Source organism: Lynx rufus, unplaced genomic scaffold (genome assembly GCF_022079265.1).
Source record: "Lynx rufus isolate CCGP_SWC_20201006 ecotype Redwood Valley unplaced genomic scaffold, mLynRuf1.p SCAF_4, whole genome shotgun sequence".
In the NCBI taxonomy this organism is placed as follows: Eukaryota; Metazoa; Chordata; class Mammalia; order Carnivora; family Felidae; genus Lynx; species Lynx rufus.
This window is the reverse complement of record NW_025814856.1, coordinates 115,498,358-115,570,446: the sequence shown is the minus strand read 5'-3', so window position 1 is coordinate 115,570,446 and position 72,089 is coordinate 115,498,358. Positions and strand designations below refer to the sequence as shown.

Below are 72,089 nucleotides of genomic sequence, written 5' to 3'. Positions count from 1 at the left end.
ATTGACATTACTGTTTTGTACACGTGTTGCTCTTCCTTCCAAGTATATTTATTCTAAGGACTTTTGTTTCCATGAGTTAGCCCTTGATCTTAGTATATTTATTACAAGGTCTTTTGTTTCCATGAGTTAGCCCTTGATCTTATTTATAATCAGCTGTCAATTAGAGTCACCTAGATTGTTACAAGTGCCATTATTTGAGCACACAAAAATAGTGCTAGAGTAGAGAGCACAGGAGCTGTAATGCCTGGGATTTGATAAATACTCTCATTTTACCAAAGGGGCCCCATTCACAAGTTTTGTGTTTCACTCTGGATACCTTTATCCTCTCTGCCTTTGTTTGGTTACAGTCTTTGTGTATGCCCTTGCTCTTGCACTTCCTCTGGAAACTCTGTTGCCAAGAGACGAGGAAAGGCCAAAACTCTTGATGCAAAACTCAGTTAATAAGAAAAGAGGGAAGGAAAGTTGGCAGACATCAGGTGTGATTTGGGCCTGCTTGAATCCATACCAGAAATGAGTTTTTGACAACAGGAAGATCAAGGAAATTGGAAATAGTGCAGCAATTATTCTGTGCCAGGAGTTTTACAATAGCCAGAATGGAACTGGTGCTTAGTCCTTGACCGGAACACAGAGTCATTCCTACATCATGGTGGTTTTGACTCAAGCAACGGCTTTGGATTGCAATGAAGAGTGGTTTGGGAGCATTGGAATTCGACATATGCACTTAATACCAGGATGATCGGTGTTTAAATTTTTATTTTTTTAATAATTACAATATTTAAGTCCAGAATTATTTGATATAGAAACCAGGCTATCAGATCTGCCTGTATCATTGGTTTCCAACTAAATACCTCAATTTGTCATTATTTCTGAAATTTTTAAGATAATTAAATTCTATTTGTGGTGTTTCGTTTTTGTTTGTTTGTGTTTGTTTGTTTGTTTGTTTGTTTTTGGTGCTATCACCTTCTCAATGGCTATCATCCTGCTTTATACAGCGTGTGTTAAATAAGTACTTGAATCTCTGCATGATTGAATATCCAAATGCTAATTTACAAAAGTACTTCTTAAATTTAAATGTGCCTTAGAATCACCTAGTGATATGGTTAAAATGCAGATTATGATTCATTTAGTATGTCTGGGTGAGGCTTACACTACTAGTCTATGGACTGTATTTTGTTAAATTTTTTTAATGTTTATTTATTTTTGAGAGAGAGACAGACAGACTGTGAGTGGGAGAGAGGCAGAGAGAGAGGGAGACACAGAATCCGAAGCAGCGCCAGGCTCTGAGCTGTCAGCACAGATCCTGACGTCAGGTTCGAACTCATAAACCGCGAGATCATGACCTGAACCAAAGTGGGATGCTCAACCAACTGAGTCACCCAGGCGCCCCAGTGGACTGTAGTTTGAAGAGCAAGAATTTAGGAGACTGGAAAGAAGGAACTTCATACAAATCAACACTTGGCTGGTGTTTTTCCTCCTGTGTCAAGTCAGTGTTAAGGCGAATTAAGCAGTGAAAGCAGATGGAATTCTGGAAACATGAATTCTACTCTTGACCCTATCACTAATTATGACTTTGGGCAGATCACTTACCTTCTTTGGGCTTTGGTTTTCAGTCCTATAAAATGAGGGGATAGGGCTGAATTATGCTTCAAGCTGTCCTGAGGAATTTTATAGCTCTACAGAGATGCCTTGGGTATCCTCCAAGAAAAGTGTGAGGCCAGTGTGGAAAGGAAGAGGAGCAGTAAAGGCAACGGAGAGGGAGCCATTACTTAGAAACACAGGAGAACAATGTGGAATGTATCCTGTCACTAAGAAGGTGGCTTCAAGAAGGATGCAGTGGTGGATTGTGCCAAATGCTTTTAATTATCATCCAACACAGCATTTAAGGTCAGCATGATTCCCATTCCTGGGATTTTAAGCCACTCATTGTTTTAAAGAAGTCCAAAAATTAATTCTGGACTTGACTTCTTACTGGTGGTGTCTAAAGTTCTTAAGATCATCCCTTATGACAAAGGGGAAGGTGGGAAGGTTGGGTGGGCGGGGGGGAAATACCAGTTGAACAAGTCAGCACCCACCAAAGTTATCCTGCTGTCTGCGGGACTTGATCTACTCTCCCTCCTTCCCTCTGATTTCTCAGTGGACCTTTTTTTGCCCAGTCGCTCCTTGGGAACAGGAGATGACTGATTCATTCAACCACCAATCATAGGCAGAGCTCAAAGTGGTGCTGATCACCCAAGTCTGGCCTGGGTGAGGCATACATGCTGAGATTTCTTTTATGTCTTCTATTTCCAGGAAAGAAAGGAGGGAAGGGAGAAAGGAAAATTTTCCAGCGACACGTTTTTATAGTTCAAAGCCATTTTTTCTCATCCATGACTGATTAGAATCACCTGTAGTGTTTTAAGCATATCCCTGTCTCCCAAAGGTTCTCATTTAATTGGTGTGAGGAGAGGGTCGCCTGGGTGGCTCGGTCAGTAGGACATCCAAGTTCAACTAAGGTCATGATCTTGCAATCTGTGAATTCAAGCCTGGCATCAGGCTCTGTGCTGACAGCTTAGAGCCTGGAGCCTGCTTTAAATTCTGTGTCTCTGTCTCTCTCTGCCCCTCTCCTGCTCATTCATTTTTTTTTCTCTCTCTCTCAAAATTAAGTAAATATTAAAAAAAATTTTTTAATAAAAAAATAATAATTGGTGTGAGGAGAGACTTAGGTGGTGTGTCTGTTTTTAAAGTTCCCATGATGATTCTAATATGCAATGAGGAATAAGAATTGATTTAGTCCCCAGGCTCAGCATTTTCCTTCTTCTTTCAGTGTGTCTGTTGGCAACTTGCTCTGAGTCTAGAACTTTTGGGTAAGAAGACTGTGGTTGATGTAGATTATTTAAAGGCCACCTTGATCTGAACAGAACTATTAGCTTTCTGTTCAGAAGTGTTGCATTCCCAGGCTCCTGCAATGTTTCAATCTCTGCAGCCTCAGGTGACCAAAGGGCTCTGTTGGGGGGACTCCAAGATAGAACAATGGTTTTTAGGCAGGAGGGGCTTCAAGTTGGTGTTCCAGGGACCCAGCTGTGCCTACCCTAATTTCAGCATGCATGGAATGTTTTAGCTAAGCATAAACTCCCTGGATGGCAGGAATTGCATCTGTCCCACTGTGCCAGACAATGGGCAAATGCACTGAAATCTTGATGCTATATTTTTAGCTTAGAATCAGAGGCAGATCTCTTGGAATCTGAGATTAGGTTCCACAGTGGCTTTCAAGCATTGTATACTATGACCTCATTCAATTGTGGTGTTCTCTCTTTTTCTACTACCTAATCTCTCCTCCTGGTTTTGAAGGGAATCAGAATATACCACCCCAAAATATGCCGATTTGGCATAAAAATTATTTTGAGCTAAAGACATTTGAGATTCAACAGATATAGAAAGAAATCTTTCTAAAGCTTATTTTATCTGTCTAAAAGCAGAAACGCCTGAGAAATAAGGACTGCCATAAATCCCTTCTCCTGGGGAAGTTTTATGGCCATGAAGAAGATGAAAAATCAGCACAAAAAACCTTACTAAGATAACCTTTGTCTTCCATTAATTACTTTCCTTTATATATTTACTTCCCCGTTCTTTGCAATCCCCAGAAGCCCCCAAAACCTTTTCCTTTGTCTTGTTACATCTCTATAATTCATCATTCTTTGTTAAAATTGATGTATAAGCTCTCAGGCCTATCCACTTCTTTGGTTCTTCACATCTTTTCTTTTTTTTTTTTTTTTTTTTTAATTTTTTTTTTCAACGTTTATTTATTTTGGGGACAGAGAGAGACAGAGCACGAATGGGGGAGGGGCAGAGAGAGAGGGAGACACAGAATCGGAAACAGGCTCCAGGCTCTGAGCCATCAGCCCAGAGCCTGACGCGGGGCTCGAACTCCCGGACCGCGAGATCATGACCTGGCTGAAGTCGGACGCTTAACCGACTGCGCCACCCAGGCGCCCCTCTTCACATCTTTTCTAAGAAGGCCCTCATGTTACATAAAAATTAACATCAAATGAAATTTGTATGTCTCTTCTCCTTTCATCTGTCTTTTGTCAGTCTGATTCTAAGGACTCCAGTCAATGAACCTAAGAGGGTAGAGTAAAAAGTTTTTTTTCTTCCCCTACAATTTCAACTGTGACTGCCAACAGCTCTCAAATCTATTGGTCTCTCCTAGTTTTTGACTCATGACCTATTGGAAAGCTACACCTGGATATGTCACAGGCTCCCTCAAAATTCAACATTGACAAAACTGAACTCATTGTCTATTTCTCAAAACATCCTCCTTTTCTCACTATTCCTGTCTCACTTGTTATTAGCAGCTCTGTGCACCCCATCAGTTGGGCTGAACTTATCAGAGTCACCTACCATGTGCCATCCAATGTTCCAACCACTCTGCATACAGTAAGGATTAAGCCAGACAGGGTCCTGCTTTTATGGAGTTTGAGGTTTTGTGTGGAGAGAGATGATAATGAAGAGATCATTCTACTTTCAGACAATAAGCAGGCTATGAAGAAAGTAAATGAATGGGAAAGAGAGTGATGGGAAGGCCAGTTTAGGAAGTGTGGTCAGAAAGAACCTCTCAGAGCACCTACTTGACTGAAAAGCCATGGAAAGATGGGGGCGGGAACGGTGAGGTAATTGTTTGAGATAAAGGGAACTGCAAGTGTCTGGCCCCTGAGACTTTGTAAAAGTGAGAGACCACTGTATGGAGAGTAGTGGGTCAAGGAGAGATGAAGAGAGCCATGTCATGGTGGAGTTGTAGGACTTGGTAGAGGTGTTGGATTTAATTGTGTTTTATTTAGTCCAATACCTTTATCCACACCTTCATTTTCACTCCCTTAGCCACATTCTTTGTTAGGATCCTGTTACACTTCATCTAGGCTATTTACTTTCTCAACTTTTCTAAGTCTTCCTCTTCCCCAGGCTCCTTTGCTGGCTCTTTTCTTTTTCATCCTCACCACTTAAACTCTCAGCAGATCCCAAGCTACTCTTCTGTCTTTTTTCTGGGGCATCACCTTAGGCCAGAACACCCCAGCTTCTGTCTTAGCCCTGAGGAGGAGACTCTCTGTCTGGTTAATCATCTTCCTCAGATCTTGGAATATTATTGTAATTAGAACTGGCAAGTCCCTTATTTGATAGAAGGATTGATTTCCTTTTCACCCCATTCTCATTCCTCTCCCCCACCTCCCTTTTAATTATATTTTTAAAAATTTAGATGTGCTCTTGTGAAATGGGCATTTTATTTGTTTGCCTTTATTTTAAAATTTGTAAGTGATATTATGTTCTATATCTCATTTTCTCTTTTGATTTCTCATTAAGCATTGTGTTTTTAAGATCTATCTGTGAGGCTATGTATTTCTGATCTGTTGCTCCTAACAAATGGTAGTATTTCATGGCTTACACATTATTCAAAGTAGGCGGTGCTATGCTCATGTAACAACCCCCAAATCAATCACAGTAGCTTAACACATAAAAGTGTATTTTTTCATTCATGCAGAATCCTCTGTAGGTCTGGCCATTCTTCCAGGCAGCCTTTTCAAGCTGTGATTCAGGGATCTGCACCACTTGTATTTCATAGCTATGGCACTGGCAACATTTCTTACAGGGTTGTTGAGTCAGGGAAGGAGAGAGCATGGAAAATTCATACCCACTATTGTGTTCCTCAGATTAGAAGTAACACATGTCACTGCCACTCACAACACATTGACCAAAACCATTATATGGCCCTAACCAACTTTGTTGAGTCTGGGAAATGTAGGGTGCACATGGGCAGTCAGTGAGCATCCACCATATTATACCTACATGCTGTCCTAGTGGTGGGCATCCATCTCCCGACAACCACAAACAATGCTGCAGTGAATATCTCTGGTTTAGACTCACATGAATCTAGGTGAGAATATTTCTGGGATGTGTAGTCAGTTGAATGGTGGCCCCCCAAAAGGTACATCCATATCCTAGCCCTCAGAACCTGTGAATATGAAATTATTTGGAAAAATGGTCTTTGTAAATATAATTATTAAAGATCTCAAGATAAGTTCATCCTGCATTATACAGGTGGGCATGCCCTAAATCCAATGAAAATTGTCCTTATAAGAGATAGAAGGGAAGATACTGACAAAGAGGAGAAGGCAATGAAAAGACAGAGGCAGATCTTGGAGTTATGCACCCACAGCCAAGGAACACCTGGAGCTACCAGAACCTAGAAGAGACAGGGAAATATTCTCCCCCTCCTTCAGAGGAGGAGCACAGTCTTGATTTCAGACTTCTGGCCTTCAAAACTATAGGAGAATAAATTTCCTTGTTCTAAGTCAGCAATGTAGTGTTACTTTTTAAGGTATCCCTCAGAAACTAGCACAGAATTTGCTACCTGGAATTAGGATGCTACTGTAACAAATACCTAAAATTGTGGGAATGGCTGTGGGATTGGGTAATGGGCAGAGGCTAAAAGAATTTTGAGGCACATTATAATCAAAGTCTATATTCTGATGAGAAACTCACAAAGATGGGAACAACACAGAGGAGAAAGCGCCTGTGGTCTTAGTGAATACATATAGGAAAATGGACATTAAAAGTACTTCTGGCAAGAGCTCAGAAGGAAATGAGGAACATGTATTGGAAATGGGAGCAAAGGTTATCCCTGTTACATAGTGGTAGAAAACTTGGCCGAATTGTGTTTTCTTTGTTGTGTGGAAAGCAGAATTTGGGGGCACCTGGGTGGTTCAGTTGGTTGAGTGTCCAACTCATGATCTCACAGTTTGTGAGACTGAGCCCTCTGTCGGGCTCTGTACTGAGCATGGAGCTTGCTTGGGATTCTCTTTCTCCCTCACTCTCTGCCCCTCCCCTGCTCATTCTTTCTCTATGACCTTGCGGTTCATGAGTTCAAGCCCCACATTGGGCTTGCAGCTGTCAGCCTGTCAGTGCAGATCCCTGTTCAGATCCTCTGTTCCCCTATCTCTGCCCCTCTCCTGCTTGCACTCTCTCAAAACTAAATAAATATTAAAGAAAAAAAAAAGGTGTCCATGGTAATGCTGTGTCTCAGCTCCCTGCTCTAAACTCGGCACCAAATGTGAGCTGGGCTGGCCTTCTGTGTCTGCTCTGTGGACAGGCAGTGTGAAAGAACCATGAGCAGGTTCAGGCTCTAGGGCTCCATAGCTGCTGAGGTGGCACGCAGAAAGTTACCAAAATATAGACAGGATGGCAGATTGCTAGTGTTAGATCCAAAGGAAAAAGTGTTGCTTGAACCAAATGAAGCAATGTCAGATAAATGCCTCCTTGGACTCAGACCAAGATTGGCAAGCAAACTTTGTACCTCACCAACACAAGTCTCCCTAAATGTAGCTAGGAGATTCTCAGAAAAGAAGGAAGTCTCTTCAAAAATTATTGAAAGTACAGCCTCTTTAAAGAATACTGAAAATAGAGTATCTTCAAAGACTGTTGAAAATAAAATACAGACACAAATCTACAGTCTAAGTAAGCTATGGTCATCTTCCTTCTTATAAGAGGGCACAGGTCAAGTGGGCAAAAATGCAGTCCTTTCAGAGCAGGAGAAAAATAATGAACATTGCCTTCAGGATTTTGATGATAAGTTGCCTGAATCAACAGATGATGATGGTGAAGATGATACCAACAATGAAGATAATGATGAAGACAGTAAACCCTAATAAAGATACTCATGCCCCATTAGAGTTAATGGCAGAATTTCTGAGAGCAGAAATGAGCCAAGACTACCATTTGGCAAAAATGATGTCAGATGACTCTTATCTATGAATGAGAAAATCCTGAGGCCAAGGAGTTTTTCTCATTTATTAAAGACATGTTGCTGATGGAAGAATCTCAAAATCTTGAGAAAGATGATAAAGGTAGTGAAGAAGACAGTAGCAGTGAGAGTGAAGGAGAGAATAGTGAAGGGCTAAGTGAAGAAATCTCTGAGGAATGTGAAGATGGGTAATGAAGGTTGCTGCTATGGTTTAACCTTCACGTATTTTCATTAGTGAATACCAAGGAAATATAAAGGACAGAGCTGGAAAAAAAAAAGAGGGAAAGAAGGCAGAATTCATATGCTATGAGCTTGAATATTTGAGGATATTTCTTTTTATTTAAAGAAAAAAATTTAATATTTATTTATTTTTGAGAGAGAAACAGAACATGAGTCAGGGAGGAGCAGAGAGAGAGGGAGACACAGAATCTGAAATAGGCTCCAGGCTCTGAGCTGTCAACACAGAGCCCAACGTGGGGCTCAAACTCATGAACAGCAAGATCATGACCTGAGCTGAAACCAGCCACTTAACTGACTGAGCCACCCAAGTGCCCCTAACTGAGGAGATTTGTAAGCAAACTGTTGAAGGTACAGCCTGGTTTCTCCTTGCTGCTTATGGTAAAATGTGAGAAGAAAGATGAACTGAGGAAGGGACTATTAAAAAGGAACCAGCACCTTGTTGGGGAGATTCAGTCTACCCAGTCTACAAAGGAAGGTAAAATTAGAAAATTCACTGTTGGTGGCCAAAATGAACAAATCAGGAGACTATAGATGCTGGAGAGGATGTGGAGAAACGGGAACCCTCTTGCACTGTTGGTGGGAATGCAAATTGGTGCAGCCACTCTGGAAAACAGTGTGGAGGTTCCTCAGAAAATTAAAAATAGATCTACCCTATGACCCAGCAATAGCACTGCTAGGAATTTACCCAAGGGATACAGGAGTGCTGATGCATAGGGGCACTTGTACCCCAATGTTTATAGCAGCACTCTCAACAATAGCCAAACTATGGAAAGAGCCTAAATGTCCATCAACTGATGAATGGATAAAGAAATTGTGGTTTATATACACAATGGAGTACTACAGGGCAATGAGAAAGAACAAAATATGGCCCTTTGTAGCAACATGGATGGAACTGGAGAGTGTTATGCTAAGTGAAATAAGTCCTACAGAGAAAGACAGATAGCATATGGTTTCACTCTTATGTGGATCCTGAGAGACTTAACAGAAACCCATGGGGGAGGGGAAGGAAAAAAAAAAAGAGGTTAGAGGGGGAGAGAGCCAAAGCATAAGAGACTGTTAAAAACTGAGAACAAACTGAGGGTTGATGGGGGGTGGGAGGGAGGGGAGGGTGGGTGATGGGTATTGAGGAGGGCACCTTTTGGGATGAGCACTGGGTGTTGTATGGAAACCATTTTGACAATAAATTTCATATATTGAAAAAAAAAAGAAAATTCACTGTTGGAAAGTGTGCTCTTGAAAAAAGGCTGAAGGTGTGGCTGCACAACTTTCGCCCAACAAATTAACCACGTGGCCCATGGATCTCTCAGCTATCTCTACAGAAGCTAGGGATCAGGATAGCATAATGCAGGAAAGATCTGTCTTTCTTGACAGACAAGAACCCTCTTGTCTAATGGCATGGACCCATGTGACATGCACAGGAGACCCACAAAGCTTTGGAGGATGTTATATCAGAGAAACACAACCAGCTTGGACTGAAAAGAACAGAGACAGGATGAAATGAGAGAAAGGCTATCAGACTTCCATAATTCCATAAGACATATAGGAAATTGGCTGATAGAACTACCTGACTACAAACATTTGCAACTCTTCAAGAAAAAGGATGACTCTGGGGCGCCTGGGTGGCTCAGTCGGTTAAGCGTCCGACTTCAGCTCAGGTCACGATCTCACGGTCCGTGAGTTCGAGCCCCGCGTCGGGCTCTGGGCTGATGATGGCCCAGAGCCTGGAGCCTGCTTCCGATTCTGTGTCTCCCTCTCTCTCTGACCCTCCCCCGTTCATGCTCTGCCTCCCTCTGTCTCAAAAATAAATAAACGTTAAAAAAAAAAAAAAAAGAAAAAGGATGACTCTGAGGTGCCGTTGTAGGTCCAAAGGACAGGCCACCATGGACCTGAGGGTTTGGGGGGACTATTATAGGCCCAGTGGACAGGGCTGCCATAGGCCCAGAGGGTGCATTGAGTCATGGATGACTATTCTCAGGCCTTGAAATTGAAAATGAAATTTTCCCTGTTTTTAAATTTTTTTTTTTCAACGTTTATTTATTTTTGGGACAGAGAGAGACAGAGCATGAACGGGGGAGGGGCAGAGAGAGAGGGAGACACAGAATCGGAAACAGGCTCCAGGCTCTGAGCCATCAGCCCAGAGCCTGACGCGGGGCTCGAACTCACAGACCGCGAGATCGTGACCTGGCTGAAGTCGGACGCTTAACCGACTGCGCCACCCAGGCGCCCCGAAATTTTCCCTGTTTTGACTTTCTCGGGACCAGTGGCCCCTTTATTCCTTTCATTTTTTCCCCTTTTGGAGTGGGAATGTCTATCCTATAACTGTCCAACATTGTATTTTAGAAGCAGATAACCTGTTTTCTAGTTTCACAGATCCACAGATGGAGAGGAATTTTGCCCCATGATGGACCATACTTCCAGTTTTACTCATATCTGATTCAGATGATTTAGATGATGAGGTTTGGAACTTTTTGAGTCAATGATACTTAGATGAGATTTTGAACTTAGAGTTGACACTGGAATTGGTTAAAATCTGGAGGGATGTTGGGATTGGGATGTTAAATATACTTTGTATGTGGGAAGGACATATATTTGGGGGGCCCAATTTGGGGTTGAATAATGTCCCCCCTCCAAAGTCATATCCACCTGGAACCTGTGAATGTGACTGTATTTGGAAATAGAGTCTTTGCATGTGATCAAGTTAAGATGAGGTCATACTGTATCAGGGTGAGCTTTACATCTAATGACTGGTATCTTTAGAAGAGACAGAAGAAGGAAAGACACAGAAAAAAAGGAGAAACCCACATAAAGACAGAAGCAGAGATTGGAATTATGCAGCCGAGGAACACGTGGAGCTGCCTGACTCTGAAAGGGACAAGGAAGGGTTTTCCCTGTAGTGTCTGAAGGAGTGAGGCGCTGCTGATGTTTTGATGTCACACTCCTGAACTCCAGAACTGTGAGAGAATACATTTCTGTTGCTTTAAGCCTCAAGTTTAAGGTACTTTGCAAAGGCAGCCCTAAGAAACTAAGACAGATGTTTACCCAGAGAAGGTCATAGGTGTTGATGTACTTTGATCATCTGCCAGATTGCTCTCCATACTACCTGTAGCAGTTTACACTTTCAACAGCAGTACATGGAAGTTCCTACGTTTCTGTCAACATATGACATTATCCAGCTTTTTTATTTTAACTAGCCTCATAGGCGAAAAGTAGCATCTCATCATTCCTTCAATTTTCCATTTCCCGATTATCCCTTATTTTAAACATCTCATGCTTATTAGCTTTTGGGGTTTTATCTTTTCGAAATTGCCTGTACATAGCTTTTGTTGATTTTTCTATTGGGATTGTTTACTGACCTTCAGAAATTTCCTATATATTCTACTTATTAATCCCTCATTGGTTTTAGACATTGCAAATATCTTTCTCCACTTTTTTAGCTGTCCTTTAACCTTGTCCATGGTGTCCCCCATTGAGAAGAAGTTTTAAATTTGTTACATTCTGTCCTTGTTTGCCCTTGTCCATGCCAAAAAATACTAACCCCTTCTACTGGCTCTATTGTAATCCACTAAGTGATATGATAATGTCATGTTAGAGGACTTGTTCTCTGTTCACTTGTTCATCAGCTGTTGTGCATTTTTTTTTTTTCTGGACCCAGTCAACTGTGAAATCATGTGTTTAGCAAAAATCAGGGCTGGAAATGGCAGGCCTTATTCTAGAACAGAAAAACTGCAACTAATCAGGAGCATTTGGGGCTTCAGCATATTTCCTTACAGTCAAGCTATTCACATGTGGATGTGACGTACAGTTGGTCCAGAAGTTACATCCCTCTCACCTCATGGCTGTCCTAGGGGACCTGCTGAGACATGTGAGGGCAAGTGACAAACAGCTCTTTAGCCAGTAGTGTGAGAGCAGCTGTATCTCATCTTATGGGGGGATTTTTTGGGGTGAGTGTTCACTGAATCATACAATGTGAGAGCTGGAAATGGCCTCTGGAATTATCCAGTTCTATCCCTCATTTTACAGATACAGATCTAGGAAAGTAAAGGGACTTGTCCAAGTCATTGGGCTGGTAGTGAATTGCCAAGACTAGAACCCAGATCTCTTGACTCCCATTTTGTGTATTTTCATTTTTCTGCCTTCCCCCCGAGGATGTCAGAAGTCTTTTTTTTTTTTTTTTTTTTTTTTTTTTTTTTTTTGAGGGCTCTGGGCCAGACCTGGGACTTAAGCCAGGAAATCAGAAGCCTCCAGAATTTGGACCCACTCAACCTCTCCAACCTCATCTCACCATTCTAGGGTGCTCTCTGTCTTGTTCCTCTAATATTCCATGCTCTACTCTTAGCTTGGAGTCGTTGCTCATGCTATGGTCATGCACAGGCATACCTAGCATGCCCTTCCCTCTTCTTCCTGCCTGCTTCACTTTTCAAGGGCTCCTTGTTTGAGGCTCAGTCCTACCTTCTCCACGCCACTGCCAATCAACATTATTCTCTTGCCCTTCTTCAGGTTTTCATAATGTGTTCAGTCTACACAAATACAATTTAGGCTTGACTATATGCTGCTTTTTTTTTCTGGAATGTTCCTGTTGTACAACTGACTGAGCAAGTCATTCAGTGTCTCTGTGCCTCACATAGTTTATTCACACACACAAAAAGAAGAGATGATCAAGATCATTTCTAGGGATGCTTCTATACCTAGCACGCTATGTCTCCCTAAGATTTTGAACTACCAAAGCAAAGGGACTCTTTTTTACATTTCTATTCTAATTCCCCTAGTCTAATGCTTCTCAAGCAGGGACAATTTTGCTCCTCAGGAGACATTTAACAATTGGAGATAGTTTTGGTTATCAAGCGGGGGAGGGGTGTCCTACTGGCAACTAACATAGAGGCCAGGGATGCTGCTAAAAATTTTACAATGTAAAACACCCCTCCTCCCCAAAATGGATTACTTTGTTCAAAACTTCAGGTGGGATTCCGAAACTTTACCTTATTAATCTCTAACCCAACACCATAGACACACTTTCGTCTTTCAGTCAAAGACAAATGCCCTCATAAAAGGCATCGTATTGGGTATGGAGCTGTCATGAAGGAAGAAAGAAGTGAGCACCTATGCAAAACTAATGCTAAGTCAGAGAAAAGAATCTAGTTTTCCTTAGTCAAGAGGGAGAGGAGAGAGTACTGGAAAGAAGGAAACGCTGGATGGATGAAAGCTGTGATCTAAGAAGTTATTTACTCTGTAGGAGGTGTTGATTGAAATAGCCCATCTTCTAGACATCTCTGGGGGACTACATGTGATTGTGGTAAATAGTGGGAATTATAATATTGGAACACATGAAGGAAACTTCTGGGAACTGCAATTTATGTTGTCAAGAAGAGTTGTGTTTTATAATATGATCATTCTTACCTTTCCTTGAAATAAAGTCTGGATTATGAAAGGAGCTTTAATTTACAGATGAGGCAAGGAAGTTGTTTCCATCCAGTGACTCTGAACTGTGACATCCAAACAAGTCACAGCCTCTCTTTCCAGACCCTTACTTAGGGATTTCTGAGGTTAGGAATGATGAATGACTACTGCTTTTGGTGACTCCCCCCAGCCTCTGCCTTGGCTGTATTCCCAACGTTCTCCCTCATCATGTTATGCTCGTCTTTCTTTTTAGGTTGCTTTGTCACCCTCGCCCCCCACCCTCTATCATTAAATAAATATAATAAGAAACATCCTAGATATATAAAATAGAAAGCTCCCCAGAAAGTTGGGATGGGAGAATCTATGACCTAAAAACTCTCTTGAGAGCTACATCATTGTTCTCAATCTCTTTTTATCTCAAACACTTGGCAGGAGGTTGTGTTATTCGTTCTCCTGGCTACCAGAGGTATCTGGCAAGGGTTTCTGTTTAGATTTCATTTGGAGAAGAAATGCTTAAGTTAAACATTAAAATTCATGAGAATATTTCAGTTCCTTATAAACTCTTCTGATCACAGTCACTTCAAGTGAGGTGTCATTTATGGCTCCTCACTGAGGAAAAGCTCTCCCAAGGGGACTTCCAGCAGTTCATTTCGGGAGACCACTGAGTCTATGCTCAAGTGCAATGTTTTGTAAAACAGGCTCAAAAGACGTGTTAGCAACACTCATGAAATATTTTTTATGCTTTGGGTTCCTCTCTGTTGCATAGGATTATACATTGGATCCATGGAAAAATGGGTGCTTCCCACCCAGTCATGCCTGTGTTGTTGTTGTTGTTGTTGTTCCAGATTTTCCAATAAAAGAAAATTCAAATAAGAGTATGGAAGCATCCTCTTTTTCTTTTTAAGACTTTCCTGTAAAGGTTTCTGGGGAAATATTCTGGGGCAAGGGCTGTCAGTGTAACTATTGCAGAGCTCAATGCATAATAGAAATTTGACCAATGTGTGTTATTGCTGCTGCTGCTGCTGCTGTTGTGTTTTGGTTTGTTTGTTTGTTTGTTTGTTTGTTTGTTTTGGCAGACACGTGCATGACTTCTCTTTATAAAATGATCTGGAAAACACACAGGAAAGAGTTAGGAAAAGATAAAGCCTATAAGTGTGACCGCATATTTTGTGGCCCAGTCATCAGTTCTCTGGAATTGGGTTTTGCATCCATTCTTCAAGGTTGCCTCTTTCCCTTTTCCTTCTGCTTTTCCTATACACCAAATAGCATCTGAGTGTAAGAAACTGGAATCCCCCCCAGAAGCCCCTCTGAGATCAATGCATGCATTGGTGGACCCCCCCTTTGGGATCTTTTCCCTCTTCCCCCTTGTGTGATCATTTTAAAAGCGTGATGCCAAAGCATCTGTGCAGCTCTTTGTTTGGTTTCTGGTTTTGCTTTCATAGGCCTTTCATGCTTGCTTGGCTGGGTGCAGCTGAGACTGGTTTTACAAGAAGCTACCAATAAAGCTCAGAATGGGAAGAGATGAGTAAACTCTTACTCTGAAGACAGGGTTTGTGGAAAGAAACAAAGGGAGATCCCCTTGACACTTTATGAGAATGCATAATTTAACAAGGCTCTATTTAAAAGTACTCCTGATCCTGTATAGAAAGGCATGGCTCAACTACTAGCTATCTTCTTGTACTAATTAGGAAATTGTTTTGCTCACCAGTTGATTTTTGAGCATCTCACCGTAATTCTGTTCTTTCTGTGACTATAGAGAATAAGAAATTTTGCAAATAACTTGAAGAAGCATGGGGTAGGCAGTTTCTAACATGGGTCCCAAGACTCTGCATCTTCCCCTTCCATGTAGATTTCCTGTGTAACAAATATGTGGGACTATAACTATGGTGGGTTTACTCCTGTGTTAGAGTATATTATATGGTGCAGCTGGCTTTAAGGGAAATTATTTGGTGGGCCTGACCTAATTACGTAAACCTTTAATTTATTTGTTTTAAATTTTTTTAATGTTTAATGTTTATTTTTGAGGTGGGGGAGGGGCAGAGAAAGAGGGAGACATAGAATCTGAAACTGGCTCCAGGCCCTGATGTCAGCACGGAGCCTGAAGCAGGGCTCGAACTTGGAAACGGTGAGATCATGACCTAGGCCGAAGTCATGCTTAATTGACTGAGCCACCGAGGCACCCCTATGTGAACCTTTTAAAAGCAGTTTGTTTGTTTTCCCCAGCTGGTTGCAGAAGAAGAAATGAGAGATTTGAAGCAGGATTCAGATTTGATGAGTTTTGGCTGATCTGAGAATGGAGGGATCCATGTGGTAAAGAATGTGGGTGACTTCTAAGAGCTGAATGTGGTTCCCAGCTGACAGATCTCAGCCTACAACCATAAGGAATGAATTCTGCCAAAACACAGATAGCTTGGGAAAGAACCCAAAGCTCTGGGTAAAAATGCAGTTTCACCCCACACCTTGATTTCAGCAAGGTGAGACCTTGAGAAGAGAATCTAGCCACACCCTGGCTAGACCTGCGGAAGACTTCTGACCTGCGGAAATTGTGGGATAATAAATTTTATTGTTTTAGGTTTGTTGTTTATTGCCACTAGGTTTGGAGCTTAAACCTTCCATTCCACATAGCAATGGAAAACTAATATGAAGGAGGAGAAGGCCTTTGAGACAAGATAGCTAAGTAAAAACCAACATTCCTATGTTTGGTTTTAGATCAGTTATTATGATAGTTAATTATAGGTTTCAACTTGACTAGACCATGGTGCCCACTTAGTTGTTTGGTCAAAGCCTAGATAGATATTACTGTGAAGGTATGTTGTAGCTGCAATTGACATTTATAATCAATTGACTTTAGGTAAAGGAGACTACTCTCCATAATATGAGTGGCTTCATCCAGTCAACTGAAAGCTTTAAAAGCAAAAACTGAGGTTTCCCAGAGAAGAAGGAATTTGGCAAGACTGTAGCATTGAAATCCTGCCTAAGTTACGGATTTCAGACTTGCCAGCCTCTACAATGCCATGAGCCAGCCAATTCCTTAAAATAAATCTCCTTTTATGTATCCTATTGGTTCTGTTTCTCTGGAGAACCTTAACTGATGCAGTCATAAACTAAAGTGACTTTAGGTGCTGCACCGATGGAAGACGTGTGCTGGGCATTAATTTGAAGACAACATGGGTGCTTTTGCAAAGGCAGCCACTCATACACAGTGCCGCAAATTGTAACCGGCCAACAACACTGGCCTAGCGCTGTCATATCTTTTGATGTTTTTCAAAAGAAGCCAGAAAGCCAGTATTTTACTCAAAATTGCCTGAATTCTAAATGTAGGCTACTAATTCAAAAACATATTTTTTAAAAACATTGAGCGTGCTACAAGGAAGCCATTGAACATATCCAGAATAGGAGTCATTCTATAAGATACACCATCCTGTTTCTTCAATATGTCAAAGTCATTAAAAAAAAAAAAAAAAAAAAAAAAAGACCAGGGCTGTGGGAAGGTTGTAGACAGGAAAGATTAGAAGACACTTGGCAAATCTGACGATCAAGTGCAATGACTGTTTTCGGAGCCTGGTTTGAAAAATCAGTAATAAACATAAAAATTATAATAGACATCTTGGGGACAGTTGTGGAAATTTGGGTATGGACTGTGTATTAGATGATACTAAGAGTTTCTAGTTAACTTACTTGGGTGTGATAATGGTGGTGTGAATATATAGGGAAGTTCTTAAATTTTTTTAGAGATGCATGCTGAGATACTTAGGTAGGAATGTCTGTAATTAAAATTCCTTTCTCTCTCTCTCTCTCCACACACACACACACGCACACACACACACACACACGCACACACACACACACACATATGCTAACAGTGATTTAATCTAAATCCTGGGTATATGTGTGCTTATTGAACTATTACTGGTATTTTTCTGTATGTTTGCAATCTTTTTCAATAAGTAATCTTTTAAAGCTGCTGAGTAGAGTAGAGCACACATAATATGTGGACTCCACTGGGGCCCCAATTTGCAATTGTGACCTCAACATTTGGATCAAAGAACTGCAAGTCATTTGTAGGTTAACTAGTCTTCCTTAACCGTATTTCTATGATGGTGGCATGGCCAACCTGTCATCATGTATTTATGTATGTTTCTCTCTCTAGACGTGAGTTCTTCTTGGGCTGCAAAGGGAACTTATTCCTGTACATGTTCCCATTGTCCATGCATAAGTGAGAATTGAATACATTACTACTGAATGTATAAATTAAATCTCAGGAAAGCTGTAACAACAATAGCAATGATGATAATGATAGCAGCTAACATTAATTGAGCCCTTAAAGTATTCCAGGCTAAGAACCTCACAGCAATCACATGAGTTAGAATGAATTAGATTCTAATAGTAGTAGCCGTTGGTCCTCTTTTTACTAATGAAGAAGGCGAGACCCTCAGGTGATTAGAAATTTGCTCAAGGCTACATAGCAAAAGTTGAGGCTAAGCAGACTGGCCTCAGGACCCCCTTTGAAAACAGTCGGCCTTTGTGCTTCTGAAGTCACCATAGCTGTATAAAATATAAAAGTCCACTAAAGCAAGTCTTGGAGCATTCTGTGTGGCCAAGAAGAGAAGGGGAGCACCAGGCACAGGGTAAACGACGCTGCCCTGGGGCACGCATGCACCTTAGTAGAGCAACAGCTTCTGCGGATTCCACACAGCTGAGATGGGGATGCCAGGAGCTGGCCACCCAGAGGCCTGTGTGACTTCAGTGGGCAGGAAGGATTAGCATGTGGAGGAAAGAGCAGTGAGAACTCAGATGACCCTTGATGCCTACACTCTGGGGCAGTCTGCCCGGGACATGGGTGGGTAAGCCATCTCCTTTCCCAGAGCCCCAGGCAGCTACCGTCCTGCTTTCCTCCAGAGGCCCTGGAGCTGAACTGGGCTTGATGGGTTGAAGGGATGGGAGGATGGGGAGGTGAGGATGGAGGATTGGGGTGTAGGGGGAGGTACTGGCCGTCACTGAGTGTTCACACTCTGCTGTCTGCCAGGCCTCCCTGGGGGATCCCTAGCAGGCCATCTCACTAGGAAATGGGAGCAAGACTAATTGTGATGGTTTTGCAGCCCAAAAAACCACCCCCAGGCACATTTTAAAATCATGCCATATGTATTTCTAGAGACATTTGTAAGTAGAGCAAATCTGTTTAAATCTTTTGCTGTTGTTTGGTCAGGAAAGAAAAAACGTAACAACGAGTGTCAGGGATTAGAGTTTTCACCAAGCTGTCCGCTGGATATGGTCTCCTTCGCTTTGAAATCTTCACTGCTGGGAGAGTGATACACCATGGTAACCCTGATCCCTTTACCTTGGATCTCTGATGCTGCAAATATATCCCTCATGCCCATCCGTTTTCCCCCCAACCCCTCACTTACTCCACGCTGCAAGCCCTGAGCATTCACCTGTCCAGAATGTTGTTAGCAAAACTTACACAGAGAGAGAAGAGGCACATATATATGGACATCTCCTTTATAAATGAATGAAAATTTATGCATTTTACACTTGGTTTGGGCTACACTAATGTGTTAGTGTCCTACTGCTGCTTTTACAAATGGTCCCAAATTTGTGGCTTAAAACAGCATAAATTCATTCTCTCACAGTTCTGGAGGTCAGAAGCCCAAAATCAGTTTCACTGAGCTGAAATCAAGATATTGGCAGGATTGTATGTCCTCTGGAGGTTCAAAGGTGAGGGATAATCCATTTCATTGCCTTTTCCAATTTCTGCCTGCATTCCTTGGCTCTGCAGCCCCTTCCTCCTTCTTTGTAGCTATCTGTGTCACATCTTCAGATCTCTGGCTCTCTCTGCTTCCCTCATCACATTTTCTGCCCTCACTTGGATAGTCCAGCATCCTTCTTGTAAGGACACTTGAGATTATGTTGGGTCCACCCAGTTAATCCAGGATAATCTCAACATCTCAAGATCCTCAATTTAATCACATTCTGGAAGTTTCTTTTGCCATGGAAAGTAACATATTCACAAGTCCCAGGGAGTAGGACTTGGACATCTTTGGAGGGCAATTATTATGCCTACCACAAGTAATATTTGGAATACACAGTAACTCCTGAAAAAAGGGGTATTCATTCTTTCCCTTGGAATCTATTTTCAGATGGTGGCAAGTCTAGCTGACTTTTAGTTACAGACCAAACAGTTCTGTTCTTTTTTTCTTTTGTTTTGTTTTGTTTTGTTTTGTTTTCTTTTCTTCCCTTGCCTTGCCTTGCCTTTTCTTTTCTTTTTTCTTTTCTTTTCTTTTCTTTTCTTTTTTCTTTTCTTTTCTTTTCTTTTCTTTTCTTTTTTTTTTAAGTTTATTTGTTTTGAGAGAGAGAACAAGTAGGGGAGGGACAGAGAAGGAGGGGGAGAAAGAATCCCGAGCATGCTCCACACTGTCATCGCAGAGCCTGACCCAGGCTCAATCCCACAAACTGTGGGATTATGACCTGACCCAAAATCAAGAGCCAGACATTTAACTGACTGAGCCAGCCAGCCAGGCACCTCCCAAACCATTCTTTTCATTCAGCACCTCATGCTCCCTAGTTGTGGTTAACTAGATGCTTGCTAACTTTAAACATTTTTTGTTTGTTTGTTTCTGCCTGTTTTACCAAAACTGCTCTTTCCAATATCTAAGCCTTAACTTACTTCTCTCCTACTCCCATTATCAGATGTCTTCTGGTATTTTTCTTTTTTGCAAATTTTGGGGCCCAAACTTGTTAAGAATTTAACTACTTAGATCAAACAGGAGCGGCCATTTTAGAGATATATAATCATGGCTAAAAGACCCATGCCTAATAAAATCTGTCAAAGTGTACGTATTCACCATCATTTTTTGAGGTAGTCATTTTTTTTTTTTTCTGTGTATGAAGGAACACAAGGGCTTCAGTTTTTCAATGCAACAAAAGACAAAGTAATCTGCCTACAAAGGTAAAAGCTGCATTGATGTTTTAACATTTTTTCAAGTGGATTAGAATTTTGGAACTTTGAGTCTGAGGTCAAAAATCAATGGCAGATCAATTCCAACAAAGCTGAGTGGCATACATTTTTTTTTAAACCTCATAAATACTTAGGTTCCATATAGTTAAGTATAAAATATAAATACCTGTTTTCATAAGTAAAAGGGACTCTTTGGTATGAGATAGATTTCCTTTTACAGAGCATCTTATCTATTTTAAGATGTAAAGTGTAAGGTCTTCCATTTACAGTAAAGAGTGGAGTCCATACGAACAGTCTGGCTATTTGTATATTGGGGGAGAGAAGGGAAATTCCTATGAGAGTTGCTTTTCCCAAATTGAGTATTGACATAAAATTATCTTTAGTTTGTAAATTACCATTGACTATGCTTTTAGTTCAAATATCTCTTTTTTTCTTTCAATATCTCTTTTTTCTTGTCACAAATTAGCTTCACTGTTTTCCCTGGAATTTGAATTAATCCACGCTGTTTACAAGCATTTTAGTATGTGTAAACGCAAGAGTGGTTACAGTAAGATTGAGTATTTTGGGACATGTGGACAAAAGGTTTCTGTGAATTTTCAGCTATCTTAGAAGAGCACCTGAAATCTGCAGGAATGGAAAAGAAAATATAATTATTATCTGTGCCTTCTTTTGTATTGCCCTCATCCACCCACACCCCATAGACCCTCTACTAAACACAGACAGGAATGGAATGCTACTTTATTTCTTCCAGAGCAGACTGCCAAAGATCACATCATTGGTTTGGAATTCAGAATGGGAAGAGCTTCTCCTTAAGAAAATTAGGATAAGACCTTTGTTAGCACATACTTGAGAAAGTATTACAGGTCTCTAAAGAGAGGCTATTTTTCCCATTAGGCTGTTTTGCTAGCTAATTATTATTTGGATTCAGGGAAGATACAACAAAAATAAGGGAGGGGTGTAACCTCTCAATCTCTTCTGTGCCCTGGATCCAGAGCAAAGGTAAAAAATGAGACCATCTGACAAATTGCTAATACTATTTCTCACTTATTCATTCAGTCATTTAGATTGAAGAAGGGGTATTTAAGAGCTCTTTTTGAGTATCTGAAAAGAAAAAAGGTTGATCCCTATATTCACCCTTTACTGTGGTAAGTAAATTTTCAATGAATGAAAGATTTACACAACGTCAATAACAACTCAGAAGGATGAGTATTTTTACCACGGGGAGCTAGGAAAGGACCTTTCTAAACATAGCATAAAACCAACAAGTCCTATAAGAAGAGAGCTACAGATTTGACCACATGAAAACTTAAAATGTCTACATGGCAAAACAGGTCCTGAAAAAAATTAAAAGACAAATATAAAAATATGCAAAATATATATAGCAGATTAAAGGGTTTATATATCTAATGTATAAAAAATAAAGAAAAAAATCGAAAAGAAATACTAATAAGCAGTAAACCTGCTAATATAATGTAAATTAAAAACACCAACTTTGTATAGATGTAGATATACAAATACTCACATATACTTGATTTTGCAAGTCACATTCGACAAAATTAAATAATCCAATAATGTCTAATGTCTGATGTCTAATGTTGGTGAGAGTTGGAGAAAGTGAGTGGTATTTCTCATAACCTTTTAAGAGGAAATTTGAGAATATCTCTCCACGATAGTAGTGTGCTTTCCCTTTAGAGGTGCCTGGCTGGCTCAGTCAGTGGAGCTCGCGATTGTTGATCTTGGAATTGTGAGTTAAAGCCCCAATTCAGGTGTAGAGCTTACTTAAAACAATTTTTTTTAGGGAAGGCTGGGTGGCTCAGTCGGTTAAGTGTCTGACCCTTGGTTTCCGTTCAGCTCGTGATCTCACGGTTGTGAGATTGAACCCAGCATTAGGCTCAGCACTGACAGTGTGGAGCCTGCTTGGGATTCTCTCTCTCTCTCTCTCTCTCTCTCTCTCTCTGCCCCCCCACCCCGCTCGCATGTGCACACACATGCATGTTCTCGCTCTCTCTCTCTCTCAAAATAGATAAACTTAAAAAAACCCACAATTTTTTTATTTAAAAAAATAATTATAATGTGCTTTCCCTTCTATCAAGCAATTCTTCTATGAACAGATAAGAACTTGACAGGTGTGTTGCAGAGGAGTTCTTGCATCAGGCAAGGAGCTTGAGCCCTTCACATTTCTTGTCCCTGCAGTGCTGAGAATCTATGTTTAGGACTGAAAGTAACATCTACTTTTCTAGATGCAGGGCATATCCCTCCTTTCTTCATAGTTGATTTGGGTCTCCACAACTGGAATAGATTTTTAAGGATGAGCCCATCAGGAATGAATCTGCTTAGAGGCTGTCTGGTTTTGTCCTCAGCTGTCAGGATCCCATGTACATATGGGGTAGGATGAAAGTTATCGTAGAAAAGCATGTCCCTGGTATGCTAGAGTTGAGGCAGTGAGAAAGCAATGTTTTCATGTCTGAGGGGTGTGGTTAATGTAGGGATGCCACTGGATAACTTTGTAAATAATGGGACATATGGAACACTAAATGCTGTGAGACCCTGGGGGACAATGTACCTATCTTCTGGGCTACTTTTACTCTCTAATGTATAAGGGAATTAACCTTAGTGTTTTTCTTTTGCTCTCTTATGGATTAGAATTTTTAAAATTCGGTGTTCCTCATAGAGGTGTTAGCTAACCCTACAGTGGTAATCATAATCTATAAGTGTATCACATCAACACATTGTATGCCTTTAACATACACACTATTATATGTCAGTTATGTCTCAATTTTTAAAATATACAATGAAAATCAAAAAAATTCTATGTTCACTTGGGATAATAATTTGTTCTGTGTTATATCCAAGAGAAGACAACCCTGTAGCTAAGAATTTTCAGGAGACTAAATGCCATAATATCTCTCTCTTCTCTCTTCTCTTTTTTTCCCTTCCCTTTCTTTTTTTCTTCCTCCTTCCTTTTCTCACTCCCTCCTCTTTTACCAACCTAAGAACACTTAGAAAACACCTAACCATGGTAGTTTACCATTGCTACATCAGAAGCCCCCTTCCTAAGACTTATGTTCCTGAGTATTAACCTAAGGGAGATGCAAACAACTATGATCTACCACTCATGTACGCACAGATAGAAGTCATTACTGAACCATCTCCTGAGTCAAGTCTTTTGGCTGACCCCAGCAGGTCAAACATTATAGGAAAGGAGAGGGAGGGAGGTACATTCAGATTGCATTGCTAACCCCCTGGGTAGGGTCTGGAATCCTGTGAGTGTAAAGAGGCTTGAAAGCATTTCGGTAGCATATTTAAATGTTTAAAAAACAGACCAAGGCAAGACAATATTTCAGAATGAGAGAAAATAGCTTTAGAGGGCTTATCTCCTCCAATTGCGTTAAATTGACTATAACTAATTAACTTTTTAACTCAGTTCAAATACTACTCATTCCTTCTTATTTGACCCTGTCTTTGCTCACTCCTTCTCCTTACCTTCCCCAATCAGTGTTTCTTTTTTTCCCCCTGCATTTTCTCTATTAGGTCACATCATCATGTTGAATAAAAGTAAAATTCACACTACTATTGTAACACTCTCTCTTCTATCCCAGGGTATTATAATTCTGTTTGTACCTGTGATTACTCCTATGCTTTTGTAGCTTCTTTCAAAAAGCCTCTGTTAACCCATGAGGCACCTTTCTGTGGATTAAATAAAACAAATGCCTCTCAAGGGTAATGCAGCCCCAACCAAGCTGGTGGCCATGGTGGGTTCTGTTTCACTTACCCCTTGCCCCCTCATCCAGGTGCTCTTGTGCAGTGAGCAGCCTTGGCAATGGTATGTGCTCACCCTGTTTTCACCTACTTCTCCTGCTCTCAAGTATAAGACAAATGAATACCTAGGGGCGCCTGGGTGCCTCAGTCAGTTAAGCAGTTAAGCGGTTAAGTATCTGACTTCCCCTCAGGTCATGATCTCTTGGCTTGTGGGTTTGAGCCCTGTGTGGGGCTCTGTGCTGACAGCTTGGAGCCTGGAGCCTGCTTCAGTTTCTGTGTCTCTGTCTGTCTCTGCCCCTCCCTCACTCATGCTTTCTCCCTCCCTCCCTCTCTCTCTCTCTCTCTCAAAAATAAATAAACATTAAAACATAAAAAAATAAAATAAAAAAACACTCTTAGGAAGAAGAGTGTGTGTGGTGCTGGAAGAAATAACTTTGAAATATTAAAGAAATGCAAATTGGGCCAATTCCAGCCACAACAGCTTCACTCTTTATGTATTCTTCCTTCTTTTTATGTATCCCCTATCGACTGTTAAAATGGGACTCTTGCTCTCAGAGTTTTTGCAGAGGCCTCACCTCTGAGAACCAGATATTCCAGCATCCCAAAGAGAGTATTGGACCACCTATGCAGGGTCTACTGAGACTGTGACTTCTGTTCTGCTGGCATTAGTCTTTGGCCTACCTCCCAGTGAGAATAAGTGATATGAGATTTTAGGATTGAGGGTATCTTTGGAGAGAGTTGTCAGTGGGGATGTAGGGCTGGGAAAGGGAGTGTTTCTATCATTTCCAAGCAACTAAGGAAGGGGATCTATAAGAGACACTCACAGAGAAGTTGTTATTATGTCCCCTGGAATGTGAGAGGACATCTAAAAAATCTGCAGAGGAGAGACTGTCTCTAGCTTGTTGCTGTAGAGCCATGGAGTAGAGAGTTTTGTTGTCATGAGCTGTACTTCTAGAATTTGGTGAGTCAAGGGTGTTCCCCTTGGTCAGATGACCCCATGGAAGGAACCAAACTGGGTCATTCTGTAGTGGACTCTACCCAAGAGAACCGCCTGGAGGTGCCCCCCAACAGATGGGGGTAACTTGCCAGAAACCACAGGGCAGGGGTCCAGCTGCTATCTTGAGGAAATTCTTACCTATGGGAAGTCTTTGAAGAATCCATAAAAGTGCTTCAGAAGAGAGAGTATTGGCGTTTAAATTCTGTACCCTAAAAAGAGCGTTGGTGCCAAACTATAACTCACCAATCAGATAAGGCCTTTTTTCCTCTTAACTGTTTTTCCTACCTGGCTCCAACCTTGGAAGAATGAAAACCCAGCAGGCCAGACTGGCAGATGAGGTGAGCAGGCAAGAAGGGAGAAACATCCTCTCCTCCCTCTGTCACTTATAATTTCCTGATGTGTGGGGTAGACCAGAGCTAGTGGATGGGAGAAACTTAAAATTCAGTAAATTGGGGAGTATTGGTAATATACTAGGTGCTAAACACAATGGATGGATTTTGTTATTATCTGAGAGTAACTGGTAAAGCCATGAGATGTTTTGGAGGCTTTATCCAGAAAGAGGGAAGTACAACCTGAGAGAACTACTATAGAATCACCGGATGGTGGGGGGAAGAACAGTGTTACTTCGTGTTCACATCTTTGCAAATTGCAGTTTAGTTACTGAGCCAGTTCGGTGTTAATATGAAGGGCCTTACTTGCAGAGATGTACATATATGTTCCGGAGTCTGTCCCTTCTCACCTCAAGGATGTCAACCCCACATTTGTCTCTTTCCTTTTGTGCATCATTGACTTCTCCCTCTCTACTGAATCTTTCTCACCAGCACATAAAAGTAACTTTAAAAAATAACCTATCTTAAAAAAATGATCCCATCAACCCTGTAGTGACTGCTCTGTTCCCTGTTTCCCTTTACTGAGAATTTCTTTGAAAGAGTTGGCTGACTTCATGGTCTGTGCTTCTTTATCTCTTACTCTCTCCTTAGCCCACTTCAATGGGCTTTCACCTCCACTGCACCACCCAGCAAGCTCTTATCAGGCTCAGCTGTTCTCCATCTGCATCTTATTTGGTTTCTCAGCTGAACTTGGTAAGGTCGACCAGTTCCTCCTTCTTGAGACATGTTCTTCTCCAGGCTTCTGTGTTATACATATATCTGAACTCTTCCTCCTCTACTGGCTGTTCCTCAACAGCCAGCTCTTCCTCCCCCACCAGCGCCTATCTTTGACCTCTTCTCTCTGTCCACATTCTCTCCCTAACCATTGTATCCATCCTGGGGGCTTTATTGGACAGTGCAGATGTAACACATTTCCATCCTTGCAGAAAGTTTTACTGGCCAGTGCTGGAAAAAAACGAAAAAGAAAAGAGGTTCTCGTTATTAAGTGAAGCTGACTTTAATCAGACTCAACAAAATAAATTTCTTCTTGTGTCTATTTTGTTAATTAAAAAATTTTTTTACCCATTTCATCAAAGTTTTTAAAATAAAGTAACATAAGGTTGCTCATCATATTCCCTTACCTATTAAATGTCTACAGTGATGATCTCCTTTGTCTTCCTGATCTTGATCATTTATGTTTACCCCATCCTTTTTTCTTGATCAATTTTACTAAGGGTTTATCAATTGTATTAATATTTTCAAAGAACCAAATTTTGGCTTTATTTTCTCTATTCTGTGTTTCTTAGCTATTTCATTGATTTCTGCTCACTAATATCTCCTTTCTTCTATTTTCTTTGCATTTCATTGGTCTGAAATGGGAATTAGGTTTATTTATTTTTTTCAATCTTTCTTGACCCCCCACCCCCACCCACAAAATGCACTATGCATTTGGAACTATAGGTTTCCTTCTTGGCATCACTGTTTAATATGTCACTTGTATTATCATTCAGTTCATAATGTTTTCTAATTTTATTTGATTCTTTTATCCTTGAGTTACTTAGAAGCATATTACATAATTTCCAAGTATTTGGGGAATTTTCTAATTCCATTGTAATCAGAGAATATATTCCGTATTTATATTCTTCGAAAAAATGTAACACTTCCCTCAAAGCCAGCATAGAGTGTATTTTGTTAATGTCTACTATTAACATACTGACATTGGCTCTCTTCTGGTTAGTGTCTGCACAATACATTTTTTACTATCCTTTTACTATTACTTCTATATCTCTATATTTAAAGTGATTCTATCGTCAACAGCATTTAGTTTGGGTTTGGGTTTTTATTTATTCAATCTAAGCATCATTTTTTAAAAATTTGGCTATTTGGCTCATTGTTATTATTTTAATTTTTTTTTAATGTTTATTTATTTTTGAGACAGAGAGAGACAGAGCATGAATGGGGGAGGGTCAGAGAGAGAGGGAGACACAGAATCTGAAACAGGCTCCAGGCTCTGAGCGGTCAGCACAGAGCCCGACGCGGGGCTCAAACTCACGGACCTCGAGATCATGACCTGAGCCGAAGTCAGTCGCTTAACCGACTGAGCACGCTTAACCGACGGAGCCACCCAGGTGCCCCTGGCTCATTGTTATTAAATGGAGTAACGGGTATAGTTGGAGTTAAGTCCACCATCTTACTTATTTTTTATTTGTTCCTATGTTCTTTGTTCATTTACTCCTCCTTTGGGGTTAATCAGGCATATTTTTAAGCTTTGTTTCTTGACTCCATTATTAGATGGTTAGTTATAAATTATTGTATTTTTATTTTAGGATTTCTCTGGAGATTTAATACAGTCCATCCTAATCTTTGTGCTATTATCATATAATTTTGTTTAAATGTGTTATAAATCCCACAAGACATTATTACTGTTACACGAAATACTCAATACCATTTTATGTTTATATTTATACTTTCTGCTGCTCTTCATTCCTTCTTTCAGTTCCATGCTTTCATATGATTATTTCCTGTCATTGGTTTAGTAGTGTGGGTCTGCTGGTGAAAACTTCTCTCATTTTTATTTTTCTAAAAGTTTCTTTATTTTGCCTTCACCTTTGAATGATATTTTAAATGAGTATAGAGTTCTAGAATGGCACTCTTTTATTTTAGCACTTTGAAGACGTTATTCCATTATCTCCATTGGCTTCCATTATATATGTTGAAAAATCAGTCTTTAGTTTTATTGTTGCTTCTTTGAAGTTAATGTTTTTTCTCTGGCTGCTCTTAAGATTTTCTCTCAATCCTTGATTATTAGAAGTTTAACAAAAATATGTCTACATGTGTCTTTCTTTTTGTTTATCCTGCTTAGAAGTTGCTGAGCTTCTTGAATCTGTGGAACATCTCTCACCAACTTAGGATAAGTTTTGGCCATGATTTCTTCAAATATTGTTTCTGCTTCAATTTGTTTCTCTTCTTTTGGTATTCCAGTGAAATATGGTAGACCTTTTAACTTTGCTCCGTATGTCTTTACTGCTCGGTTTTGTTTTTATAGATTCTTTCTATCTGTGGTTGAATTTGTATACTTTTTACCATCCTGTCTTAGAGTCTGGTAATCTTGTCTTCCTCTCTGCTGTTGAGTCTGGTTAAATGCAGCCAATATTTTCTTGGCCTCAGATATTGTATGTTTCAGATAGAGGATGCCCATTTGACCCTTTTACATAGATTTCAATTCTCTGTTGATATTACTTATCTTTTCATTAATTTCCCCCTTTTTTCTTCTATTTCCTAGAATATATCAATCAGTTAAAATCCTTGTCTGCTAGCTTCAATATATGGATTGTCTGTAGGTCTGCTTCTATTATTTATCTTTTCTCTTGATAATCATTATAAGTCACATTTTCTTGCTTCTCTGAATGTGTAGTATTTTTGTTTGTTTGTCAGGCATGGTATACAAGAACACTGCAGAGACTACAGATAATGCTTCACCCTAGGGAGGGTTTCCACTTTCCTCATTAGGCAGATAGTTGGGGGGGCTTATCTTTGAGATGGGTAGGGTTTAAGTTGTATCTTTAGTGAGGCTTAGTCCACTTCTGTCTTTATCCCATTCCTCAAACATAGCTCTTCTGGGCTTTTGATTAAAGCCTGTAGGATCTCTATCTTTTCAGTCCTGAAAGACTGGGAAATTTAGTGCTGTATTTTGGAGGTTTTGAATTTAGCTCTTTATCCTCCTACTCTTTGCTCCATCAGAACCTCAAAATCTGGAAGATGTCCTAAGGGGAGCCTGGCTATGTGTTTGAATGACAAGACCTTTTTCTCTAGTTACACTTTTTATCCTTAGCACCACAAAACTAGAGAAGATTGTATTATGCTCTTTGGAAGCCTTCAGCCCAACTTCCCAGCTTCCTTTGCATAGCTTTAGAACTCAGAAGATGTCCCATGGGGAAAACCAGCTATGTGTTTAGTACTTCTCAAGTTTGGTTTCTCTCACCAGCCCCATGTGACTGCCAAAAACCTCTCTGGTTTCTCTTTCCTCAATAAATTCTTCTTTACCAGCCAAATCTAATTCTCAGTCCATGCCCAGAATTGTCAAATATCCCCAAAGAAGAAAACAACTGGTAATTTATGTAGCCCTTATTGCTTCCTCATTTTCTGGGACCCTTACAAATGTAACTTTTGTAGTCTGTCTGGCTCTTTCTTGTTGTTCCAATGGGAATTCTAATCTGCCATGACCTACCACGTTTTACTTAGGAAGAGGAGTCCCCTGATCCTTATGTTTTATGGGAAAAGGCTCACCAATATGCTTACAACTTCAAGAATTGAAGAGGGCCATAGCCTGCTTCTAGTACTTGGATTCCACAATGTGGAAGGTTACATTGGTGGTCCAGACTTGGGCTGTCAATTGCAGAGGCCCTGAGCAATTAAATGGCATAGCCTTGGAGATACGGCCAAATTTGATGTGAGGAAGAAAGCTATCAGAATGAATGGTAGCTTTTGAATGGACTATGTAAGCTTGCAGCAATAACTGTAACTAGCAATAATCAAAATTGACTGGTGCTATAGGATTCTGAATATGAAGTGGTATGAATGCCTTTATAAGTTTTTTGCTCATATTATCTTTTTCATATACATATACACAAATACATACATACATATGTATATATATGTAAATGTATATAATATGTACATTTTACTCTAACCCCACTTTTCAGTCATTATTAATAGATGGGGATTTATTTTTGTATTTAATTATGCTTTTAAATTATATTATTCCTTTTCAAGAACAATACTGACATTTTAAACTAGATCCACATCTTTTATAACATGACTAACTAGTTTATAGTTCCTTTTTTTGGCTTCATGTTTTGGTCAGTTGAAGGATGCCTTCAAGTTATTTCTTCTAGAAGTTATATTGGTATTTTATAAGTACTTGCATGCCTGACCATGTCTCTTATTGTCTTCATGAATGAGGAATTACCTTGAAATCCTCAGGCTACAATTTTTTTTTTCCCAAAACCTCTAGATCAGTGGTTCTCAACTTTGATGGCATATTGTCATCTCCCGAGAACTTTGAAAAATACTGACGACTGGGTCCCATCCCCAGAAATTCTGATGTAATTGGTCTGAGATGTGGCCTGAACATCAGGATTAAAAACAAAATAAAAAAATAACAATAAGAAATATGCTTGGGCCCCATTCTAAGTCAATTAAACCTGAATTTCTGGGAGGAAGCGTGGATATTGGCACACTTCTTCTGCCTTGTGTGAGAAATTCTCAAATTTGCCAACCACACTGTCACTTTCCAACAGTGTTGATTTTGTGCTTTATTGCCATCAATGTGGATTTGAATTTTGCTTTCACATTCTTACAGGTTTTGTAATCCTTTCTTACTTGTAATCTCCCTTTTAATCTGATTCTGTAGTCTCTTTACGCCAGTTAACAGCTTTCTTACAGCTTTCCCCTCTTTTGCTATGGATGTGAGTCATTTTACATCTTACAAAATCATTTTCTGAAGTTTTCTTTTATATTTTTCAGGCGATTTTTTTTTTTAACATTTATTCATTTTTAAGAGAGAGACAGAGAGTGAATGGGGAAGGGGCAGAGAGCAGAGGGTAGACACAGAATCCCAAGCAGGCTCCAGGCTCTGAGCTGTCAGCACAGAGCCTGACGCGGGACTGGAACTCACAAACCGCGAGATCATGACCTAAGCCGAAGTCGGACGCTCAGCCAACTGAGCCACCCAGGCGCCCCTCAGGAGATCATTTTTGAAAGCTTGTTTTTCTTTTATGTGTCCAGAATGATGCTCCCTATCCCTTTTTCCCAGAGTTGCTTTTTTTGTTTGTTTTGTTTTCTGTTTTTCTGTGTTTTTTTGTGTGTGTTTTTGTTTGTTTGTTTTGTTTTGTTTTGTTTTGTTTTTGGTCAGACCCCAATTTTTATTTTTCTGGTGGTGCATTCTTTCTTTTTTTCTCTTATCTCAAATAAGGCAAAACCAATCATATTGGCCCCACTCTCAGACAATGTGGATGATAGATGATTACTTTTCATAAATCCCCTTCTATAGTACTTTTACGCATTCTCATCTCCAAATCTAATTGCAGAGGCTTTCTCTAAAGTGCATTGTTTTGCTATACGAGGAAACATCTTTTACCTCTCTTTGCCTGGCACTCTCATACTGTGATTGGGCACAAAGTACTGTTTAAAATTTTAATTCCAGTATAGTTAACATACAGTGTCATATTAGTTTGAGATGTACAATATAGTAATTCAGCAATTCCACACAACGCCTGCTGCCCATCACAACAAGTGTACTGTTTAATCCCCATCTTCCCATCCATCTACCCCTGGTAACCATCAGTTTGCTCTCTGTAGTTAAGAGTCTGTTTCTTGGTTTGTCTCTCTTTTTTTCCTTTGCTTATTTGTTTCATTTCTTAAATTCCACATATGAGTGAGATCATTTGGCATTTGTCTTTTTCTGACTGACTATACACAAAAATAAACTCAAAACAATTGAAGACCTAAATGTGAGACTCGAAACCATAAAAATACTAGAAGATAGCACAGGCAGTAATGTCCTTAACATAAGCTGTAGCAAAATTTTTCTAGAAGGGAACTAGATGCAAAATAAACTATCGGGACTATATTCAAATAAAAAACTTCTACACAGTGAAGGAAACAATCAATAAAACTAAAAGGCAACCTACTGAATGAGGGAAGATGTTTGCAAATGACATATCCAACACAGGGTTGGTATCAAAAAATATATAAAGAACCTATACAACTCAACACCCAAAACTCAAAAAAATCCAATTTAAAAATGGGCAGAAGACATGGGCACAATGTACTTTTAAAAACATTGTCCAGCAACACTCTTACACACTTTTTCTCCACTTTCCACCCACAGTGCTTTCCTTATGGGGACTTCTTATCTCAGGAAGCTGTTCACTAACACCAAGATATACCTCCTGCTTTACTTCTGGCACTGTTGTTTTCTGGGGTTTTCCATGTCTGCCAGATGATGACATGAACTGGAAACAGTAGCCACCCAGAGAGCAAGACCAGTGGGAGAGGGAATCACTGATGTGCTTTCCAGTGGGCGTATGGCTGACTCTGAATCAGTGGCCTATCAGGAGGGACAGAGTTGAAGTTCCTTCCTGTCCTTCTTCAGAGAGATGAGTTGGGGTAAAAACTGGGTAGGCCATTCTTAATCTATCTGTGTCTGGATTAGAACTAGTATATCTACAAAGCTCCATGGGTGGTTCTAGTGCATACAAGGTGGAGAGCCACTGTTTTCGTCAGCAGTTGGAAGGAGCTGAAGGAGGGACTAGTGGGGCATCATTTCAAACTGGAAACTCAGGCTGAACCTGAGCAGACCAACCCGTGGAGGTGAGAGTCAAGTGGAGACCAAGGCAAGTAGTGAATAGGATTTGCAGTCATCCACGTGATGGTGTTACTGGGACAGTGACCCTGAGAGGGGGAGAAGGGGCAGATCTGAGGAATAATACAGAAGCAACATTGACAGCCCTTGGATCCTGAGCAGATGTAGCAGGAAGAAAGGGAAAGAGTTGGTGACGATGTTAAAGATTCCACCTTCCTGAGTATGTTTTGTAGGCATGAAGAAAGAAATATTTGTCTGGTCTCTTTAGAAATAGCATATTGAGGTTAAAAGGTGGCAGCATTTATTATTTAGCTTTATTCACTCACAAATATTTACTGAACACCTACTATGTTCCAGTCTGTGTTAGATCCTGGGGATACAATAGTGAAAAAGGACACAGGCCTTGTCCTCACAGAGTCTTTTTAGTCTAGGTGCTTTAGATACAGACAGCCTCAATCAAATCAATCATACCAGTGAATGTGTGTTATAACCTGAGGGGAATGCTCTGAAGGAAAAGAACCCCCCTGCTATGAAAACATGTAATAAGGGAAGCTGAGGAAGGAGCGGAGGGAGATCTGAAACACAGCACTCCAGGCGGGAGAACGTTCCAGGAGGGAGAACAGGTGACACGTTTCCTAAGGGCTCTAGGAGATGGAAGAGCCCCAGTGTGGCAGGAACTCCGTGTGATAAGAGCAGGTTTGAGAAGAGGCCAGACAGGTGAGCAGCATCCTACAGAAAGAAGACCCCTCTGTCACTCTGTCCCCTTCTGTCATTATGTAAGCTCTGTGGCACTCAACTCTGCACTGCTCATTTCTGTCGGCGTAGCAAACCGGTCAGAGGTTGCTGTTCTATGCAGCCTAAGTGAGCAAGAGGTTGTTTTACGCACTGCCCATGAAATTCTATATGATGATTAAGAAAACAAAAAAAAAAAAACCTTTTTCTCTGCTTAGAACTGTTACAAATATTTAATTTGGTTTGGAAGGGCAGAAGTGTCCCAGTAAATCTATATTATAAATGTGTCCAAAGCTATCTCTTTCTGTAAATCCAGTAGTTTGTTTCAGTGAAGAAATTGCTGCATTCGACGTCATCTCTCTCTGAAAACAAGCAAACATGCACTTATGTGCCTACACTGGGCTTCTTAGGCTTTATGAAGCTTCCCTCTGTCATCCTCATCTTCAAACAAATGTACTCTGATCTGTGGTGTTAAAGGTGATTCCTCCTCACATGTGTCTTTTTCTCCTCCCTATTTCTGGGCAAGTTGTATGATAAGCTAGGTTGAGCCAAAGTGGGGGAAAGAATTAAATCCCACCAGAAAAAAAATAAGTCCCGGGGTGCCTGGGTGGCTCAGTCATTGAGCGTCCAACTTCAGCTCAGGTCATGATCTTGCAGTTCATGAGTTTGAGCCCCATATCGGGCTCGCTAATGTCAGCCTGTCAGCACAGAGCCCGCTTCAGATCCTCTGTTTCTCTCTGTCTGCCTTTCCCCTGCTTGTGCTCTCCCCCAAAATGAATAAATATTCAAAGAAAAAAATAAATCCCAACCCCCTCAGGAAGCACATCTGATATTTCCCTATTCATAGTTCTTTGAATATGACTGATAGCTGTCAGAATAATTGCAGGCTGATTTTTCCCTCCATTTTTAAACTGATTTTTTTTGTTTGATTAATTGATTGATTTAGCCTGACATTTCTCAAATTTTGACCTTTATGTGACTTTAGTCCCAGCAGAACTTCACTTTTCAGTCCACACCCTTGCTAGACATCCCCAAATGCCAGTTCTTTTCTCTTATTCTAATCTAGTCTCCTTCCCCCACCCATGTCTCTCTCTCTCTCTCTCTCTCTCTCACTTGCTTTTCACACTTTCTGCATTTGGCTTTCACTCTCGTGTTGCCCTTGTACCTCCTCTCTTTCTTACTCACATTTTCTCCCTATTTCTCTCACACTCACTGTCTCTCTCTCTCTCTCTCCCTCTTATTCTCTCTCCTACAATTTGTAAAATGATCTCTCCACACTTGTAGTTTCACCTACCACCTGCACAGAGGTATCTTCTCTATATTTGTAGTTATGGGGCTCTTTGAGTTGCTAATAACAAAAACCAGCTTTTACTGGATGCAAAAAAGAAGGGGAAATTTATCAGAAGGTTAGAGACATCTCCTAGAATCAAGGGTTGAACAATCATGAACAGATATGGTTCGAGGCCACTGCTAATATGTGAAGTTAAAATCACTAATTCCCAATCTCCTTGCTTTTCTATTCCTGGTTTCAAATTTTTGGAAGAGAGAATTTGACCATCTCAGACGTAATGGTGGATCAATCAAATCTGGATAGAGGTGCAGAGTTGTGTTAGGCAGGCGAGACCACTTCAGATCCGCCTATGTCTGTTGGGTTGTTCCCAGTGTTCATAAACTAGACAGCAACCCACATGGTTGTACACTGAAATCTCAGTCCAATCCTAGTTTTCTGCCTTTTGGATGATAGACTTACTTAGATGAAGCTTAGCAGTGACTGAAATTCTCATTTTCCCTCTAATACCTACTGTTCTTCAATGGGTATCACCAAGAAAATAGTCTCTTGCCTGGTCCTCCAGCTTGGTTGTTATCAACAATCCCTGACTAGCTTCACTCCACACTATACATCCAGTAACAATAATACAAATCCATACCTGTGTGTAAAGAAGAAGAGAACTCAACCAATAAAAAAACATAAAGCTCAGAGGATAATTACAAATAATTCATCAATTTTTTTTCAGCGGGAATTGGGCTTTAGTCACAGTAAATAGAGCATTTTAATTTAAAAAAAGAGTTGTCTAATTATTCATTTATTTATCTATTTAAAATGCTTTCTGAGTACTGATTCTGTGCTGGTTTCTACTGGGGGCCATGAGCACAGTGGTGAGCAACATTAGCCATGCCCCTTGAACTTGGATCCTCTAGTCTAGCAAGGATGACCAAAGACTGAAGAGCCTTGCAGAGCTGTCTATAATTTACAATTATTTTATGTGCTCCAAAGGGAGGTGAATGAGGGTCTATGCACACAGTAAATAGGAGGTCAGGGAAGTCTTTTCCTGGGGAACTGATGCTTGCTCTGAGATCAGAAGGCTGGGAGTGGGGGTGTTAGGGATGAGAAATTGAGAAGAACCTTCCGGGCAGAGGGAGCAGGGAGTACGTGGGCTCTGGTGCTTTTGAGGAACCGGGAATCTGGTGTGCCATGGGAGAGCAGAGATGAATGGAGGAGCAGAGTAGAAGGCAGATGGGACAGCAGGCTGGGCCAGCCCCTGTGAGCAGGTTACAGATTTTAGGCAAGGGGCCATCAAGAGCTTCTTAAGCAGTAATGCAACAGAACAAAATTCAAGTTTTAAAATGATTGTGCCAGCTCCTGTGTGGGAATGAGCTAGAAGGGATTGAGAGAGGATATGGGCAAAGTGAGGGGTGCATTGAGTGAAATCTGGAAACAGCTCTTGTGAAATGTTCGCGTATCTGTAGAATTGGCAGAAAGCCAAAATTCTCTGATAATTTTATGGTTGTTTTCATTCTGAGCCTGCCAGTCGTCATAGTTCAGAGGTTATATGAATAAAGTAGTAATAACGTCAAGACAGAAATGTTAAATGACTAGGTTTTGCCCCAGATGATGAAAGAATAATATTATGCATGAATCAAGGATAAGCCCTAGGTTTCTGGCTTTAGAAATTAGGTAAATGTTTGGTGTGACTGCCTGCACTGTCTCTTTTATTTCTCTTTGAGAGAAGTTATCCAATGACAAGGGGCCATCTTGGTTATGCTTTTTCTTCAGTTGGTCAATATTCTAACTTTGCATGCATACGTAATTGATTTCTTTTGTCACCCACTATTGGAGATAATATATCTTTTTTTTTTTTTTTTTTAATGCTTGTATTTTTCTTAACGGCCTGAAAATATGTTTGGAGGATTGCAGGAAGTACTGAATTTAGGTACTTAAGTCATTATGAAAGATATCCTTCAAAGCTCTCTGGTAGTTTATGACTCACTCTAATTCAAGTTTATTAAAAACATACTGAGGGATTTTAAAAGTAGCATTTTAAACAGTGGCGATTGTTCATTTTGATGGAAAATTTGGAGGCAATCTGAGTATCCATTGCTAGAAAAAAGGAAGGCAAAATGTGCTGGACACAGAGATCAGAAGGAAGAGACTGGATGTCCACACAGCAAGAGCTGTGTTTGGTGTACAACTATTTCAATGGGGAAAATAGGGTTGAGGCTAGAGTATTTCAGACTCACAGTAAAATTTAATTTTCTTATAAAATTTTAATAGTTTACTCCTTCCTTCTTCCCTCTTTTCTTCCAGTCACTCATTCAGTTAGTGTTTTTTGAGTCTCAGCCACTGTGCTAGGTACTGAGGATATTGTAAAGAATAACATACACATTCCTCCCCCAGTGGAGTAGGGAGATAGACTTAAACAAATAATCACATAAATACATGGGTACAGATTGTGATAAATTCTTTGGAGAAAAAATACAAGTTACTAACTTTCAAAGAGGTAGACGAGGATAGGCCTCTTGGACAAAGTGACCTTTGACTTGAGACGTAAAGAATGGTATTTCCCAGAAGAAGCTGGGAGAAGAGCATTTCAGTCCACAGGAGTAGCCTGGACAACACACCCCAAGAGAAAAAGGGCCTGGTATCCATGAGAAAATGAAAAGAGCTTGATATGAGTGCATACTGGAGGGAAGGAGACTGGGGTAAAAGATGAGGCTGGAGAAACATGAGGAGGCCAGGCCATTACAGGCCCTCTAAATCTTGTTACTAATCTTACATGTTTACCCACAGACGAATGACCTCTGTTGAAGGGCTTTGAGCTGGGGAGTAAAATGATTTGACTGACATTATAAGACTATGTCTATGCTATACGGAGAAAGGATTGGAATTGAATACGAATGGATGCAGTGGCTTGGGTGAGAGGCGGCTTGCACAAGGGAGTGGTAGTGCAGATGGAGAAACATGGGTAGATTTGAAAGATACCCTAACAGTAGAATAATTATAACTCAGTGTTACATTAGATATAATGATGAGAGAATGGTGAAATCAAGAATTTTTTAAAAAGCAGAACTGTTTCACAGTGCCTCGAAGACAGTTAGGGCATCAACAGAATTCTTTAGGGACTTCACTGAGTGGATTCCAACCGCTCAATAAGGAAAAGTTACATGTTCTTTCTACAACTTGCCACAGAACACTGTATGACTTTGACATAGCAGGGGCTCCAGCAGCTTCGCTGTGGCAGGAGCAGCAATAACCAGAAGGTGCTTAGGGGAAGATGGCAGAGCAATGAGACAGACTGGAAGAAGTGTCCTTGTTCACTGGGTCTGTATGAGGCACTCTGGGAACTTCTGGAAACCTTGGTAGGATAGAACTTAAAAAGGAGATTGAGGTCCATGTAAGTAAGCATGTGGGACAGAACCAGCAGCAGCTGGTTTATTACTGTTAGAGTGACCTCATTATGTGAATAAGTTGTATATGGGCTCAGAAGATTAGCTAGGGATATCGGGGAAGGCCTGGTCAGGCTTGAGGTGGGCCTGCTGGTTTAGGACGTGTAAAGATAGAGGAATTGGGCGGGGCTCTGGTGTGCCCGCGTGCGCAGAACTTCAGACAGAAGAAACAGCTTCAGGACAGGTCCCAGGCCACACGTTTTGGCAGAAGCAGTGTATGCCTGAAAGAAGACAGAGAGAGGTAGGGCTGCAAAAAATGGGCAGAACCAGACTATGTTAGATGTGCAATATAGCAGGCTTAGAACTTTGGACTTTGCTTCACAGGAAAAGGGGAATCTTTGAAAGTTTTGGAGCAGGGCAATATTACAATTTTGTTATAGGGAAAATAATTTGGTAGCAGCGTGTAAAGTAAAATATTTTGAGAAAAGACCAGACGCCAAGGCCAACGTTGTCCACAGGAAGAGTAAGGGATTCATCGGACCTAGAACATGGGCTATGGGGTGGAAGTAGAGGGAAGATTTGACAGTCTTCAGGAGTACAACTCACAGCTCTTTGCCTGGGGTGGCTGCAGGGCTAAGAGTGAAGCAGGGAAGAAAGGTTGATAGATGTTGAAAAGGAAATAGCAATCAGTGAAGTAAGGAAGGAAATGAGTGAGAGATTAGGGAGAACAGAGAGATGAGAGGAAGAGAGAAAGAGAAGAAACAGAGAAAGCCAGAGCCAGAGCCAGGGCCAGGGTCTGAGAGAGAGAGAGAGAGAGAGAGAGAGAGAGAGGGAGAGAGGGTGAGAGATGGAAAAGAGGAGAGAGAAGGAAAACACAGGGTCTTGAAGCCAGCTGCTAGTGCAATGTTAACACCTTTAACAGAAATAGGGAAACACTCAGAAAAATCTGGTCAACTCGCTTTAGTTAATCTAGGTCTTGGGATTGTCACCTCATTACCATCATGCACTGAAACTGAAGGCCAATGGCTAAGTTTGTTCTGACTCTGACCCTTTTCTGGTAGTTATTGGGAGAACTGTGGGCAGCAGAATGAGACAGTCATACCGTAGAAGGTAAAATATCCCTGTTGCTAGGATACTTATTCTACCATCTTTGGCTAAAAGAAGGAGAGACGCCTAACTCCTAATCAGGTCAGCTAATGTTCAGAAAAGATTTTTAATTCAACCCAACTCAGATTTTGCCCAATTTTAGATTGTCCTTGGAGAGACAGTGGTTCTCTGGCTCCCAGCCAGCCCTCTAGGGCAGTGACACCCACCTTTTGTTGCTGACAGCCATCCCAGGTGGTCTCAGCTGTGCTGCCTGGACACCATTGGAGGTGTCACACATATGCAGCTGGTCCATTTGTTGGATGCTCTCAGCCTCATATGTCGCCACATGAGACAGGCGTTCTACATCACTCCAAAGCAACAGATTCAAATCCAGCTTTAGAGAAATAGCTAGAAATGATTGCAGAACTCATCTGGAGGAAAAAATCCAAGCCCTTCCTTCACATTGTTGAGCCAACAAAAAGGAGAAAAAGTCCCTTACAGTAAAATGAATAGGGGAGAAAATTTTCCACTTGTGCCTCATTTTGTCAATGGATCACATTTCATAATTATTCTTTGGTATGTTTTGGGGAGACATTGAGGCATTTGGAAAACTTGCTTAAAACCCTGACATTTGTTTGATATGAAATTTACCCTTTGTTTCCCCTGCAAGAAATCTAACAACTCTGGACTGTTGATAAACATTCCCTTTTGGTGTCCCCACTCCCCTTGAAGCCAAAATGAGGTAACAGAAATTTTCTAAGCAAATATGTAATCACCCCAATTTGCATATTGTTTGCATAAGTAGGGATACAGGGATTTTTCTCCTCTTTCTGTGGGAGAAACCCAACCACAGTACCTTCTTGGATTTCATCTTGTATCTAATTTCCTGCCTTAGACACACAGTGCCATGAGAATTTTCCCGGACATACGATAATCTGACCCCCCCATCTTCCAGGCTTCCTTTAATAACCAGACAAAATTACTCAAGTCTTCATCCTGCACAATAGCAGGAAATCCATTCTTTTCCAGAATATCTGCTCTCTGGGACTCCAGAGAGTGATTTCTTACTACCTAGTAACAGCTTCTGAAGGCTTCTGCTTCTCTCTCCTGGCTTTACTCCAGCTATTCGGTTCCTCCTTTGTGGTGGTCAATCAGTTTCCGAAAGATGAAGATAGCAAAGTGAATTATGAAGCACAAAGGACAACAGAAAGTTCTTGGATATCATGATCCCCTTCAGTGATTCTGTTTCACAGTGAGTCCTTTCTCTCCCTTTCCTCCTTGGATTCTGGCTGATTGCTGGAACCCATTGTTTCACTCATATCCAAATCCCCAGGTCCCAGACTCTGCAGAGGAAAATGAAAATCTAATTAAGGCAAACTTATAAAAATAAACACTTCTCTTCCCCAGAAACCTACCCCACAACTCTCCGTTAAGGGAGACTCCTTTTTTCTTTATTAAGAGGAAGTTCACCTTCTTTTCTAACCACTTTCCCCATTTCTCAAATTAGTCTGGGCCTTATCTTAGACAACCAAAAATTCCTTTAAAGCCTTACTTTAAAAAAAGAGGTATTTCTCTCTAAAAATGAACCAGCCACTCCCACTTAGCAACAGCCACAATCTATAGGCAGATTTTTGTTCCTAAAACAAAAACCATTCTAAAACATCTATTTCTCTGCTGCTTCCAACATCTTTATTTATATTTAGTAGAACAGAATATATAAAAAAGAATGACTATCTCTGGAACTCAGAGAATCTGTGAAGGAGAAAAGAGCCAACAAAGAAATTTATTATAAATGCTATTCAAGCTCTTTAAATCATCTGAAGGAAGATGATATAAAGGAAAAACTACCTGCCTGGAATTCAGGCAGATGACATACCTGTGTTCAAACCCAAGTCTGATAACCATTTACTCTGTGTCCTTGGGTAAGTTATGAACTTTTGTAAAACAGAGATAAACATATCTACAACACAGGTTGTCATGAAAATCAGGAAAACGTATGTAAAGGACTTGTTATCTAGTTAAGGGCTCAATAAATATCTCTTCTCACCCCATTCCTCAGACTAGTAAACTGTGATTGTTTGCAGAGTAAACCAGTGCCTTAAATACCTCAGAATTAACCAATTGAAAAAGAAAATATTCCAGTAGGCAGTGTAGAAGCCAAACCCATCAAATTTCTCACCTTTTCTCTGTCTTCTTGTTCCTTTTAGCATCTCTCCTACCCTGCCTTGGTTCTTTCTACTTCCACCCTCCCCCACTTTCTCTCCAGTATCATTTACTCCTCCTTGCTGTATAATGGGAAACTGTCCACAGGAAAGAACCAAAATATAATTAGTGCTTATTCTAATTATTTAATAACATTTTATATTCCCTTGTTTTTCCTTAATCCAAGTAAAAATGTTAAATTTGTCTTTCAAAGAAACAAAGAGAATAAATAAACTGGCTTTAAGTATACTAATCTCAGTTGATTCTAGGAGGTGGGATTGGAGGGCTGTTGGTTCTCTATAGCAAAGAGCTTTTTTACTCTTGTCTTAAACCACTTTGCTTCTTATTTCGTTTTACTATTATTTATTAAATAGTCACACATCTGCAGACTTTGTGGAACAAACAAACAAATGAGAAGATCACAATCACTTTGCAATTATCCACCCAGGTACTGAAAACATGGGAGTCATCCTTGATCTCTCTCCTTTCTTCCTACCTGGCAGCAATCTGTGAGTAAGTCCTTTGGGCTCTACTTCCAAAATAGATTCTGTATCCATCCACTTTCCTCCAATTCTAGACCCCTGGCCCCTTGGACTTCTCAAAAAGCCTCTTAAGGATTGCTCTGCCCCTACCCCCCAACCTCCCACAAAAGTCTCCGCAACAGCCAGAATAGGGTTGCTAGAATTAACAAATAAAAATACAGGACACCCAGTTAAATTTGAATTTCAGATCAACAGTGAGTAATTTTTTAGCTATATAAAATATTATTAAATATTACTTTTCGTACTAAAAAATTATTTGCTGTTTATCTGAAATTCAAATTTAACTGAGTATCCTGTATTTTTTCCCCAGCAGCCCTAAACTAGAATCCTCTCTTTAAAAATGTAGATCTGGGGTGCCTGGGTGGCTCAGTCAGTTGAGTGTCTGACTTTGGCTCAGGTCATGATCTCACAGCTGGTGAGCTCCATGTTGGGCTCACTGCTGTCAGTGCAGAGCCCACTTTGGATCCTCTGTCCCCCGCCCTGCTCATTCTCTCTCTCTCTCTCTCAAAACTAAATAAACATTAAAAAATGTATATAAAATCACATCAATCTACCAATCACTTCCCATTGCTTTCTAAATAAAGGTCAAACTCCCTGCCATGGCCCGCCAAGGCTTTCATGGACTGACATTGTCTATCTCTTCAGCCTAGTTGTACCATTCTCCGACTCTGCTCATCTCAGTAGCCTCTTTCTGTTCCTAGACCCAATCAAGTTCATTAGATGTACCATTCCTTGGCCTGGAATTCTCTTTCTCAGATCTATACCTGGGTGGCTCCTCCTGTCCATCAGACCTCAATTCATTTGTCTCCTCCTTAGTGGGCATTCTCTGTTTACACAATTGAAAGCAGTTCCCTCATTGACCTCTGTTACATCACTTGGTTTTATTTCTTCACAACACATATCCCACTATGGGGACCTCTTGCCTACAATATCTATCTCCTTCACTGAACTGTGAAACTTTCCCAATCTGTTGCCTGTTATAGTCCCAACATTTAGTGTGGTACACAGTAGGTACTCAATAAATACTTGATGAATGAATGGTTCTTTCTCTTTTTGTAACCCTACTCTGTCAATCCATGTCATTGGTTCAATTGGCATCTCTATCAGAACAGGCAGACACAATGGTCCAGAGAGGATGAGATAAATGGAATTATTGCTTGTTGAAACATATTTTGTACTTTGTTGACTCAACTGTCTGCACTGACAGGCCAAGAATAAAATTTCCATGATCCATTGTTAACTGAAAAAAGCAAGTTACAAAATGGTATATGTAGCATGACCCTTGTAATAGTCATAACACATAAATATTTGTTGAATGAGTCACCTTTTCTAAAAACATGCCTATATACAAATGTCTGAAAAATGTCCTAAAAAAAGTAAAAAAAATAGGTATTTCTGAGGAGATTATGAGTAATACTTTTTCTTTTCTTTACATTTTCTTTAATTTTTTATACCAGGAAAATGTAATCATAATCATAATAACTTTTATAATTAGAAAACATAATAAAACCATTTCTACTTTTAAAAGAAGAAAAAAGTATTTACTCACAAGGAACTTGATATTTGAAATTTTATTTGCAATAAAAGATATAAACTGATGATTAACAGAAGAGCAAATGGCTTTGAAACACATGAAAATATTTCTATTCTCAGAGAAACACAAATTAAAACTTTTCTGAGATACTACTTTCACCCATTTGTTTGACAAAAAATTCAGAAGCTCACTAATACACTCTGTTGGCAAGGTTTAAGGGAAAATAGCAACTTACACATTGTTAGCAGAAGTATGAAGGGATAACGTATATGAAGGTCAATTTGGTAATACTTATCAACATTTCTCTTGCATAAACAAGGTTGGAAAGCTGTTACCACATGTGCTGCTGTCTGTCTTTCGATAGTCCACAAGATAAAAATGATTTTTCATTTAAGAAAATTTTTTTAATGTTTATTCATTTTTGAGAGGCAGAGAGAGACAGAGCGCAAGCAGGGGTGGGGCAGAGAGAGGGAGAAACAGGATTCAGTGCAGGCTCCAGGCTCTGAGCCAGCAGCACAGAGCCTGTTGCTGGGCTCGAACTCATAAACTGTGAGATCACAACCTGAGCAGAAGTCGGACGCTCAACCAACTGAGCCACCAAGGCACTCCTGATTTTTACATTTTTAAATGGTGAAATGAGAATCAACATAAGAATAAATTTCGTAACACATGAACATGATGTGAAATTCAAATTTCAGTGTCCATAAATAAAGTTTTATTGGAACACAGCCATGCTCATTTATTTATATATTGTCTATAGCTACTTTCGCACTACAACTGCAGAATTGAGATTGAGATAGAGACCATATGGCCTGCAAAACCTAAAATATTTACTATCTGGCTCTTTACAGAAAACATTTGCCTATGTACTCCTAGCAGAAAGCCTTTGACCAATAACTACACTTGGAGCAATTCATTTTATGCACTTAAATGTGTGTAAAATGAAATGCTCAGCACTATTTATAAACCATATAATTGGGAATGACCAAAATGACCATTGTAGTATTTTTAGGAAATTATGATACATCCACACCAAGACATAGTAGTGGTGAGATATATATATATATGATAAATATTTTATGTACTGATGTGGAAATATATCCAAGACACACTGTTAAGTAAAATAACTCTATATATTGTGGGATTCCTCCATGTTGGACAACTCTGAAACACTATTCACACTGAATTCTATGTAAGTGGCACCCCCCCCAGAGCTGTGCAAGAGTAGGTGCCCCAATAATATGCCATTCGTGTGTAAATAGAAGGGGGAATGTGTACTCATGTATGCTTATGTATGTATACACAACCTTTATTCTGTGAAGGCTGCATAAGGAACTAAAATTATTGGTTATTTGTTGGAAAGGTAACTATTAGAAAGGTAGGGGCTGGACTAAAAGGTATCCCTTTTTTTTTTTTTTAATTTTTTTTTTCAACGTTTATTTATTTTTGGGACACAGAGAGACAGAGCATGAACGGGGGAGGGGCAGAGAAAGAGGGAGACAGAATCGGAAACAGGCTCCAGGCTCCGAGCCATCAGCCCAGAGCCCGAGGCGGGGCTCGAACTCACGGACCGCGAGATCGTGACCTGGCTGAAGTCGGACGCTTAACCGACTGCGCCACCCAGGCGCCCCTAAAAGGTATCCCTTTTAATACCTTTCTTGGTATTTAAACCATTCAAAAATTAAATAACTTTTTAAGAGATGAAAAAACATCCAGAAAAAATATCCTGGTGGATGCCTCCGTCTTTTCTGAATTCATTGACCTCCTGGCCTGAAGTAAAGGCAGTTGTCAGGCAGCCCAGTGCTGTCCTGTGCCTGCTCCTTCCCCTCCTCACCTGGCATCCTGATTCTCTGCTTCCACCTCACTGTCTCCTATGGTTCCCCTCCCGACTTCACGAATGCCTCCCCACCACCCTGGCCTTCCCACCACCTCCCATGTGTCTTGTGCTCTGTGAAACTCCTGTTCTGTAGAGACGAGCCCACCTTAATTCTCACTGACGGCTCGTCCCTTCCCTCCCTCTTGCCCTCTCCTGGCCCAGTGGTTAACCTGTCTCTCAGTCTCCTGGTGCCCTTTCCTGGGTAGTCCTCATGTCCTCCCAGACCTGTTCTCAGTGGTGAAGGGGCTTGGGCAGGATTCCCTTACTTCCCACAGCCATTTCTAGGCTGTCAAAACACAACTATCTTCCTTGCTATTTCATCTTTTGAACTCCATGTCTTCTGTCTACATTGTCCTCTTGTAATCAATGATGTTGTGGCCTCCTGTCTGCTCACAGGCACTGCCACATGTCTTCAGTGTTCTTTCTTTTCCCCATGCAGGCCACCCCATCATCATCCATCACTACATGTCTTTCTCCTTCTCTCCCGTGAGGCCTCAGACCCCCACCTTCATTTCACATAATGGAGAAGCAGCACCCTCGTGTTCTGGGCCTCCTCCTTCCAAAACCCCTTGAGAGATCCCCGACTTCTGAAAAGTCCATAGCAGGCTTCTCTCTCTCTGATAACGTCTCTCAGCTGTCTGCTCTTCCCCCTCACTCAAGTTCACACTCCCCACTTTGATAACCACAGAGAACTTGCTCAGTGCCTCAGTGTCCTCTGTCTGGCCTCCCACGGAGGCTGCCACACTGGGGCTGCTGTTGCCTTCTATGGTAGAAGCTACAGACCAGGCCTATTCTAGAATACTGCTTTCTGATTTCAACCTGCCATATGCTGTAGCTTACCAATATTCTCTTTTTATATCCCCAAAGCATCACCCAAATGGTGATTTCATCCCTACTTTCTCCTGTAATTCTAGCGAAGTAGTTCCCAAATCTTGATTTTGGATCACCTGGGGGTGAGGACATTTAAAAGGCTTCATGCTCAGGTTCCACCCCATACCAACTAAATCAGAATTTTGGGGGTGGGAATCAGACATCAGTACTTTCTTGAAGATCTTCAGGTGATTTCAGCGTTCATCCAAGTTTGAAACCACTGCCACAGTGTTTCTGGTTTACGCTCACACTTCATGTCATGCCAACATGACAATTAGTCTCTCTAGGAATTTCTTGTCTAGGAAGTGAAAGCTATAAAACAATAAATAACCTGCTTGCTTTTGTCTGGGCAAATAGTTTGCTCATCTGGGCAAACAGCTCTCTTCTCAGGACAATAGATTGTTTACCTTGGCAAATGGTTCACTTGTCAAACAACTGTTTGTTTATTCAAGACTTGACCTTCACCTTGCTGGGTTCACCAGTATTAACTATCATGTCATGAATTTTGCTCAGTCCCAGTCAGATCTCCCTTTAAAAGACCCACATTGAATCACTTGAACCCAGACCCACAAACCCTATAAATATCCTTCCCTTATTTTTGCTTGAATAGCAGGTTTTTCTGTGGTCTTTTGAAGGAGTTGGCTTTTGATAATGTAACTTCACTGGTCTTTATCTGCACCCTCATTTTACAGCTTTAGGCTAAGAGGAAAAGATTTCTGGCCTCCATCATATGAAGCCCATCCTCTCCTGTAAATAATGACCTCCAGTCATCTTCTCCTTTGAAACGTTCCCCTGTGTCTAGGGAAGCCACTTCTATGATTCCTTTACCCACACACTCACAATATTTCCAACACCAGATGTGTGGGTTTTCCACACATCAAGTAATTCTCTGCAACACCAGCTGGGTACCCTACAATTCAGTTCTGGCATTATCCAGCTGGAGTTAGCCTCAGATCCCATAAGTTAAGGGCTTAATCCCACAAGACTGCCCCCACTTTATATGCCAATCACAAATTCTAGGCTGTTACCTGTACTTCTGTAAATTGGGAGTCCCACAACCCCCTACATGGGTTCACTAGTTAATTTTCTGTATGGATCACAGAATTCAGGGAATTCTGATGGGGGAAATCCAGATGAGGGCAAGGTATGTAGGAAAGGGCACAAAGCTTCCATGCCCTTTCCAGGCACCCCACCCTCCCAGTACCTGCATGTGTTCACCAAGTCAGAAGTTTCCAAATCTAGTACTTTTGGGATATTTATGAGTATTCATGATATAGGCTGATTGATCATCAACTCAGTCTCCAGCCCCTTCCCCCATCTTGCAGGATGGGAGGTAAGGTAGAAAGGTCCAAGCTTCTAACATGGCTTTGTCTTTCTGGTGACCAGCCCTCATCCTGAAGCTATTTAGGAGACTACCCAGAGTCACTTCATTAGAACAAAAGACATTCCAAGGGATTTTGGAAAATTCCAAGGGATTTAGGAGCTCTGTGTCAGAAACCAGGCAAAGACGAAATGTTAGAACAAAAGATGCTCCTCATGTTCTTATCACATAGGAAATCACAAGGATTTTAGGAGCTCCATACCAGGAATTGGGGGTAGATATGTATATTTATTATTTCACCCTTCTTTCTGACTCCATCCTTAATACCAGGTGTGCTGAGATTTGCCCAAATTGACAAGATCTTCATTTGATCCTGATATCTCTTCTCACTACAGGTTAACAATTCTTTCCTGTCCAAATCCTTGAATATGTGAACTGCCATCACAGCGTCACTTTCCTGGGCAGTGACATCCTCCCTCTCTTGCTCCTTTTGACTCACCACACAGCTGAACATTGTCTCCTACATTTTACTAATGAGCTCTTTATTGCCATATCTAGTGGTCTTTCATCAGAGTTCCTTTTGATGATTCTACTGGATATGACACTATTACTTCACCTCTCTCTCTCTCTCTGCTTCTATGACATGTCACTTTCCCAATGTCACTCCCTCACTCTCCTTCTCTCACATTCTCTCTCTCCCTTTTCTGGTTCCTCTTCCTTGCCTCACTTACCAACAGTGAGTTTCCTCTAACACTCTAGCCTAGTCACACACACCTTCCCTGAAGGCATTCACTCTCCTGGCTTCAACCCCCACCTCTGAAAACAACTCACATGTCAGTATTTAAAGCACAAGGTAGACCAGGTGTTTCATAGACAAACAGCCCTGAATTAATCAAATAGCTGATAAGGGTGAGAACATCATTTCCAGGGAGTGGTTCATATGAACAGCTGGAATTGCAAGCAGAATCTGTGTCAGGCTGTGTGCCCAACAGTGGAACTGTAACCTGTGGCCGAGACATCCCATGGCTCCGTTGCATCTTGAAGACCCCAGAGCCCCATTCCCATGACTGTCCATCTATCCCAGCAGCACTGTCTACAAGGCATCAGCCTAAGGTCTTTGGCCAACCCTCAGAATAACTGGAATGGAGTTTATGAAAGGAAAATGAGACATGCCCTCTTGAGAGTGATGTCTAAGCAGCAAGCCATCGTTCTCAACTGCCTTAAGGGTACAATGAGAAATACGGGTGATCTTTCTGCTATAGTGGAGACACCATGACTATCTTGCCCTGATGTAGTCCGATCATAGGAAGTGAAATGGAGGTAGGAGAGAAATTCCTCGGAGGGCATCTTCCTGAGGTATCCCTGAAAGAGCTCTGGAGACATTCAGAACCACCCTTGGGCAAGCGGTGATTACTGTTATCTAAAAAATATGTTTAAAACATTTTAGCAGCCACTGTACTCAGTGCTGGTGATACAAATATCAATACAACTTGTCTCCTGCCTCCAAAGGGCTTACACACAAGCACATTTTCAATGAAGTATGACAAGATTAGACAGGCTTTAAGGGAGATAGAAACAAAGAGCTATCATATTTGTAATAGTGTTTAATGTTTCACAAAGTGTTTTCACATCCTTAACCTCATTTAGTATTTATAAAGCACAATAACATGGGCAGAGAAAATAGTGTTGATTTTATTTCACAGAAGAGAACATCAAAGCATAAGGAGATCATATGTGAAATAATGTGTATAGCATATGGCTGAGAGCTGGGACAGGAACCAGGGGGCCAAGTAGAATTTCCTGCTTTTGTCACCATCTCATGATGCCTTCCTACCTCAGTCTCCTCCGTGGTGTAAGGAAAGTGCCAGGCTGGATGTTCTTCTTCCATAGTTCCTTCAACTGTGACATTCTCTGACTGTAACAAGGACTCTCCCTCAAGGAGCTCCCAGCCCAGGAGGGACAAATAGATCAAAACACTGACAACATTTTTCCCATGCCTCCTTTACAAGGCCACTGTGAAAATTACAGCACGCTATGCACTAACCCAGTGAAAGTGCTTTGTAATTCAAAAAACTAGAGGCAATGATCTCAGCATGTTGTATAGACCACTTTGTAGCAAGTATTTTTCCAGGCTCTCATTAGTTTTCCAAGTATCTTCCTCCCCCAGGAGACTGCAGGGCAAAGGAGCAAGCTTTACTCACCATTGCTAAGAACAGTGTGCTCAAGATTGTTGAGGAAACAATGAATAAGATGAAGCAGGTTGGTCTTAGGGAAGGAAGTGGCTGGATCCATGTGCCAAATGCTTTTCACCTCAACACACATTTTTGTGTTTTTCACAGTACCTAGTTTAGTGTGTCAGTGGAAATTCACAGTGGAAGTTCAATGACTATAAAATGGGGTGGGGGACCGATTTTGGCTAAGGCAAAGAAGGGCGAGGAAGCAGGAGGAGGAAGGAGAAAGGGAAAGGAAAGGAGGAGATAGAGCGTTAAAATTTGTAAAATGCTTCTCTCTCCATAGATATCAGTGCCAGGACTTAATTTATCTTGGCATCCTCATATGTTTTTTTTAAGAATTTTAAATGAGTGCACTAGTAACTCTAGGTCTGCTGTGGGAGAAGACGCATGGGAAATCTCATGACGACATCATGTTCCAGGAAATCATGCTGTAGTCGCAACAGCAGCAAACAGCTCCATGCCGAAATTCCTTATGGAAAGATGGAGTTTGCTTTGTGTTGTTTTAGGCTCTCTGGCCCAGGAAGCATTATTGGATGGAAACACTAACCCCCGCCCCACCCCCACCCAGCTCCCAGTGCTGTCTTGTGGTCAGTGAGGCGCATGCAGTTTGTGCCTCTTAAGAAATGTGGGACAGGGGGCTGTGTGGAGTGCTGCCAAGGGACAGTGGAGGTGCGTCAGCAGGCTCCGTGACAGGTGGCAGAGGCCAGGGGACTGGGGAATCACTTACAGTCACGGAGGTTTCTTTCTCTCCCAGGCTTTGTGCACTGATGGGAATGAGGCAGCCGGCAGCCAAGCCACATAACGGGAGCCTGGAGAAAGACGTCTTGGGCAATTTGCACAAGAGTTTCCTTCTTTAAATAACCACACAGTAACTCAATATCCCTGAGGGCATTTGTTTATTGGCTGCCTTATTACCTTTTTTTTTTTTTTTTTTTAACACAAATCTCTTAAAGACACTTCTGTTGGTTTTATATACACTTGCTCAGGCTTGTCTTACTTTAGTAATACTGAAATTCTGCCATTCGGCAGTTAGGACAGAGCCAGCTTTGAATCTGGGAACAAGAGCAGCTCAAGGTCAATGAGACAGCAGGCTTATTTTGTGCACAAGTTGTCAGTGAGAAACCTGTCAGGAGACAAGTTTGAGGGACTGGATATACAACGTGAGTTCTAGCTGCCAACCCCAGGGCAATAGGCTACTTATACGGTTTAGGCGGCAGCTACTGGGGAAACTGCAAATTCAGGTTGCCTTATCTTGTATGAAATATGGTGTCTGTGCCGATTGTAAATTCTGCCCACATGGAGCTAGGCAATGGTGTGCTGCTAAACTGGCTCTTTGGAACTAAAAAATAAGGAGCAGGGCCAGTTTGTAATGTTACCCAATTTTCATGGTGTAAATACTCCAACTGTGGCAAGTTTCCAGCTACCAATGGTTTGTGTGCTTGCACAATTCCTGAATATTTAACACCCAGGTCTCTGGCACTGCTATCAGCAGCTCTGGCCCACCATTGGCTAAGAAACAAATTTCTGTTTGGCACTTCCAGATCGGCTTTGGATCCACGCACCAGGCTCCACTTCCCCCCGCCAAAAGCAAGACTGGCTTCAGCTTTGCCATTCATTAGGCGCATGCTCTTTGGCAAGCACTTAACTTTCCCCAAACCACAGTTGTCTCTTGTGACAATAAGAGTTCAGAAGATGATGCAGTACATGCTGTTTAGAGTTTCTGCCAAGCCACTCTTCTCTGAGAACCACACCTTTCTTGTGGTACCTTATTTGGGATGATTTAATCAGGGATCGACGCTGACCCTGGGGGAGTCCATTCATCAGCTGGCCAGCGGCCAGTCAGATCTCTCCTTTGATTACTTGAATAGAGCAAACTTGAGCTTTGATTGGGGAGTGAAGAGACAGAGACAGAGGAGACCCCGTCCCTCCAGCTGTGTACCCCAATCTGCCTGCTCTTTGACCTGATTGTTCAAATTTATCTTGGAGTCTGGGAGATATCCCAGCTGCTCCAACAAACTCTCTTCTGCACTCAGGCCAGCCTGAGTGGGATTTTGTAAATTACAACCACTAGAGTTTTAAATAAGGTATAAAGGATCCTCAAGACTTTTTTGGGCTCTAATATTAAACCAGTGGTCTCAAACTGTGGTCCCTCAACCAGCACTTGTCAGAAATGCCCCACCTCAGGCCCCACAAACTCTATGGATGGGGCCCAGCAATTTGCATTTTTACAAGCCTTCTAGGTGATCTTGATGTGCGCTCATGTTTGAGAGCTGCTGCATTACTATTCTAATGTTATATTTTAGGTAAGAATGACATTTTCAGAAGGACTGATGAGGTTTTTTTTTTCTGATTAGTATTTTTAGATTGGAGGCCAAAGGTCATTTTTTTTTGTAAAAAAGTTAGTACTTTTTATAAATAACATCTATTTACAACTTGAAAGAAATTACAACAAATTTCCGTTTTAAAATTTTCATGTCAGAGGACCAAGGCTGACATTTCAAAGATGACCCTAAAAGAATACAAGGAGAAGTTGAGTGTGAGGAATGAAAATGCCACCCATTGAAAAAAGAAGTGGAAAATAAGCACCAGTACCTAAAATAGTTTCAAAATGGTGAGGGCTGGAAGCAAGCACAGAACAGATGACCCAGATACTATGTGGTTTTGCACTGAGAGGATTTCACAAAATGTACCTCAAACATGGAAATGCCTAATAACTTCTGGCATAGGAAATAGTGCACTAACGATCGATTTATATAAGTCCAGTAAAGAAATGAAACAGGAAACTTGGGCTTAATGTCATCCTGACATATCTATAGTTTTCCCTCTAAGGTTTGGAGAGATACCGGCAGACAGGAATCTTCACTGCAACGTCATCTTAAACAGGCAGCTTGAATGAATAGGGCTCACTTGCACGTTGGTTGTTTGAAAGCAACATTGCTTTCCTGTGAATAATCATACTGTGGGACAGAAGATTGCAGGCTGGACGGTGGAATCCTTCATGCAAGGATACCGTAGTGCTGGTAGTGGTGCAAGGTCCCTGCCAGGTTGGATCCCAGAAGTGACCCGTTCAACTGCGGGGCTGAGGTTAGGGTGGGGAGGTGGGATGGGACCTGGAGGGAGGGGAATCGGGAAAGGCTGGGGAGTCCTCTGGTGGAAGGAATGGGGGCTCCCTTTACTGCAGTGTCAATAGTAGGGGGACTATGAGTGGAGGAGGGAGGTTCTGTAGTTGAGTGTCCAAACACGTGAGTTGTCAGCAAGCTGGATAACTGAAAGTCGGGAACTGCCCCTATCTGCCATTGAGTGCCTACTGTAGAGCCAGCCTCTGAAGCAAGATTAAAGGGCACAGTGGTTATGCTTGCTGGCTTTGCAGAAGATGGGTCCTGGTAGGTCCTGATGAGCTCCCTGGTAGGTAACCTTGGGCTAGGCACTAAGACCTGCCGTGCTTGGTGTCCTCATCTGGAAAATGGAGGTGATGTAATAGTAGTTTTTCCTTACAAGTCTGTTGTGCAAATTGAGTGACATAATGCCTGTGAAGCGCTTAACACGCTGAGCGTTTATGTTAGATGTTGTCGTCCACAATTAGTCCCCTGAGAGACTTTAGTTAAATGATTCTTACTCTTTTTTGAAAAAGAAAATGACAGATTAGAGTTTAGTTAGAGAGGTTGATTAGCTAAAACATGTAAGAAGTATAAAGAGGACTTTAATGGTTGTGGGAAATTGCACTTTCTCATATGAGCTGGTGATCCACATCTCCGAATCTTCACAAAAGATCCCGCCACTAGAAAATCTTACTAGGAGTGTGTTCCACAGGGCTTTAGGAATTCTAGAGAAAATAAATACAGGAAAATTTTCCATAATAATTCATGATGGATAAAGGATGTTTATTATTATAGTGGTTATTTTTTTTTTTCAATATGACCGCTCTTTGAAAGTAATGGGATTTAAAAAAGAAAACAAAACAAAGCAAAAACAAGCCCTGCCTGATAGTGCAGGGACACTGCCTGGATATATTTAGTCATGCATCTTTACTTTTCTGACAGTCCCAACTGCTGAAAATATTCACAAGTGTGATTTTTGCCTTTGTTGCTTTGCTGGGTAAATACAGATAATACACTGCCCTTCTGGGCTTTAAAAATGCTCTGAAAGGCCTAAAAGGTTACAGCTATTTGGCTGTGCCACAGGGTTTCCCAGGGCCCTAGTGATGTGTGGGCAAAGCAATGTTGGTTATGTGGCACTCAGTGAGTGTACTAGCTACTGCCAATGTCATTTAGATGATACTACTGAGACAGGACCTCCCAAGCCACACATGTGTCTGTCCCAAGGATTTGGAACACATCCCTAAGGCTGTGATTATAGGCAGTTTCCTTGGCACCTTTCGCCATTACTCCCCAACTGCCTTATCTTTCAGTCATCCTTCAAAATGCTAGCTTTGAGTAGATGCAGCCCAGTCTGCCTTATTCCTCAGTGTATCACTAGTACTTTTTACAGGGCCTGGGACACATTAGGGGATCTATCAACATTAAATAGATAATTGTCCAGGGTTGGCTATCTAAACTTGCATGGACTCCTACACAAAGTCTAGTCTCAACCTGAGCTCCAAGAAGTTAGGATTAAGAGAAGGATTTGTGGTCACACACTGAGAACACTTAATACCCAGGCAGTAGTGAGGCCAAATATTAGTAACATAGAATACATGGGGATGATGTGTCTTCTTCTCCACTTCTCCACTTCTCCATTTCAGCCTGGAAAAGTCATGTGTCTTGACTGTGCTCTGAGCTGAAGGAAATCTAGAAAAATTAGCTTAAATGTCAAGAAGGCAGATGCATGTCAGTCCTTATTGACACTTTGGAAAACAGGTCTAGGGACCGTTTATTCGTCCAACAAATATTTGTTGAGGCCCTACTGTGTGCCAGGAATGATTCTAGGCACTGGTGATATATCAGTAACCAAAACAGACAATTTCCTTGTCCTCATGGATTTCCATTGAAGTGGAGCAAAATAGACAGGAAACAAAGAGGTCAATAGCAAAGGGTGGTGATGGAACTATGATAAAGAAAACTAAAGCAGGCTGAGGGGAGGCAGAAAGTCAGGGGTTGCTATTTTAGCTAGGCTGGTCAGAAAAGGGCATCCTGGAGCAGAAACACTATGGACAGAGACATGAATACAAGGATCATAATAACATCTCAAGAAAGAGGATTCCAGGATGAGGGAAGAGTGAGTGTAAAGAACCTGAAGTAGGGGTGACATTGGCATATTCAAGAAACAGCACGAGGGCCTATCTGGCTGAAGAGCGTGCAAAGGAGAGAGCAGAAGAAATGAATTCAGCAAGGAAATGGGAGCCAGTTGCTGGAAAACATTTTAGGCCAAGGCCAGGACGTTGGGTTTATTCTAAGTGTGATAAGAGGCTTGTGAGCAGAGAAGTCATCTCCATTTTTAAAGGAGGACTCTGGCTGCCTGTTATGTTGACAAGAAACACTGGAGACAGAGGGGGAAGCAGGGAGACCAGCTCGGCGGCTATTACAGAAGATCTGGTAAGAATTCGAAGTAGCTTGGATAAGGATGGGAGGGCAGAAGAAATAGTAAATGAAGAAATCTGGGATATGATTTAGAGACTGAGCCAATGGATTGAAGATAGCATTTGAGAAAAAGAGAAGACCAAGGATGACTTCAAGATTTTTTACCCAATTAAATGGAAGTTTTTCCTGCAATGGGACACACAAGGATTGGGTTTTGTGAAGGGGAAATAAAAGATTTGGTTTGGGATCTGGGATACTATTATAGCGACCTGTTGCTGCATAACAAACCACCCAAGACTTAGTAACTTAAACCTGCAATTATTACTATTTTGCATGTTTCTGTAGGTTACCTGGGTTTAGCTGGAAAACTTGTGATTGTTTTTCTCTGGAATTTGCAGGGAGACATCTGGGGCTCACACATCTGGCTGGCAATTGATGCTGGCCATTCGCTGGCAGCTGCCAATGGCAGTGCCAGCATATGTTGCTTAGTCTCCTTACAGTAGGGCAGTTGGGTTGCAAGAGGGAATACCCCTAACCATTGCATTCCAAAAGAGCCAGGTAGAAGTTCCAAGGATTCTTATAACTAGCTTTACAAGCACCCAAATGTTACTTCTGCTGTGTTTTACTGGTTAAGCAAACCACTAAGGCCAGCCTGTATTCAAGGGAAGGGGAGTAGGACTTAACCTCTTGATTTGAGGAGCAGCGCACATGTATAGGGAGGGAACGTGTGATTGGCAGTCATCTTTGGACACCATCTATCACTGACACTCTGAGATGTGTATTGATATTCAAGTCTGGAACTCAGGAAGAGAGTGGGTCTCCAGAAATTGGGCAGGAAATTTCTTCTCAGAGATTTTTGGTTAGATTGTTAGACCTGATATTGTTAAATTAGAATTTGCTCTCCTGCTTTTTCTTTAAAAAAGTGATCTAGCTGGAACTATGTTATTCTTTTACACGTGCCTGTGGTAGCTAATAAATGAACTGCATTCTTTGTAAAATCATCATTATTACTTAACACAACGTCTGATACTGTAGACACTTAATCATTATTAACAGCTATTACACTGTTGTACTTCCTTATTCACATTATTTCTAAACTGAATAGATGTCCTATGCTACGTCTCTGTGGCATGCATTTGTCCAGCTATATTCATGTTGGGTTGATTGTTCCTGATATTATAAAACATTTCAGACCCATTCTTCCTTCTGATCCCATTATTAATGTATGTACCTTTTCTCAGCCTAGAGTCTTCAGACGTATTTCCCAAGTCCACAAAATCTGTAAGATTAAACTTTTCTGGATTTTCACACATATGATAATCTTAAAGTAATCTGAGCACATTCTAGAATTCCAAGACTACCTCCTTTTATTGAAGTACTCCATGCAATTTCATAGGGACATTTGCATTTAACATATGGTCATGTTAGTACCAAGTAAAGCCAAATTACTATACAATACACACTCTAAGGTTTTTGCACTCATTCCACAGAGAAAGGTTTAGTGATCCATATCATTGGCATATGAAACTATAAAAACCTTAGAGCTGACCATTAGTACATATTCACAGAGTCATTGGCTATATTGTGAAATCTTATCTTTAAATTAGCAATGGTTAGATTGTAAATGCAGTAGTGAAAAACAAAGAATTTTTTTCTTTGTTAAACAGTATATTTTCATTTCAGTATCACATTTTGAAATCTGACAGGGCACCTGGGTGGCTCAGTCAGTTAAGAGTTGGACTCCTGATTTCAGCTTAGGTCATGATGTAACGGTTCATGCAATGGAGCCCTGCATGGACCTCTGTACTGACAATAAGTAGCCTGCTTGGGATTCTCTCTCTCTCTCTCTCTCTCTCTCTGCCTCTCCCCCACTTACAAGTGCATGCACTCACACTCTTTCCCTCCCTCTCAAAATAAATAAATTTTATATGTATATAATTCAGAAGTGTGCTAATTGGCCTTTTATGATAATGGATAAAGGATTTAAAAAATGCTTATTTTTAAAAAAGATAAGCAAAAAAAGATAACAATAATGGTCCAGCTTTGCAACAAGTGAAATGAAACACATCAATGCAAGCATCAGCAATTTAGTGGCAGCAAATAAGATCATTCATTACTCTAATGTTGATAATTTGCATTTTATTGATTTTGTAGCTTAGTTTGTATTTAATTTGTAAACTTGATTTAGTTTTAGATTTGCATAACATCTATGAGCATAAGGCAGTTACACTTCACTCATCTTAAAGAAACATAATTAAAATGATTTAAGTCAATGCTGATGATTTATATATTTGTTTCCTTTAAAGTCTTGCTTCATTACTCATGTTTGAGAAATACTGACTTTGTGAATAAACTTCTATAAATCTAAGAAATAGTCACATCATATTCTAGAAGGAAAGTAAAGAAAAAAATCACTATAGGGCTCATTTTTTTTTTTCTTCTCAGAGATATTTATAGGCTTATAAAATTCTGGTTCCAGTTGTTTTTTTGTTTGTTTGCTTTTGCTGTTTGTTTTTTAAACATTTTCTGTTTGTTTTGCCTGTGTGGAACATAGGAGAAATTTCTACATGTATCTCTAGGCCTGCTTTCTGGTTTTCTAGAGAAATTTGCTCTGATTATATCAATCTACTTTCAGTTTCAGAAACATACCAAGCTCTTTGTGACCTCAGCACCATTGTACTTGCTGTGTCTTCTGTTCCAGCTAGAGCACTTTCCCTTGGCTTTTTGCATGGCTCATCCTTTTAAATCTTTAAGTCTTTGCTTAAATTTTCCTTCCTCAGGATGCCCTTCCATGATCACCTCTGTTTAAAGGAGTCTCCTCTTATTTTCTGTCACCACCTTATTCATTTCCCTCATAGTACTTATAAGATCTCTCATGAATTAAGATGTTTTACTTGGAGCACCTGGGTGGCTCAGTCAGTTCAGTGTCTGACTGTGGCTCAGGTCATGATCTCATGGTATATGAGTTCAAGCCCTCCATCGGGCTCTCTGCTGTCAGCACAGAACCTGCTTCAGATCCTCTGTCCCCCTCTCTCTCTGCCCCTCCCCCATTTACGCACGCACGCGCGCTCTCTCTCTCTCAAAAATAAATACATATTTAAAAAAATGTTTTACTTGCCCACTGCCTGCCTCTCCCATCAGACTATAAGAGGGAATGCTGCGTATCTGTTTTTTTGAGTATTGTAGCATCGAGCACAGTCTGTGGCACACATAGGGACCCAATAAGCATTTACTAAATTTGGAAATATGCTAATCACTGCTTTTATGACTTCATGTATTCCTGGAAACCTGTCATCTAGGAAGCCAGGGTGAAAGTACCGATGACTTCTCAATGGTGAAAAATACCCAGTGAGTGAATTAAAGAATCCAGTAGAAGGTCTAGGTGTATTGGTTGAGCTGAGTGGTGCAAAGCAACCAAACATAGGGATCAACTTCCCAATAGAGGCAGCTTTGCTCACTGAGCTGCAAATACCTGATTATTCTCCTGATTCCCATGGTTTGCCTGCCCTCATGGTTTGATGAGGGGGTAAGAGGGAAAAAAAATGACCCTTTAAGGCCCTGTCCTATCAGACCATGCCAAAATGAGTACCTTAGTCAGGATAAGGACTATGCAAGTTGATACCCAATTGATGGATTCAGTGATCAAAATAATGACTAGCTTCCAAGCCTTGGATTTTATCCACTTGTCTTTGAACTCTGATGAATTATGTATCAGATAATTACCACTTTTCATTATCTTGAATATGCACATTTCCCCCACCTTGTAATATTTCTGAAGTCAAGATGCATCTTAATAATTTATGTCATGTCATGGTTTACTTGGCAGCCTTTTTCTTTTTTAAATAATATATAGAACAATGTACATCTTACAATTCATGGAACTTTGGAGTCACTAAAATAAGTAACCCTCTCTCTCTCTCTCTCTCTCTCTCTTTTTTTTTTTTTTTGAGACAATTGGTTAATAGTAATTGGTTAAATGAAGGCTCTTACTAGTGCTTTTCTAGGAACCAGCCATAGTAGAAGCATTTCAGCAAAGAGGATTTACCAACAATTCCTGTGCCACCATGATTATTTTTCAGCCAAGGAGTAGGTTCTGTTTTTCCTTCGCTTGAATCTAGGTCAATAATATGATTTACTTTGATCAACAGAATGTGGGGGAGTTAACACTGTGTGACTTACGGGTTATGATAGGACTTCCATTTCCTTTGAAGAGCCAGCCATGTCAGTGTACATACAACTACTAATACCCCCAGCCATCAGCCAACCCAAGTGCCCTAACCACATGAATAAGGCCATCTTGGATCTTCTAGCTCCATGTGATCTGCCTCAGATAACACCTTGAACCATCCCCATGGAGACTGGTCTGAATTCCTAATCCATAGAATCATGAAAAAGAACATGGTTTTTGTTTGAGTTCTCTAAAGTTGAGAGTGTTTTGTTACATGGTAATCGATAACTGGGACAGCAACTGAGTTAGGACTTAAGTCTTATAAACTATTTTCTCAATTTCCCCCAGTTTGGAAGAAACTCTCCTCCTCAAATGAAGAAATACTCTTCAATGATATGAGCCTTAGAAAAATTGCCCATGTTTTCCCCAGATCATATTTCCCAGCACTAACAAAAAAAAAAAAAAATCCATGAAGTACTATGAGAAGACACAGTTCAAAAACAAATTGTGCTGGAATCATCATGTCCTCAAATCACCTTTCCATTCACAATTTTTTCTACTCCATGTGATGCTTCATTGAGTATGTGGAGTTCCTAAAAGATGTTTTCCTGCATAGCCTAATGTATAATTCCCTGCATAATCACCAGAGGATCACTTCTAAAAATGTCTAATACTTCAATATAAAAAATGATTGCCTAGTCATGGCAATTCCGTAAGAGAACAATCTTTGAATGACGACTGTTGTTCAAGACCATGATTAGTCAGAGATAATGATCTGGATCTGACAAACCTCAGAACTACTAGGGCACAAGGCATGTGCCCCAAAGCAACAATTAGAGGGAATAGTGGAGGCAGATCTCCTGAGAACTGCCACTCAGAACAGCCATCCCTGCTGACCAAGCAGGATATCCTCAGTGTGTGCAGCAGTTTCTCAATAGGAAGTGTGAACATTAGGAACATTGCAAAAGGCAGGGCAGTGATTCTCAAAGATTAATATCCGGTGAGGTGTGAAAGGAAAACTTAAGCTACTTACTTTGCAGTAACAGCCTCAGAATGGAAAGCTATTTTGGTAGCCAAATGTGGAAAGTTAACATTAACCAACTAAAACCATGGGGTCATAAAGCCAGGAATGTGCATGAATTCATAAGTCCAGTTTTCCTAAGCTTATTTGCTCTTCCAGAAGAAATTTTCCTCTATTGCTCCATGAAATATGATTACGTGTATGTTTACACTTTAAAATAAACCACATTATCTCTTATGGTCCTACCTATTATTCCTATTCCATAGCTTAATCCATGTATGCAATCCAATTGCTTTAACATTTCTTTAAATGTAAACATAATACTTTTTCCTTTGTGTCTGCCTAACCTTCTTAATAGGACACTAAAATTGAGAATGCAGGGCACCTGGGTGTCTCAGTCAGTTAAGCGTCCAACTCCTGATTTCCTTTCAGGTTATGATCTCATGGTTCCTGAGGTCGAGCCCCATGTTGGATTCTGCAATGACAACACAGAGCCTGCTTGGGATTCTTTCTCTCTCTCTCTCTCTCTCTCTCTCTCTCTCTCTCTAAGAGAAATAAACATTTTAAAAACTTGAGAATGAAATATCTCCTGCAGCCTTTGACTGGCACATGAGGACTTCTCTGGGATCTAGCAGGGGCTATAAAACCTTCTGTGAGTCCAAATGAATCTGTTGTCCCAGAAAACCTAGACAGTCATTCTGTTCCATACGGAATATGTCTGGACATCAATCTACTGATGGATGCAATCAAGACAAGGATCAATACTATCCCTATTATGATTTAGTGGAGACTCAACTTTATTTTGGATTACTATTTAACATCCAGGAGAGATGTTAACCCAGAGAAAACTATGGAATGGAATCATTACCAAGAAAAAGCAAACCACAAAGGAAAGGAGACTGTGGTCTCAGAAGATTTCAGCCTGACAGATACTACCATGAATTCAATGATCTGCAATGAGACAGAAAGTGTCCTTTTCCTAACAAGGGCAAAAGCCTACTGTCATTTTGTGGTTGTTGGAAAAGTACACTGACACTCAGTTGGCAACACCCCCCTGAGGCCTCCAGTTTTTTCTCTGGACCCCATCAACATTCCTGGGATAACAATGTCAGATATTATAGGCCATGCATTAAGAATCCTCATTTGAAGCTGGAAAACCGCTATTGGTTTTTCTGCAAATAAATCTAGAAAAAACACCTTATGCTCTTTTCTAATAAAAGGAGGGGTGAGGAATTCACATGAACTCAAAGAGCCAAAATTGAGTTTCCTGGGACATGACTCTTCTCTCTTGACAAGAATAATTTAAAGTAGCTTTGGGGGTGGGAGTGTGAGATGCCCTTATAACCTCTCCCCAGTCTCCAACATTTACCCTCACAGCGCCTGAGTGTTTTCATTTCTCTTTGTGACACTCTACTGAAGGATCATCAACTAAGCCTACTTCTGAAGATACAAATGGCCTTGGCAAAGAGTGAAGCAGCAGAAACACTGATTTCACCCAAGGCCTAAGCACAGAGAACTGGGACCAGGCAGGGCTCCAGAAAGCCCTGTTTGTGAATTTGAACTTGAAACTTGAAGGTTGAATGTATATAAGATAGATTTTGTTGGCACTCCCAGGTGAGGCACCAGAGTTTAGCTAGTGAGGCTAAGGAGAGGGGCAGCTGTAGTGGGGGAATGACTATTGGGAAATCATGGACCTGAGTGACATAGGACAAGGACAGTGGGAAACACTGTACATTCAGAGGGAGAGGCTTTGCAAGGTGGTAAAGCATGTAAAAGTTGTGAAAGGGGGACTTTCAAGGTCAGTATCATCTAGGGTTAGCCCTATTTTCAATAAGGGATGAGGGAGAGCTACTCATCCTCCTTCTTCTTCCTCCCTCTTTGGTTCCCAGGGTCTAAGACTTAGGCTAGGACTATTGATCCCAAGACTTAACTTCATGGTGAACTTCTTCAGTCTTTTTGGCATCTGTGGACTGGTTTCTTCAAACTCAGTCATCCTTGTTAACCATGCTATATGGCACGATATTCTGCAAACCACTGGCTTAGAGAGACAACTCATGGGCTGCTTTTAAGGTGATATTGTCTGTACCTCAGCTAAGATTTGCAAGGGTCAGTCTTCTGTTACTACACTCTGAGTTTATTAGGCTCAAGCTCCCTTGGTCAGCCTGAAGAACCGCAATTTGCTAATGAGGGTTGGGCTTGAAACAGTTGGGCAATGAACCAGTTTCCTTTATCTTCCTTTGCATTGACAATGGTCATCATGATTCATATGACATAGTTCCTCGAAAGACCAAAAAAAAAAAAAAAAAAAGATGCAAAACAAAATTCACAAAATACTTCCTGCTGCCTATGGCTTACAGATACATATTTTAATATCATTTTTAAGTGTATAGTTAAGAGTGTTTGGGTCTTCAGAGTTGGAGGCATTAGAAAAAACTATTTCTGATAACCGTATATAGGTAATTGAACTATATTTGTTTCTAATTTATCTTTTCTTTAGTTAACTTTCTCACTGCAAACAAGCTAAAAGGTAGTGAGTTTTAGCACAAAGCTGACTTCTTAAACATAGAAGTAAAGAGTTAAGGCTTTGTAAGGATGTACATGATACAGACAAATTAAAAACAAATTATATTATGGATTAAAACCCTGATGTTTGAATCTCATTGTAACAGTATAGTTAGAAGAAGAGGTCCAATCAGGATGTAGTAAGATGATAAAATCACTAAACTAAACTAGTGTGGTTTTCAAAGTGTAGCCAGAGGACCCCTGGGGAGCCCTGAATTCTTTTCAGGAAACCCACAGAGTCCTGCCTTTTCCAACTACGTATCTGTGTAAGGCTGGATTTTCATCATATACTTCAGCTAAAACAGCACAACTGACAGATTGAATGCAGAAATAGATAAGAGATTCTATCTGTCTTCTCTGAAGCCAGACACTAAATAAATTTCCAAAAATATGACACAATGAAGTGTTTTTGCTACATTTTTGAGAAAGAAAATATAAATAATTTTCATGAAAAATAGGCCATTTATGTTAACATGTACTGGGTAGTTATTACATTAAATCAATGAATATATGTTGAAAAAATTTCTTTGCTTTAATTTCTAGCATTGTCAATGTTAATCAATATAAACTATATAAGCAGAAGGTCTTTAAGGGCCTCAATAATTTTTAAGAGTGGAAAACAATCCTGACCGTAAAACAGTTGAGAATTGCTCCACAAATCCTGGCTTCTTTTCCTCAACCTTATTCTCTAAACTCTGTAACCATCTAAAGCCTGTTTCTTTAGCTTAAGCTGGTTACCACCTTTACTCCCTTCTCAATTTCCCTCCAACAGTATGCTCATATGCAAGGGTAATATAAAAATATTTAGCAACTGGTATGGCATGGAAACCCACCAATTAAAACATTCCCAGAACCACTATGCAAAGATGGTGTCTGAAAGCAACAGGTTTAGTCCCTCTGTCTCTGAGCTTCTCTGCCCTTTCACTTGTAAATCCCATCTGCCTGTGGGAATGTGAGAATTCCCTCTCCCACCCAAAAGACTGTCTTGCTCACAAGTGAATCCTCTCGCTTAGTGTGGCACCTGGTACATTGTCAGGGCTCCACTGGAAACTCTATCTGAGCCCACACTTACCTGTCTTGAGTGTAAACCCCTCCCCTTCACCTAGCAGTGTCCCTCCAACCAGTCTAGAAGAACATAGCGTTTCCCTGCAATGACACAAAAGGAAAAGGTCACCAACCACTTTCATCACCATCCTGATTTGCTGCTAGGAGATGGAGCTTCAGGTGGTCTAATATTATGCAATGCCTTAAACACCTGGAGAAGATTTGTTTAGCCTTAGAGAATGGGTGAAATGCCTCAGAGACCTTAGTTTAACCAAGCCATTTAATCCACTCTAGTTAAAACCTCTTAGCACGTTGCACAGTGGGCAGCAGAGTGAGCTTCTCAAGAGAAATGCATGGAATGTATTTAGATGTCTTTTTTTGGAGGGATGAGATTACGAGAATTGGGAAAACCAGATGCAGGGGATTTCCAAAAGTCTGAGGCCAAGCTGATGACTGCCAACTCTGCACACTTAGATGGAGTTCTCCTAGAACATGTACTTCCTCATGCACTTGTCCTTTCCCTCTGATTTGCTGTTAAGGATTGAACTGTCCCTTCTCAAATTCATATGTTGAAGTCTTAACCCCCAGTACCTCAGAGTGGGACCTTGTTTGGAAACAGGGTCTTTACAGAGGTAACCAAGTTAAAGTGAAGTCATTATGATGGGTGCTAGCCCCATATGACTGGTGTCCTTGCCAAAAGGGGAAGTTTGGACACAAATACATACAGAGGTAAGACAATGTGAAGATATAGGGAGAGCAACTTGCGAATATGAAGACAGACGTGTCTAAGCCAAGGAGAGAGGCCTGGAATATGGTCCACCCTCACAGCCCTCAGAAGGAACCACTCTTGATCCCAGACTTCTCACACCCAGAACTGTGAGAAAATAAATTTCTGTTGCTTACAGCACCCCGTTTGTGGTACTTTGTTACAGCAGCCATAACAAACTTGCCTCTGGGTTTCCAAATCAAAGCCCCATTCTTTCCTCAGGGGAAGAATTCTAAGGAGTTCTTTATTTGAATAAAGTGAGGTATAGAAAAATGAGGAGCAGTTCCTTTTAACAAATCCCTCAGCCACACATACCTTGTGAGATTGGCCTCTTCCTCCACCTCCAGGGCCTCAGCAATAAATGAGTGGAAGTGTTGGGCCCCCTGAGTGGTAGGAACCAGAGTGCAGCCTGGCATTCATGGAGGCCAGGCCCCTGCAGCCTCAACACAGCCCTCATTTGGGGATGCCCTTCTCAGGGACTTCTGCTCTTCAGCCTTGCTAGAGCTGACCCCAAAAAGTATTGGCCCCATGCATCTTGTTCCATCAACATCAACTCTAATCTGCAATCTTGTGAAGCTATTCAGGGTTTTGATGTTGCTACTGACCTTGACATGGCCCAGTCCAAACTCATCCTCTTCAGCTGTTCTCACACCCTCTTCTGTTCTTCACTTCCCCAATGTCCTCACTCTTCTCATGACATGCTGACCAGAGAGTCATCTTTGGCCACTCTCTGTGTTCCTTCTGCTACATCTGCTCTGTTGCCAAATCTTGTACATTGCTCTTTACAATTTCCTCTCACTCTGCCTTTCCTGGCATGTCCATTACCAGCAGCCTCGGTCAGGCCATTCATGCCCCGTGGATGAAATTGGGATACCGTTTGACATTGTCCACTGTTTGGACACCAGGGATATTTTGACTTGGGAGCATCTAGTAAAGGATAGGGTCAAAGATATGGGGAGGTCTAAGAAGGGGTGAGGTGAGAGTCAAGGATGGGTTGTGGATTAGGGACCAGATAAGGCTAATGGGTGGGGGAGTGGAGGGGAGGGGTGGGGTGAAGTCATCTAGTGCACAGATTTCATGGTACTAAAAAGAAGCTGAAAGTTTAATGGTTTGTTTTTAGGGGATTAAAAGTTGATATGAATGTTAAAATGTCAGCAACTACCACAGAATGTCAACATCAGAATGTCACACATCATTGCAGACGCCTCCATCTGGTTGCTTGAATTTCTTTCCTGTAATGCTCTACATACTACCGCCATACTTAAATACGTAATTTTGGTTAAATGTATTATTTCAGGCATTCACAAAGTCAACAATTTACAGAGTATACTTCTCAATGTTGAGATTTGGTAGGAAACAAGATTGACTGAGTCCTTGTTATTTTCCTATCATCCTCTCCAACAACACATGCTCCAAATAATATTTTTAAGCTGATTCTTAAAGAGTTATTCACCTACTATATGTGTGCACATACATGCATACATACATATATATGAAGATACATATGGCAAATATATTGCTAAAGCTCCAGATACAGACTTCTAATTCATTTACTATCACTGAAATGAATATACTAAAGAGTAAAGATACTCAGTGAGGGACCTCATACAAGTAGTATTATTTTCCTTTGAATGCTTTTTCATTTATAGGATAAAATGGGAAAAATATGGGGACATTTTTTAAATTGTAGGAATTATCCCCTCCGTCATCCCATACTTCTGTCTTCATCATTTTCCTCCTTCCAATGTTCAGCTTGGGAACTTATAAGCTTTGCTTTTCGAAGTTCATGTGAGGAGGTCAAGCTTTGTTGCTGGGTTTGGTATTCTTCTGACTCCCTAAAGTTGTAATATAAATAGCTTCCGGTTTTAATTTTGAAAGACAAAGAAGTAAGCTGTTGCTTCCATCCTTCTCCCAACTCCCCTGTTCAGATAGTCAAAGCACCAAAGGTGCGGGCAGTGCCTCTTCTTCTCTCATCCGTGTGCAAGAGAACTTTCTCTCCATTTTTTTCTCTCAAATAATAACTCCGAGTTTTTGGAGAAGTCGATCAGTTCAAAAATGACATTAAAAAGAGTCCTCACACAGCGTGGTCAGATATGATGAATTATAACAAAGTGCTGGGTATTTTCTGGATTGAAACCAACTAAGGCTAAAGTTCAGTTTGTCCTGGGCAAGCATGAAGCTGAGTGTCCATCTGTGATTAGGGGCTTGATTCATCATGAGCCGAGACTCCTCTCGCCCAACCGCTTGCTTGCGCAGATTTGGCGAGGGTCCAGGGGAGGAAGTGGGGAGAGGAAACCAGAAAATACCGTTTTAGTTCTCAAGTCTCCTGAAGGGCTAAGACTTGTCTGGACTTGTTTGCAAACTTTTGGAGAAAAACCTCACATCTGACAAATGGAGAGTTTCCGGTTATAGAAGCAGGAATTTATCTAGGTTCTCCCTGGGGTCATGGGCAGGAGGGGAAGAGAAAGAGACGCCTTTGGTGAAGGTGTCTATTTACACAAACATGGAAAGACGTGGGGTAGAAAGATGGGCCCCAGAGAATTAGTTCTTGTCCCAGAAAGCTGGACATCTGCCTTCTCTTAGTGCCCTTGGGCTTGATGTGCAAGTGTGCACGAGTAAGCCATTCTGGCCATGTGGTTTTAAAGTCAATGTTTGTCGAGCGAGGCACTGACGTGCCTGGTCCTGAACTGTGCATTTTGCAGGCACTGTCTGGGTTAGTCCCCTTAGGACACAGTGACTCTTTGGCCCCAGTTGGCAGAGGAGAAGACTGAGACCCAGAAAAGTTTTAAAAGTGCGCCCAAAGTCACATATCTTGTCTCTTCACATCCTAGAACTTAAGCACCACAGCAACCTCCTCAGTGCTGTCACTAGTTTTGTTTTATGCTTTCTCAAAGTTGTCTGTACTATAGAGATTGTGCACATAAAGCCTCCTCTATGCCATTTATTCAAAATTCAGTGAGCCTTTCCCGAGAATTATTAGATGCCAGGTTCGTGCGAAGTGGAGATGAAAATATATTGCCACTGCCCTGAAGTAGCTCATCCTCATTCATTCATTCATTCATTCACTCATCTATTTGGCAAACTTTTCCCAAGCATCTCCCAGGCACCATACTAGCTGCTGGAAATAAAAAACCCAAAAAACACTGTGTTTGGTGTTCGTAGTGATAATAACAATACTGATAATAATGGCTGACATTTACTGAGCACCTGATGCATGCCCCCCACTGCTCTGAGCACTTTGTATCTATTCACTCCATCAATCCTCATCACAAATCTGTGAGATGGGTACTATCATTTTCATTTTACAAATGAGGAAACTGCGACATAGAAAGATTAAGAAACTTAATCTTGCTAGAGTCAGGATTCAGACACAGTTTAAATACTGTACATACTTGTGGGAAGAAAGTACAACAAAAAAATTTTGTAATGCAGTGAAATTTGTGAGAACTGAGGTCAGTCCATGGTCACTGGGACCAAGGGGAATCAGTGATCAGATGTACCTGTCCCAGGATTCAGGATAGGTATCTCGTCCTCAAAGTGGGCATGCGGCTCCTGGCAAAGCTAGAAGAGTTGTCAGAGTGTGGTGAACTGGGTATTTAAGAGGCAGAAATGAAATTATTACACTTTGTTTTTCAGTTTCATTTCAGATATCTGGGGCTGTTTCTGCAATGACTAAAATCAGAGTAACATGGAAGAGTAACTGTGGCTGTGCTTGGAGGGTCAGCTCATCCTAGTAAGAACCCAGAGATGGTTATTTCCCTTATTAAGATTCAAATTTAAGATTGTGTGTGTGTGTGTGTGTGTGTGTGTGTGTAGTGTTCTTTCATTCATTCCATAGATGTTTATTAAGCAACTACTATGTGTCTAGAAACTGTTTTAGGCCTTCGTTCAGAAAAAAATACCCTTGTTCTCATGGAGCTTACATCCTTGTGGGTGTGATAGGCTACAGGGAGGCTAAGATAAGACCTATGTAAAAGTATCGCCAGTTTGGAATTAGGAGTGTGGGCATGGGGACCTGGCGCTTGAATTTAAGTAGAGTGGCCAAGTGGACCTCTTTGAGCAGGTAATGCTTACACAAAGTCCTGAAGGAGATAGAAATAGCCAGTGCCAAGGTCCTAAGGTAGGAGATACCCCATGTGCTCAGGGAATAGCCAGGAGGCCAGGGGGACCAAAGAGGAGTAGATGAAGTCAGAGAGAAAAAGCCCAATAGAGTCTTGTAGACAATTGTGATGACTTTGGCTTTTCCTATGAGTGAAATGGGTCGTGGTGTGGGGTTGGTAATAAAGGAACTGAGAAAGAGTTTGATTCTGGCTATGTTTTGAAGCTAACATGTTCTAATAGATGGTAGGTGGGGTATCAGAGAAGACAAGGTGTCAAAGACTACTCCATGGTCTCTGGCTGGAGCACCTGGAAGGATGGAGTTGCCACCACTATGATGGGGGAAGCCTTCCTGTGGAATTGTCTGGGGAGAGACCAGGCTTGTTCTTTCCAGACCCTTTAAGTTGAGGGACATCACTAGACATTAAGGTGGAAGGGTGGGCTGTTGTGCAGAAGAGAGGTCTGGATGAGCGCTACACGTTAGGCATTTGGGTGCTATGGAAGGCACGAGACTGGAGGAAGTCACCAAGGGAGCGAGACAAAGAATGTGAGAACTGAGAACTGAGCACCTGCCATCAGTGGTAACAGGTGGGAGGGAGGCTGCCAGGGAGATGGAAGGAGGAGACCCCGTAGTGGGAGGCGGAGTCCTGAAGCAGAGCCCGTGTGTCTGGGATGAGCAGCCTGTCTGCTTGTCCACAGGAACAGGCACATCCCAAGTGAAAGTCATGTGTGTGCCTTACTCACAGTCTAGGAGTCAGGAGTTAGTCAGACAAAGCAGTTCTAAGGGACAGAAACAGCTTCTCTCATCCTGCCATGAGGAGAAAAAAGATAGTTTTAGCAATTTGCATAATAAGCCCTGTGAGAAGGACCAGTGTGGGCTCAGTGATGAATGGAGATGTCAGCAACATCAGTTAGTCATTAAGCCACTTCTTCATTTGCTGTGTCCATGTGGTTTTTAGAACTAGGCTGGAATTTGTTTAACAAAACAATCATGGTCTCCATTTCCCCCAAATCCTTAAATCTAAAGATCACTTTTGAAAGGTTAGGTCATGCTATAATACACTCCTAGAGGTGTCTTATTTTCATTTTCGGAATTTTATGGGGAAAATATATATGGCGCCCCAATAAACATATCTGAAATTAAAACCAAAGTCCTCCTTGTGTTCACCAACATCTTCACCCTCTTCTGCGTCCAAAATGCATTTAGTGCCTACAAGTATTCATGACTTCAAATGGTTCATTCTTTAAACTGTTTAAACAGTCTCTCATACATCCTGTCCACGCTCTCTGGTTTGGACTGCATCCTGAAGGAGCCGGGTTTGGCTGTATCAGAACATGGGCTGAAGGCAAAGGGAAACCAAAGTCTGAGCTCTGGGGAAACATTGGCAGGAGACACAAAACCACCTTAATTTTACAGCACCCTACAAAGTCAGGGAATGGTACAGAGCCCAGAGTCATGCCCGAGATCTTGTCCTTAGGGGGGCAGTGGGCTGGGCTTTGGAGGTGCTCACAGCTGTGCCTGTGGGCCAGAAAGTGGCTAAAGTCACATTTACTGAGTGGCTTTCATGTCTCAGGCACTTTGTTTCTTGCTGAATTTACAGTGTGTTTGTTTTACTATATTGAAGTAGCCAGACAGAGCCTAAGGATGAGAGGTCTGGAAACCAGACAGCTGGTTTAAGGTGGGGGGAAATAGTATGAGCTGTGGAGTGAGGCTGGCTTGGGGCCAAATTCTGACCCTGGCCAATGTGACTTTGAGGCACCATTTGCCGTCCTGGGGTCTCAGCAGTCTCCTCCAAGGGGCCATTATGATGTGTTCCTTGAGGAGCTGCTGTGAAGCTCACTGGTGACATGTGGACAATACATGATGCAGTGATACTCATCTAGCAGGTATTCAGCATATTGTATGTTTCTCATTATTTTGTTCATTGTAGCAAGGTGTGGGTGAAGTCAGTAGTCTAAATAAGTCTTTCTGGGCTAAGAAACTGAAGAATTACTTCTCTAGAAGAGAGGCGGAGAATGTTCTACGTTGAGGCTATGTTTTAAAATCACATTTTGCCTTGGGCAGACATTAATGCCCAATCACTGCCTCCTTCCACTCAAGCCACCTCCTTCCTTAGAGTTATGGATGCGGGCCAATATCAATTAACTGGCATTTGCTTGTGAGATAGAACCTCTTTATCACAGTCATCTCGAGAGGGAAGCCAAGAGAGGCATTTCTGAAAGTTTGTGTGTTGACACCTTCTTGCATGAGGTGGAGGGATCTGACTCAGAGACAGCCTCCCTCAGCAAAAATCAAGAAGCGTCTCTCAATCTTATAGGCAGCTTATAGCCTTGGAAGAGTGCCCCCAGCTGGGAACACATTTAGACAGAAGGTCAAATGGGTCTTGATTCTCTCCTCAATGATTACAAATAGGGTTTCTCACTGCCCATGCCCCAGGAGGAGGTCGTCGTAGGTGTGAGGGGCCCAGCTTGCTGAAATCGGATGGTTTCGAGGGCATGTTCAGTCTTTCTTGTGGTCTGGAACTTCCTGGGAATGGGGTATGGGGGAGGTAGGTGCCACCTTCCCTCCTTCCATCACCTGAAGTCCACATGTTGGGGAGACAGGAAGGGAGCTGGGTCCTCCGCTTCCTCCTCCAACCGCAGCCCTGTGGCCCATCAGAGCCAGCTGTCAGGAAATGGGAAGTGCATTTTCTCCCCACTTCCAAAGGGGAAGTCCACAGTGTTGATGCTCACTTGAGATCTCCATAGGCTAAAAAGGTCTTGGCACCAGTGATATCCATCCCCACAAACAGTGTATTGAAAGTAGATCATTCAGGATAAACGCTCGTGACCTGACAGGGGAAACCTGTGAGAGGTGAGAGCCAGGGGATTCTTGGTTTCAGATTCCTAAGCTGGCCTGTCCAGGGGTGTTTCTGCTGCCTGCTCAACAAATCCAGGATGCTGCCCAAACTGGTAGTGCCTGTTGGGGAGAGCTGCTATGGTGCATATTTGCCAATGACTCAGCC

The 72,089-nt window shown here is 41.2% G+C and overlaps 1 long non-coding RNA gene and 1 pseudogene across 3 annotated transcripts; one reads left to right on the top strand and one right to left on the bottom strand.

Annotated features, from left to right (window-relative positions):
• The window catches only part of LOC124523433 (glutamate-rich protein 2-like), a 16,099-nt pseudogene extending 8,139 nt beyond the window's left edge, over window positions 1–7,960 (top strand).
• A 16,493-nt stretch (window positions 7,961–24,453) lies between these two features.
• On the bottom strand, window positions 24,454–65,713 carry LOC124524212 (uncharacterized). Of its 3 annotated transcripts, XR_006965179.1 has the most exons (4): window positions 65,592–65,713; window positions 64,249–64,322; window positions 39,558–40,673; window positions 24,454–26,447 (listed from the first exon to the last, which is right to left on the bottom strand). It is a non-coding gene; the product is annotated as an uncharacterized LOC124524212 (long non-coding RNA). The 3 variants fall into 3 exon arrangements; XR_006965178.1 differs by lacking the exon at window positions 24,454–26,447 and having other exon boundaries at window positions 39,057–40,673; XR_006965180.1 differs by lacking the exons at window positions 24,454–26,447; window positions 65,592–65,713 and adding an exon at window positions 65,302–65,556 and having other exon boundaries at window positions 39,057–40,673.
• Between the last annotated feature and the right edge of the window lie 6,376 nt (window positions 65,714–72,089).